We start from the raw sequence: 70,677 nt of genomic DNA, 5'->3' as shown, positions 1-70,677 counted from the left end.
AAAGGCAAGGCACAGAAAGACTAGGAGAGAACATTTGTTATACATTTAGTTGAGAAGAATCCTGTACATCAAATGCATAAAAAGTACTGCTACAATTTAATAATAAATACTAATGAAGAGACAAAACACTTGATACACATGGACACTAGACAGTGACAGATGTTGCATATGGATGTCGGACCCCATGGGAAGTGCTCAGCCGCAGCCATCTGGTAAATGCAGTCATGGCACCAAGACCCTGCTGAGCCCCCACTAGATGGCTAAAGTAATAGAAATGAGAACATAAGCCCGCAAGATGACAAGTACACAAGTGTTCATAGTGGTTCATTCCTAACAATAAAAACATGGAAGTAATGCTGACATCCATCAATCAGAGAATCAATAAAATATGGTTCAGTGACTTAAAGAATTCTGCTCAGTAATAGAAAGCAACTGGCTACTGAATCTCAAAAACATTTTGCTGAGAAAAAGAAGCCAGGCACAAGAGTACATGTCATGTTATTGCATTTATACTGACTTCTATAAAATGCAAAACTAATCTATGGTGACAGGAAAATGAACAGTTGTCTCTTGAGATGTCTGAGGTTGACTAGATAGGGGCACCAAGGGCCTTCTGGGACTGACGATATGTGTCTTACTGTGCTGTGGTGCTCACAGGTAGGTACACGCAGTTCACAGCTTGATACACTGTACACGTAGGGTTGCACATCTTGAGAAAACAGTCCTAAGGACTTTCTTTCAGCATTGTACTGGGTTCCAGCTCTGCAATCAAGCAAAGAAATGCAAGGCATAGATTGGAAAGGAGGACCATTTCTTGCATTTTAAGCACAAGAACCTGAGGAATTCTTGGAGGTAAAGCTCACGGCCTCGCGGGATCCTCCCAAAGGCTGGGCCTTGGGGTCCTCGCTGTCATGTGCCTGCAATTCTGTCAGTCACAGCGGAAGTGCTCCCCCAGTGTGTGGCGGGTCTCTGTGACCCTGGGTGCACCCCTGTCTCCAGATGTCAGGGTGGGGCTTTGCCCTGTTACCTCAGTTCTCTGATGGATCAAGAAAAGTTGTTAAATTTCAACTTGTTCTGATTTTTATTGTAAGCATGGGAGTGACATACAACTTCTTTCTGTGTCAGCCTGAAACTGGAATTCTCATAATTAGATATTTTATTCTGAGAACTCGTTCTAGTTCTCTGAGTTTTCCTTACTCACTGAGCCTTCCTCTTGTTTCAAAGATGAAGTATCTACTCTGAAAATATTAATTGTAGTTTCTAATTAGTTTAAAAACATCTGTTTTTCCAGGGATACTGTTAAGAGAATGAAAAGATAAGCCATACACTGGGAGAAATTATAGCTGACCCTTGAACAACATGAGTTTGAACTGCGTGGGTCTAGTTATAAACACATTTATTTCAATAAAAACTATAAATGTATTTTCTTTTCCTTATGGTTTTCTTAATATTTTCTTTCATCCAGCTTACTTCATTGTAAGAATACAGTATATAATATGAGGTCTGGCAATTAAGTTTGCGAACTTACCACCGTGCGCTTACATCGGCAGCACTGTACACACAGCTCGGGAAGGTTTCATCACCTTGGTTTATCAGTGTCTCACAGCTGTGTTCATGTTGACGTGTGGCAGTGTCATGCTGAGTGGCATTCATTATTGTTGCTGTGTGCTGTCACAAGAATGTCTGAGCTTGAATTAGAGCAATGAACAAACATTAAATTTCTTGTTCAACTTGGCAAGAGTCGAAGTGAAATCAGGGGCAAGTTTATGGGGACAATGCCATGAAGAAAACGGCAGTGTACAAATGGATTAAACGTTTTTCTGAGGGGAGAGAACGCGTCACTGATGAAGGGAGGTCAGGGCAGCCAGTAATGAGCAGAACTGATGAAAACATTGCAAATATTCACTGAATTGTGCGTCAAAATTGTCAGCTGACTGAGAAGGATTGCAGACCAAGTAAACATCTATAGAGAAACAGTTAGGGAAATATTAACTGAAAATCTTGGCTTGAGAAAGGTGTGTGCAAAAATGGTCTGGAAGGAGCTCTTGCATCACGACAATGCACCAGCTCACACAGCACTGTCTGTGAGGGAGTTTTTAGCCAGTAAACAAATAACTGTATTGGAACACCCTCCCTACTCACCTGATCTGGCCCCCAATAACTTCTTTCTTTACCCGAAGATAAAGGAGATATTGAAAGGAAGACATTTTGATGACATTCAGGACATCAAGGGTTATATGATGACAGCTCTGATGGCCATTCCAGAAAACAAGTTCCAAAATTGCTTTGAAGGGTGGACTAGGTGCTGGTGTCAGTACATAGCTTCCCAAGGGGAGGACTTCGAAGGTGACTGTAGTGATATTCAGCAATGAGATATGTGGCACTTCTTCTCAGATGAGTTCCCAAACAAGTGTCAGACCTCATGTATGTAACATCCAAAATATGTGTTCCTCGACTGCTTATGTTATCAAAAGGCCTCTGGTCAACAGTTTTGGGGAAGTCAACAGTTATAGTCAGATTTCCAACTGAGTTCAAAGACTTGTATCCAGATATAAAAAGTACTATCAAAACTCACAGTAAAAAACCAAACAGCTCATTTAAAAATGGGCCAAATATTACAGTGACATTTGGCCACACAAGCTATGTGGGTGACATACCGGTTTCAGCCCGTGGAAAGGTACCCCCCCCCTTGTTTAGATTTAATTTCTTTCAGGGATACACAAATTAAAACCAAATTAAAACCACAAATTTCTTTTCAGGGATTAATTTCTTTCAGGAATTTCTTTTCAGGGATTAATTTCTTTCAGGGATACACAAATGAAAACCACACCGAGACAGCAGCACACAGCTACTAGCATGGCTACATTGAAAAGACCACCTGTAGCAAGTGGTGGGGAGGATGTGGAGGGACTAGAACGCTTACACACTGCTCTTGGGGATGCAGAACGGTGCGGCCAATTTGGGAAACAGTTTGGCGGTTTCTGAAGACCTCCTGCAGAAGCTCACCAGGTGGCCTGGCCTTGCCACACCTAAGCACTTACTTACAGACGCAAGCATGCGCCGTAACAAGCAACAAGCGTGTGCATGTGGATGAGCCTTCTATCAGAAGGTGGAGGGGTAAACAGGTTGTGGCGTGTCCACCAGAGGATACTACTGAGCAACAACCAGTGCCACCCATCGGCACATGCCCGAGCGTGGACGAATCTCAAGGTCAGGCTGGGAGCAGCCCTCGTGCACACTCTGTGGGAAGCGCCCGCCCATCTGTGGTGACAGAGGGTACATAGCCACTGCTTGAAGGTGGACAGGCAGCAGGGTTGTCCCAGGGGAAGGTGCAGAGAGTGCAGGGAGTCAATCACATGCTCATTTTTTTGATCGTGGTGATGGCTTCACAGGTAACATATTTCAACACTTATCAAATTGCTCCTTTTAAATAGGTGTGCAGGGGGCCCTCGTTCTTTATTTTGCTTCAATTATACATCCATACAGGTTTTAAAATGAAAAACAAACAAAAGATGTCATATTGTACAATTCAATTTGTAGAGATTCTAGAGAAAAAACAACAACCGATAGTGGGAAATGGGACATCGCTATTGTGAGGGGCCAGGGTGGCTGGGAGGCGCGCTGCACTGCTGGTGGTGGCGGCAGCGTCAGCTGCCACCTGTCAGGTCCTGTTGGATGGGACTCACGGGTCAGCGCTGCCCAGGGGGCAGACAATACCTCAACCTGTGGATTAAGAACAGGTCCTAATATGGGCTCGCGTTTACGAGAGAAACAGAGTTAAGAGCTGCCATGAAGAAGAGCAGTGAGATGGAAATGAAGGGACAGTTAGTGTGTGTGGTCCAGCCTATCTGTTCATCGAAGGACTGGCCTGTGTGTTGGGGCGTTTCTGCGTGACTCTGAAAGCAATCTATGTCAGGTAACTAGTTATAAGATGTTTGGGGCCGTGGGACTCTTTTCCTTTTGGTTTTCTGTCGGGAAACTCCACCGTAGAAACAGCATTAATATGGGGGCAGATATGATTTAAAGCATGAGAAGTTAACGGGAGCAAAGAATAAAGTTGGTTCTGAGATTCTGATTCAATCCACCTAATTCTAGTTATTATTCAGCCATGAAGAAATTAAGACCGTCTGATTTAGTCATGTTTGTAAAATGCTCTTATTAGTAACTACTTTGAATGTTTTGTCTTTTTATAATCATTTGGTAATAAAACTCCCTTTCAAAGTTTAAATGTCAGACTCAGATCCAATGAGTAGTGTAAAAGTTTTGAGCGTGTACAACAGTTGTGTGTAACATCCAGAAACATCTTATTAGACTTTCCTCAGTGGGCTTCTGCCCTGACAGGCTATGGATGGTTTTAATTAGTTGTCGAAGAGCACAGGCTATAAAATATTAAACGATGATGAAATGGAAAGAACATTTTGAGGCAACTGCAGACGAAACCTTTCCTGTCAAGATAAAAGGCTGAGGATGAGCCGTCTGGGCACACTTCCTCAGTGGCCACATCCTTTCTGCAAGGCGATTGCACAACTTGGTGGCCCTCTCACCACGGGTCCTGAGAGAGCCTGGGGTGAATGTGGGGTCAGAAGCAGGGCAGAGTGGTGGGCGGGTGTCCCAGTGGGAGTGGGCCCTGTACCCCACACCACCCAGAGTGGGCTCCCAGGACAAAGTGGCAGCTGTGCTTCCAAGGAGCTCCTCAAAGTCCGACAACATGTATGCATGTGAACGTGCGGTCCCCAGTCCTCACAGAAGATGCTTTCCTGGCATTCGGGATACAGGGTCACCAGCCGTGAGACGGGGCATCACAAGTGAGCGACGTCCAGTGAGTCCCGACTCACGGATGCATTCATGGTGTCCAGGAGCTTCTTAATAACACTGGGCTGCAGTAGGGTGTGCAAGGAAAATGTTCACTCTACGTCATAGGATTAACTGATTCTGTGACGTGTGGGCATCCATCAAATCACCGTGTTGTACACTTTAAATATCGTGCAATTTTACTTGTCAACTGTACCTCAGCAAAGCTGGAAAAAACAGATGTTTTGTGACAAAGTTTCCACAGACCCTTCATGGGACTGAGGGTGCCAGGTGCTCAGCCAGGAATGACAGACGAGCACATGTGGCCTGTTGTCCCCCTCAGGAAGCAAGCGGTGTGGCGGTGTGGGAAGTTACCTCACTCGTAGGCGAATCTGATTCTCAGAGGCCCTGAGCCTGAGGGTGGGGCTCACCCACTTTCTATGTCTTTCTTCTAAGGAACGAAGAGAAGCTTGGCTCTCTCTGCCTCACAGGAGGTGAGAAGTTGTCGCTGAGGGTCACCTTCAGATCTGCCCTTAATATGCTGAGGGAACGGGATTGGCTGAAGACAAAGGCACAGCGTTTCTGCCTCAAGGGAAGAAAGTGGTCAGAAAGTGTCTTTCTTTGAAGCATTCTGATCCCGTGTTTCCCCCGAACTTGGTTCTGGACCCTGGACAAGGTCTCTGGCGCCCCCACCTCCTCAGGAGACCGGGAGACAAACGAGGCCCCTGGATGCTCGGGGAGCAGCTCACTTGGCAGCTGGGCCAGGCCGGCCGGCTCTCCTTGTCCTGGAGATGGACAGACGTAAGGGACAGTGAGTCCTGCAGGCAGGCCGGCCTTGCAGTGGCCCAGAACCTCTCTCACCACACTGTGAAGGGTCAGAGGAAGGCCCAGACGGGCAGGACTCATTTGAAGTTCTGGCTTCAAAGGCACCCATGAAACGTTGATCTTTATCTCTTGACTTTTTTGAGATGTGGCAAATGGGTTGGATGCGGCCTTGCCCTCAAGAAAATAGAGTGAATCAGTCAGCGTTTGTCTTGGCTTGTTTTCATGTCTCTTACTCATCCACCGGGGCCTCACCACATACAGTCTCTGCCTCTAGAAGACTGTCAGAGGCTCATTTTGAGAGAGAGAGGGCTGAGAAAGGGCGGGCTCAGGCTGAGGTCTGCCGTGCTCCCTCTCCCATCCCAGCTGGGCCTCCATCCTCACAGATGAACCCCGGGGCCCTGCCTGTCTCTGTGCCAAAGGCCGTGGTCCTGTCCTGCTCACCCTTTCCTTGTTCCTCAGGAATACACTTCCCCAGTAATGTGAGCGGCTGCGGTCGGCCAAGTAATGACCCCAAAGTTAGGCAAGTCCTAGTCCCTGGGACTGGGACTTCTACCTCATGTGGCAAAGGGACTGCACAGGCGTGACAGAATTAAGGGTCGAGATCAAGAGATAAGCCTGGATTGTCCATGTGGTTCCCAAGTGCCATCACCGTCTCCTCACAAGAGGGAGGAGAGAAAGTTGACAGCACAGAAAAGCAAGCTGTGTGTCCCCTGAAACTAGACGCCGTGCTGCTGGGTGAAGGAAGGGCCTGAGCCAAGGAGCTTGAGGAGGTGAAGGAGGAGAGGAGCTGGATCCCGGGCCTGAAAAGAGCAGCTGGATTTCTGCCCAGAGATACTGTCAGACTTCCGACTTCCAGAGCTGCGGGAGAATGACTGTGTGCTGTGTTCAGCCTCTGCGTCCGTGGTGATTTGTTACAGAAGCCCCAGGAAACGAACGCTGTGGATAAATGTGTGCTGAGAACACGTTCCGTTTCTCAGCTTCCTTTGCTGCTACATGTGGCCTTGGGACTAGGTCCTGTCCAGTGAGACATATGTGAAAGGATGGTGCCAACTCCTAGAAAGGATTCCCCAAGAAAGGCCCTGTGTCCTCCCTCTCCTTCCTGCTGGAGCGAGCAGCCGTCTTGGACCAAGCTGGGAACGGACCCTGTGGGTCCACGCCTGCCTGGCTGCCTACCCAATATTTTATGTAAAGGAGGAATAAACTGTATTCTGCTTAAGCAAGTGCTATGTGGGCCTTTTTATCAGCCTAACCTTGTCATAACCAAGACAAACGAATCATAAGCCTTACAACGCGTCCCTTTATCTGTCTTCCCCAAGGGCCCCAGAGAAGAATGCATGCCTCCATTTCTCGCTCACTGAAACTTCTAGCATAAACTGATAGGTAGGAAGAAAACAGTCTGATGAGACTAATCTGCATTGTGGTATGGTTGGCTGAGAACCTTGCCATGGTTCATTGTGGAAGAACAAATACTTTGTAATCAAATGTGCCTCCTAGATTATACATCTCAGGCTTTAGGACGAAATAAAAGGAGAAAGAAACGGGGATACAGCTCAGTGAACACTCTCCATCTTACAGGCTTACCAGTGGCTGAACTGTTCGGAGGTGCAGATGACTATTTCTTATTTGTATTTTAAATGTTGGTAGTTGTTACTTAATCTCATGTTCACTCTATCTGATTGTCCGTAACTCATTGAGGACAGAAATTTTCTATTTGGGGCTACGTCCAAATACCCTAATGTCCTCAGCACAGTGTTTTATGGAAATAGATGCTGTGGATTGGCTGTCTTCACGTGGCGTCTTAAACATATAAAGGTTCATAAAGTTTAAGCATCATTGAATCAAACATATTTTTTTCTGTTTATGGAACAGAGCTTTCAACTGCTTTTGTAAGTTAGTTTCCAGATACTCTTTCTCTGTGAAGCCAATGGAGGTGGAGTCACGAATGTTGGCCCCTGGCCACTGACCCGGCTCGTGTCCTGCCTGCCTGGAGAAAGCGAGAATGAAAGTTGGCGCCTGAGGGCTGATGCTGTGAACGTTTCAAGAATTGTATCGATAATGAAAGCCATGCTTGATTACTGCAGCTTATCAACATGTTTTGAATAAAGCACGTGAGGCTCTTATGCAAACAGACTTGGTGGCCTGCTTTTGTACCCTCCTGTCTTTAACCAGGCCAGGAAAGCCATGTCTTTTTCCTTTTTCTCAGCATCTTGGCAACGCCAGTTCCAGTTCCAGCCAAAATCTGGAAATGCAGAGAGAGGTGAGTGAGAATAGCCATTAAAAAAAAAAAAAAAAGGCAATATAGTTAGTGCTACACACGAGTTGGCTTGAACTTGGAAATGAGTGTTCAGCTCAAATCTTTTTATCAGAGTGTTTTCAACAGGCTTTGTCAGCTGCCTTGTGGAAGGAGGACTGTATCTCTATCCCTTCAGAGCCCCTGCAGGAGCGCATTTCCACGTTAATGCAGCCACACAGCCAACTGAATAGGAACTTTCCAGAAATACTCTGAACAGGGTCAGTGTTTGCTAATTGCTTTCGATATTTGGAGCTTTAATGGATTGAAATTTTTATAGATTTTAAAAATAAATAGGATTCCTGTGAGATTTTGCATCTTTGAAAGAAGTTCTAAATATGTCTTCAAACGTTGTGTCAGGTTTGTTGCTGGGTTTGTGTCATATGAACTGGAATCCAGCCATTCTTGGGAAAGTGGGTAGTTTTTTTTTTTTTTTTTTTTAAGATTTTATTGGGGAAGAGGAACAGGACTTTATTGGGGAACAGTGTGTACTTCCAGGCCTTTTTTTCCAAGTCAAGTTGTTGTCCTTTCAATCTTAGTTGTGGAGGGTGCAGCTCAGCTCCAAGTCCAGTTGCCATTGTTCAATCTTAGTTGCAGGGGGCGGAGCCCACCATCCCTTGCGGGAGTCAAACCAGCAACCTTGTGGTTGAGAGGATGTGCTCCAACCAACTGAGCCATCTGGGAAGCAGCCCAGCTCAAGGTGCCGTGTTCAATCTTAGTTGCAGGGGGCAGAGCCCACCATCCCTTGCAGGACTCGAGGAATTGAACTGGCAACCTTGTGGTTGAGAGCCCAGTGGCCCATGTGGGAATCGAACCAGCAGCCTTCGGAGTTGGGAGCACGGAGCTCCAACCGCCTGAGCCACCGGGCCGGCCCAAAAGTGGGTAGTTTTAACAGGAGGACTCAGTGTTTTAGAAGTAGAGTCACATCACATGTATCAAAAGGCAAAGAATAAATAATTCTGAAAACCTCACGCACTTGGTATGTGTGTGGGCGTGCACTGATGGTGAATCTGGTGTCTGTTCAGACCTGCTGCTCTGTTCTCAGGCCCTGGACTTCTGACGAGGGGAAGGTTCTGACCTGGCCCGTCTTCTCCCGGCCACAGGCTGCCTTCTGACCCCTTGACCTTTGTGCATTGCTTTATTGGGATGACCCATCCTGTGAGAGCCATTGAGACGTTTCCGTCAATGAGCGAGAGCTCATTGCTGCTAGACATGTGGTTAACAGGTAGGTGGCCATGGAGGTGTGGGTGAGGGAGACCTAACCTTGGTGGAAGAAGCCCTACTGTCGCAGATGACAGCCGTTACTGCCCTCTCTGCTCAGTGGCAGCGGCTTATCTTTCCTCAGGGACCTGCAGGGACTGAGGGTTTCTGCAGAGACAAAATGACTAGTGATTGTACAGAGTCATTGACAAAACATGATGGTCACATGCTTTTAGAATGTCTTCTACATTACCGTCTTAGGCGGTGGGCCCAAGGGCATGCTGGGAAATTCCCTGGCATCACATTGCACCTGTGGGACTTGCACAGTGTGGCCTTATGTCATTTCAGAGGACACTTCCTTTACAAAATAAATGTAATATCTAACTTGAGGTACATTACACGTGTGTTTACTTTGCAAGGGTTCTGAGCCTTCCTTTTCCATTATAAACAGAGAAAAGGGATCCACTGAGGTGTGGCTATTCTATCAGCAAAACCACAGACAAGCTTTCTGCTGATAAGTAGGGGGACGTAATGGTTTGTGTTACCTGAGATGCCAACTCATGACCTCAGAACACAGAAAATACTCATTTGTGTGCATGTGTCTGTGTGTGAATAAATGAATGAATGAACTCTTCCAACTGCAGTGGGACATGGAATACAAATGTGAGACTTTAAAGGAAAGGCATACGTTTCGGTTAAGGTCCCTGGCAAGTGTTCACTGAGCAGGCCGCCTTTGACCTGGATTTGGCCGGGGGCCACACGTCCTCAATTCTGCACCGCCTGTCCCCAGTTCTGCCCTGAAACATGACAAAAGAGCTGTGAGCCTGAAGACATGGCAGATGAAGAGTACAGATGTCACCTTACTTTATCAGCCGAGGCTGTCACCAACACTGGCCTTTCTGCTGGACACAGTGCTGCAGCATGGCCCCTGGTCCAAGAGCTTTCAAGGCCTCTCTGTGGATCCTGCCATCCACAGCCAGACTCAGGGTTTTGCTACCTCCATCTGGCTGTGTTTCATAGGACACTGACTGTGACAAACACACAGCATGCTGTCTGAGGATAAAAACAGGTTCCAGGCTGTGGAGAATGAAGGGAATGTCACAACAGTTCCATGCAATGACAGGGAAAGCCACAAGCAGGATGTGGATTTCTCCAGGAGTCACATACTGAGACCGGCTCAGCACCTATATCCTGGCGAGCCCTGGACTCTGCTCCCCTTGGGGTTCGCCTTCTCCTCTGTGTCTGAGTGGGGAGTACGGAGAGCCCAGGAGCAGGGCACCCTCTTCCCCACGAGAGGGCTTGAGACATGACACAACTTCTCACAAGCTGACTTTTGCTTCTCTGCCACCTTCTTCTGTCACCTCAAACTTGCTTTGTCCTTGACCTTTGTGGGTCATACAGGATTGAAAGTGATGATGTCTGGCTTGCTTCTCCTGTGCTCCTATTTGTCGGGGCTCAGCGACCGCATAATGTAAGGCATTGATCCCAGGGCCCAGCGTCTGCCAGGAGCTTGACGTCAACAGTGGCTTCCTGTTATTGAAAATAGCGGTTAAAACGCAGGACATCCAAACAATATCGCTGTGCTTCCATCATGCTGCTGAGAGGGGCACCAGCTCTCCTTCCTGAGCGGGCGGACACAAGGCCCCTGGCTTTCTACCGTGACACACCTGAGTCCTCCTGTCCCCTTCGTAGGGACCTGGCATTAATGTTAATGAGAAGGAACAAACAAAGGAAACAATTCCAAACTCAGAAAAATTCCGACTTACCCAGGGTCCTCCTGCTTTGTTTGTTGTGGTCCGTCCTGACCAGGGTGTGCAGGGACATGGGCATACCTGTTTCGCGATCGCTCACGGGACGGAACTCAGCATAAGTGTTAACAGGAGGAAGTCTAGTGGCTGATGAGGTCACAGAAAGTGCATGTCTAGGGGATGGACATGTCGTGTTGGGACTCCCACCTCATTACACAGGCCTGCAGCTGTCGTCACGCACTTAATGGGGACCACTGAAGTGACATTTAGATCCCATGTTCTACCATAAATACACCACATTCATGCAATGTAATTGTGATGATTACAGGAGTACCATTCATTGAAGTCTTACTAAGCCTCGTGCTTGTTTTATATAAATTATTTTATATAATCCTCAAAATATATCTATTAGATAGAGTTACTATATGTAGCAATGTATTTAAATACACCCAAGAGTGTAACTTGCCCAAGACCACACAGCTGGTCCAGAGGTCTGGGTGAGTCCCGGGTCCCTGGCCCACATAGCTTCAGCAATCCAACACTTCTCACTGCTTATTATTCAAGCAATAAAGAATAGAAGAATTGTTTGGGTCTTCTATTTATCTGGAATGAAAAATGTATTTTTAGCATCAGGAACATAAATAATGCCAAAGCGTATCTTTGGGGAAATAATAATTGTAAGTGATGTGATTGTGGGGATTTAAAAAATTGATGTTAACTTATTTCTAGATATTTGGTTCATGAGAATTGGTAAAAGTAATAAGTCATTTCACTATGTTTTGATCTAGCATCACTTTTGGGGTCACATAGGAAGTTGAAAAATTAATAAACTTAGATAAAAAATCAAACCATAGTTTTTTTATAGCCTCTTGATTGAATGGAAGCCAGAAAGGTCTTAAGTCAAACTAACTAGAGAACCAAGTACTGGGTCAGAAGTGGGAAGGCAGGATTGGAAGCTCTGAAAGGCGACTATACAGCCCATGATTAAGATGTATCCACTGAGGAACTCCACTCATCAGAGGAATCCTTTTGCTTTGTCTTCTTTCATTTTTTAATTTTGCCCATTTAAGTTGTCATGGTTAGTGTTATGTGTCAACTTGACTGGGCCATGTAGAGCCCAGACTTTTGGTCAAACATCATGCTGGAGGTGTTTGTGAAGGTGTTTCTGGATGAGATTGACATGTAAAACAGTAGATTGAATAAAGCAGATTGCTCTACCTAATGTGGGTGGGCCTTGTCCAATCAGTTGAAGGCCTGAAAAATGCTGACTCTCCCCTTATCTTGCCTGACTCTCTGAACTGGGACACCATCTTTTCTCCACCTTTTGGACTTGATCTGAAACATCAGCTCTGCCTGGATCCTGAGCCTGCCAGCCTTCCTCCTGGAACTATATCATCAAGTCTCCTGGTCAGGCCTCTGGACCTAAATTATCAGCTCTCCCAGGTCTCCTGTTTGCTGACCAGAGATCTGGAGACTTGTCAGCCTGCATAGCTGCGCGAGTCAATTCCTATAACAAAGCTGTCTGCATATGTGTACATAGTATTGGTTCTCTTTCTCTGTGGGACCCTGGTGGATACATAAGGTTTAACAAGGTACATGGCAAAGCAATCTGAAACTGAGCAGAAAACGGAGGCTCTGACCTCCTTAGGAGATCATGCATCCTAGGCTATCTCACGAGATTCAGCCTTTCCACTGCCTTGCAATGGTACTGATAAGAGACACGATACTTGTAAACTTTTTGGTTACTTGTAAACACTTTCTAAGTGTTGGGAATCACACACACATCAGTCCTGCCAGCCGGAGTCTGTTATGGTCACGGGAATTCCTCTGCCCTTCTGACTGAGTGATGCATTCCATAAGAGCACGGCACATGGGCACCAGGGCACAAAGCTGGCAGCCCGAGCATCCTCCCACTGTCCCCTGCTCACATTCCTGCCTAATTGTAACAATATTGTGTAAAGTCAGTCACATGAGTCTGCGTGTGGAGCCCACTGCCCTGCGTGCCTTCTCCTGGACACATGCAGAATGACTCAGGACCGAGTCCTTCTGCCCATAGGACACTGTGGAGTAAACCCCTCTGGAAGCTAAGCAAGCACAAGCAAAACCCTGCAGACGCGCTTCTTTACGGATGCGGTGTGCTAACCGTGCACAGGCCAGTTGCGTGTGCACAGGCCCAGCGACGTGTACAGGCCCAGCCGCATGTGCAGAGGCCCATCTATGTGTGCACAGGCCCATGTATGTGTGCACAGGCCCAGCCACGTGTGCACAGGCCCACCCGCGTGTGCACAGGCCCATGTATGTGTGCACAGGCCCAGCTGCGTGTGCACAGGCCCAGCCGCGTGTGCACAGGCCCAGCCGCGTGTGCACAGGCCCATGTATGTGTGCACAGGCCCAGCCGCGTGTGCACAGGCCCATGTATGTGTGCACAGGCCCAGCCGCGTGTGCACAGGCCCAGCCGCCTGTGCACAGGCCCATGTATGTGTGCACAGGCCCAGTGACATGTGCACAGGCCCAGACGTGTGTGCAGCTGCCTCGATCTGTTGCTGGCTTGGAAGGGCCTGGTTTACGTCCTTCCTATACGAGGTCTGTCAATTAGTTCACGAACTTGTTGCAACGCTGTTGCTAACCTTTTTTAATATTAAAGGGATTATTCATTATGCATTTGTGCCAACTGGACAGTTAACCGAGTTTACTATTTGGAAGTGCTGAAAAGGCTGCATGAAAAAGTTATATGACCTGAACTTTTTGCCAACAATTCATGGTTCTTGCATCACGACAATGTACCAGCTCACACAGCATTGTCTGGGGGGGAGTTTTTAGCCAGGAAACAAATAACTGTATTGGAACACCCTCCCTACTCACCTGATCTGGCCACCAATGACTTCTTTCTTTACCTGAAGATAAAGGAAATATTGAAAGGAAGACATTTTGATGACATTCAGGACATCAAGGGTAATACGACAACAGCTCTGATGGCCATTCCAGGTAAAGAGTTCCAAAATTGCTTTGAAGGGTGGACTAGGCACTGGCATCGGTGCACAGCTTCCCAAGGGGAGGACTTTGAAGGTGACCGTAGTGATATTCAGCAATGAGGTGTGTAACAGTTTTTCTAGGATGAGTTCATGAACTTAATTGTCTGACCTCATAGGCGAGTGTGGCAGTCTTCATGGTTTGTGAACAACAAAAGCAGGCGTCACCCAGGTCCGTTAAAGGACATGAGTGCCTGTGACAGCATTCTGTTAAAAGAAGCTGAGCAAGCCACTGTTCCCGAGCTCTAGTGAGCGTGGCAGTGGCCTGGTGGTTTGGAGAATGTCGGGACCTCACAGGTAATCAGGCCGACAGGCTTTGCTCAGAGCAGAGATGGTAGAGCAGAGATGGTGCTAACCATCTTGCAGGGATTCCTCACCAGGCACCCTGGCATCCTGTGCAAAACGGGTTAGGTGCTCACCGGGGGCCCGGGGGCTGCACCAACCCTTGTTTCCCTGAGGGGGAGGTGCTCCCTGGGGGCCCTGCTTTCCCTGAGGGGACCCTGCCTTCTTTCGAAGCCATGTGTTCATCCTGGCCCCTCACAGGAAAGCCCCCCAACTGTATCCTGGCTCCACTTATTAGTCCGTCTGTTTTATCCCAGCTCCAAGAACCTAGAGCTGGGGCTTCCCAAAGCCTGGTGCCCGCCACGGCCCTTGGCTGGCATGACAGAGGTGACCGGCCTCAGCCCCACCCTGTGGGGTCCAGGGACCCAGAAACTGCACCCAGCATCACACTTACAAGCCCGGCCCACTTTTCTCTTGAACTTCGCTCCCTGGTGAAGGTAAACCCAAGGCCCTTCTTTGAACCCACTGGCTTCATGGGACCTCGCACCCTGCCGGCTGCCCTAACTTCCTCACTGCCTGTCCTGGATGCTGAATTACTGCCCACGCCAGCTGCTTGCAGGAGGCTGGGTTCCTCGGGACTGTGGGGTGTCCATGGGGCCTGCCCCTGCTCTGCGGGGCCAGGCGCCCCCATGCTGTCAGCTTGTCAGGCTGTTGGCTCCAGCGTCTTCCTCTCCCAAGGGTGATAGACGCCTACAGTCCAGCACCTGAGAAAAACTCGGTCCTCATCAAGGGTACCACCTACGACCTTCCTTCCAGGAGATGGACCTGGCTGACAGCACAGCTGTGGCCCCCACTGCCTTGGTCCCACTGCTCCTAGGCCTGTGGTGCCTGGGGTGACCCGCTGCCTCCAACACATGTGGTGATCTTCTGGATGGCCACCCTCACGACCGGAGTGTCATGAGTGTGCTCAGGGACCAGCATGGCCCCAGGCACACGCTGACTGATGCAGCCAGTGGACGGGGACATCCATTAGAGAAGTTCTCTGAGGGCACAAGGCGAGGATGAACTGGACGCTGGTTGGAGCAGCAAGGTGGCCTTCCATGCTTCCCAGGAAACTGTTCCATGCACGTGGCTGAGAAGAGCCGTCTGCACAGACGCCCCGTTCATGCATCAGCTCAGCCCGTTCCGGGAGCGTGGTACTGGCTCCGGCCGCAGCGCGGTGAGGCGGCCAGGCTCTTGTTCTCTGGGCAGCCCAGCGAGAGGACAGCGGGACCCGAGGTGGTCAGTATGCAAACAAGCCAGGTGATTCAGGGAGAGAATGGATGCAGGGGGACAAGGTGACAGTGGGAGTGACATATGGGTGGGCAGGGGTCTTGGGTTGGTTCATCTGGGAGGTGACTGGGCAGCTGAGACCTGAGTAACTATGAGTGCAAAGAAGCAGCGGCCTGAGCAGCTGACCGGAAAGTGTTTCTGGCAGAGGAGGAGCAGGTTTCAGGTCCCTAGGGGCGGCGTTGGCAGCACACAGTTGGCGGGAGGCAGGCAGGTGGACAGGGGAGAGCCTGCAGTGACACTGGAAATGGCTTCTTCTCAGGCCCACGGCAGATCCCCAGGGGCTGCCTGCATGGCACTCCCAGTGTCATTGGTGCCATGTCCCTCTGGGGACAGGCTGAGGGTGGGCGGGCAGGATGCCGCGACTGGGAGCTGTGAGGCAGGGGCAGCTCTGGGTCAGCATCTGCCAGTACAGTGCTCCCAGCGCTTGGTGTTGGGGACTGACCAGGACCTAGGGAGGGCGCTGTCACATCCCGTCCTGCTGTGGTGGTGAGGCCTTGGGTACTGACAAGGGACAGGAGCCCTGGTTGTGGGCCCTGGAGCCTCCTGTCCCTGGGCAGCCAGCAGAGGGGAGGTCGGTTGCCTCGGCTGTAGACGAGTGGACAGCACGTGATAGCCAGGCAGAGGTGCGAGGCTGCCCATGGCCTTGCAGGTGGCTGGGCCAGGACTCCAGGGGGAGATGAGAAGTCCCAGGGGACCCTTGAGAGGCTGGCCCTTCCTGAGCTTGCTGAGTTATCAGAGGTGCAGGAGGCACACCTTCAGCGCAGGTTTCCCCGGGTGCAGGGCACACACCTGGGCCTGGTTCCGAGGCAGGCTTTGTGATTATGCCCATTTTACAGGAGAGTATGTTGAGGCCCAGAGATGGGACTGGGCAGCGCTGCACAGCTGGCTCAGGGCTGGGACCTGGGCTTCTGCCCCATGCTGTATTGCCTCTCCGGCCCGGGTGTCAGCACACCCTCCTGCCTCCCGCGTACCCCGTGGGGCTGCTCCCTCTGCTCTCCCAGCCCCAGCTCCGGCCTTTGTGTGCGAGTGCCCAGTTCACACCACGGATGGAAGTAACCCACGACCTTATTGCCTGGCCTCCATCCTCATGAGAATTCCTCAGGGATTTTCCCCTCCAGCTACCAGCCCGGGGCACGCTCACAAAGACTGTGTCGTCTGGTGTTGGTAATTACAGCCCAGTTCCCGAAACCCCCACCCAGAGGAGGCCTGAGAAAGCCCTCTGTTTTTTCATGGCCGAGGAGACTAAGAGGAAACAGATGCCCACAGCCTGACATCTCACGTCCCAGCAGCTCCTAGCTCACTGCTCCCAGCCCTCGGTGTCACAGAGCCCCAGCCATCGGTCCTGTGCCCCCTGTGGCTCCTCCCTGGGCCCTAGCACAGCAGAGTGAAGGCGCCAGCCCTCAGCTCCAGACCCCACGGCTCCCACAGGGACCTGGGACCCTCCCCCAATGGCGAGCACCGCGCTGCCCATCGTTTCTCTTCCATCCAAGCTTGGCCCACTCACAGCTTTTGCACGGGAAGGGCAGCGGGGTCATTTGGTTCATTTATGAATCAACTTGTTCATTCTTTAACTCAAAAGATATTTATGGAGCGTCTGTCACAATTGACACCTAACAGCCTGTCCTAAGTCGGCAGCATGAGTCCTGTAAGTGGTCCCTGCCTTTCGGTATCACTTTGAGTCCCACCCACCTGCTGCCCGAGTCCCTGACTGGCCCGTGGTCGCTGGTTGATGCTCACGTGTGTCCTGTGACCGGAAGCCGCTGCCCCACAGGCTGCTCCCAGGAGTGAGCAGGACTCCCGCCCCATCTCCCTCCTGCATGAGCTCTGAATGAGCCCCGAAAGCCATAAAGACCCTTCCCCCCACGCTCCTTGAGGCGTCCGAAGCCAGTGGCCTTAGCCTGCCAGGACTCGAGTCCCTCTCCACCCTGCCTTGCTTCCTCCTGCACCTGGGGCCCCGACATCAGACATTGGGGGCTGTGCTGTCCGTGCTGGGAGCACTTCTGTGGGAAGACAGCCACACCCACGTCTCAGGGCGGGGGCGGCCCCCCCCCCCTCTGCACAGGACGACCTGCTAGGTTGATGTGTGAGCCCCAGTGCAGGCTTTCCACTTTATCCTGTGGGAATGAGTGGCCCAGACCCCGTCTGTCCTCCCCACCACCAGAGCCCAGGATTCCCAAACTGCAGCTCAGACAAGTCCCCAGGCTGCCCTGCTCCAGGCAGTAGCTGGGTACCCCACTCCGTGGCACCCCATGCCGCAGGCCTGGGTGCTTATTCCAGAACCAGCCCCGGAGCTGGGCTCCATGGTGTTCAGAGCCACACCCTAAGCCCCTCCTTCCCTGTCCCCTCTCTCCTGGCCTCCCCAGTCTTGGCGTGGAGCTCATCCATTCCAGCACTTGGTGCCAACCCACATTCAGATGGTTCCCAAGTCTGACACTCACAGTTCAGGCTGTGAATGTCCTCTTGCTCTGTGGGTACAGCAGCTTTCGGTCACAGAAACGTGGGCATATCAGACGATGACACTTGTGTGGGATGTGGCAGGGGTCACACATCCAGTGGGGGAGGGACAAAATGGGAGCTCAGTAAAGGCACGGCCTGCACCACAAGGACACACACTGTCCATCTGTCCCCTCCGCAGTCACCCTCCACGGCCCACCCCTCCCTGACCTGGCCCCTCGCCTCATGCCCTCGGCCCAGCCCAGCCACCTCGGGCTCTTCCAGCTGTTCCATCGGGACCCTACCTACCCCGGGTGGCCGTGGCCTGTCCTTGACTCCCGGTGAGGGCTGGGCAGTGGCCACCCCATGTCTCTTGCTTATTACGCCATATTTTCCCAGCCAGTGTGGATGTTGGATTTCCAGGTTCTAGGAATGTTGGTTGGGCCCAGGCAGGTGTCTGTGCACAGCAAGCCGACCACTCATTCTGACCTTGACTCCTTTTCGGTGATTAGATTGGGCCATTTCAGGCTGTCATCATCTGATGTGTTAACTGTCCCAGGTCCCAGCTCCACCACAGTCGGGGGTCCCCTCTGGGTGGCATCGGTCACTGATGGAAACACTCACGGGTCAGGACTGGTGACAGCCTGCACTGCCCTAGTCCTGACAGTCTCCAGTCTCCCTCCTTGCCGTGTCCTGGATGGCAGAGGTCAGCCTGCTCCCCTCCCCAGACCTCACCTCTGACCACCAGTCAGGTGGCGTTGTCTCACGGGAGTGTCCAGTAGCACTGTACTGACCACTTTAGAAATGATGTCCTTGATGATGGAACTTTCCGGAACCTGGCAGTGCAACTGTGTGAGTTTCCTACATCTGTTGGAATGAAGCACAAAATGAGGGATGGATTGAAAATCAGAAATGTGTGGTGTCACATTCTGCAGCCACCAGTCTGAGCTCAGGGCTTGCAGCCCACACTCCCTCCGAGGCCTCGAGCAAGGCTCCTTCCTGCCTCTTCTGGCTTCTGGTGCTGCCGCAATCTTTGCTGGTCTCTGGCCTGGGACCACGTTCCTCCCACTTCTGCTGGCGGCCTCACACGTCTTTCCCTGTGCCTGACATGCACTGTCTCCTACAGACACCGCACCCTTCTCCCGGAGGAGCTCGCCTTCACTTGAGCAGATCAGCACAGACCCCGTTTCCAGGACGTTCACGCTCTCAGCTTCTGGGGGTCGTGGATTTGGGGAGCATATGATCCCACCCACAGAATGGCTGCCTCGCGTGGCTGAGCTGTGGGCACGCCTCTTCTTTACATACACTTGACCCAGCCCTGAAAACCGGTATTTTACTCAAACGTCTGCGGACTTCCACAGAATCCCAGACACTCCCACCACCACCACCCTGACTTTGCTTTCTGGTTTTAGATCACACATCCACCTCATCCAGGAGAAGCTGGCCAGGGCCCTTCCTCCAGGACCCTCCCCCCAGGACCCTCCCCCCAGGACCCTCCCCCCAGGACCCTCCCCCCAGGACCCTCTCTCCAGGACCCTCCCTCCAGAACCCTCCCCCCAGGACCCTCCCCCCAGAACCCTCTCCCAGGACCCTCCCCCCAGGACCCTCCCTCCAGAACCCTCCCCCCAGGACCCTCCCCCCAGGACCCTCTCTCCAGGACCCTCCCCCAAGAACCCTCCCTCCAGGGCCCTTCCTCCAGAACCCTCCCCCAGGACCCTCCCCAGGACCCTCCCCAGGACCCTCCCCCAGGACCCTCCCTCCAGAACCCTCCCTCAGGACCCTCCCCCAGAACCCTCTCCGAGGACCCTCCCCCAGGACCCTCCCTCCAGAACCCTCCCCCAGGACCCTCCCCCAGGACCCTCTCTCCAGGACCCCCCAGGACCCTCCCCCAGGACCCTCTCTCCAGGACCCTCCCTCCAGAACCCTCCCCAGAACCCTCCCCCAGGACCCTCCCCCAGGACCCTCTCTCCAGGACCCTCCCTCCAGGACCCTCCCCCCCAGGACCCGCCCCTCCAGGACCCTCTCTCCAGGACCCTCCCTCCAGAACCCTCCCCCCAGGACCCTCCCCCCAGAACCCTCTCCCAGGACCCTCCCTCCAGGACCCATCCTCCATGCCGGTGCACAGTGGGGCCACAGAGACCAGCCTTTTCCCAGCCTGGGCATCTCTGCTTCCATTTCCTATGGACCCATTGCAGCTCCTGGGGCTGGGTCCTGCCCCTCCTGTGAGCGGCTTCTGCTGGACGGGTGCCCTGTCTGTCTCTCTCACACCGGCAGCTTCTGCCTGATGTCCTTCCTGGGACATCCACCTTGGATGCTGTCCTCTCATGTAAAGGTCCAGTTGGCTCATATTCTGTCTCCTCCAGGGGCCCTCCCTGACTCTGCCCTATGGAGATCAGAGGAAGAAACTCCGCCTGTTGAACCCCAGCATGGCTGTCCTTCATTGCCAGGGGCTCCTCTGACATCCAGAGTCATTGCTCAGGGTTCATCTCTCCCAATGGATATGCAGGTGGTTTTGCTGTCACATTCTGGAGCCACATTCCCCAACCCGGACATTCCTGAAATGCCAGGCAGGCAGGACCCTGTGGCACAGCTTCGGGAACGAAATGCACGTGAAATGGATGCGGAGAAGAGGAGATGCTTTCAGAGCCCATGCGAGGGATACAGGGACAATCCACCTACAAGCAAACGGAGAAACTAAAGCGGGCAATCTGACAATTAGCCACTGGAAAGTGTTTTAGGGAGAATGGGTTATGCATTTTTTTTCTTTTTTTTTTTTTTTTTTTTTTTTTTGATGTTCTGAAGAACATTTTATTTACTTATTTTTTATATTATTTGTTTATTTTTTTCAGTTACAGTTGACATCAATATTATTTTATGTTAGTTTCGGATGTACAGCATAGTAGTTAGACCCTAATATAATTTTCTTTGGAATTTGAGATAACATCAACTTAGTTACAGAGTCCAGATTTTTTTATTTTATATTTCACATGACTTTATCACCAACTAGCTGACCAAAAGGAAGCTGTCTGACCCTACACGAGACAGGCATTCTTTGAGTCAAGTTTCTTTTCATTCTGTACATCAGTAACTGACGTTGTCCAAAATGTGAACAGGGAATAGGATTGTCATCCAGTCACGACCCTTCCCAGCCACGTCCTTGCCCACAAAGAACCCAGAGCTGGTCAGCAGCAACCTGATTGGGACCCAGGACAGGGAACGCCAGGGACCTCAGGCAGAGGGAGGCGAGGACAGACCGGACACGTGCACTTGGTACACACTGTCCTCTCCTCCCTGTGTCCCCTGTCCCCTCCCTCTGTGCCCCTCCCCCTCCCTGTGTCCCCTGCCTCTGTCTCCCTCCCCATCCCTCTGTCTACCCCTCCCTCTGCTCACATCCTCCCTGTGGTCACAGCCCACCCTGGCCTTGGTGGTGTGTGACCTCTGGAAAGTGGCAGGGAACCTGTCTGGTTGCTGCCGCTATTTTTACTTCGGGAGTCTTTATTCTGCACAGCACCCTGGCTGAACCCCTGGGAGTTTTTAGGATGCTCGGTGCCACTGGGAAAGTGTGTGCTAAGTGGACTCATCCAGGGCTGGGTGTCCACCTGGAGAGGCCACCCTGTAGAGTCCAGACTGAGCAAAAGAAGTTCCATTTGGATACAAATAAAGTCTCCCAGACCTACTTCTGGGTTGTCTAGCTGCATGAACTAAAGCGTGTCAGCTTCCTTTTGCACGTGATATATTAATTTACGTGTATATGAACCCATCAGCCCCAGACTAATTAACTGTCTGCACCCCCAGGCTCTTCTGTGTCCCCCTGAGTGCCTCCTGGATTCAGAGCAGCCGCTGGCTTCCTGCAGCAGCGGAGTCGGATTTAAAGCACACAACTTGCATTCTTTGTCTTCAGCAAAAGCAGGGGCTTGCAGCCAGTCTCGCCGGGTTTATTTATAGCATTGGCATTTTATTTCCTCAAAGACAGGAAAAGCAGGCTTGCGTTTCCGTTTCCCTGTCTGGCCCGGCTCCGCCCCTGTGCTCCCCGGCCAGCGCGTCACACGAGGGGTGGGTGTGGCCCCGCCCGGTGCCAGGTGCCGAGCGAGTGCGGGACGGCGGGGGCTGTGTCACCCGCGGAGGGACCGCGCCGCGCGCTGGGGGCGTGACCGACGGGCCGCCCGCCGCCGGCGCCTATAAAGCCCGCGCGGCCAGTGCGCCCGCCCCGCCCGCGCGCTCCGTCCGAGGTCCGGTGCCTCCTGCCCGCGGCGATCGCCCAGCTTCTCACGTGCGGTAAGGGCTTTGCAAAGGGCACCTCCCTTCCCAGTGTAGCTCGTGGGAGCGGCCGATCTGATTTCCAGCAGCGGGGAGACGCGAGTGTAGGTTCGTAACTGGAGGTGGGGACACCTGTCAGCGACCGTCCCGCGCCGCGGGCTGCAGCGTCGGTGTGTGCGGAGCGCCCCTGGCGCCCGCGTGGCCGAGGGTCCCTGTGGTTTCCCGGGACCTGCCCGGGCCGTGCCCACTGCAGCGTCAACAGTTTACACACCGAAGTTTGTGACTGAGGGGCCGTGAGAAGGGAACTAGAGACACCGCTCCGGAGGGTGTGAGCGGATCGCGACGGTGGAGACCCCGCCGTCACCGTCCTAGGAGCCGGGGGCGCTTCTGTATGTGCTTAGTGCATAGAAGTAGCAGGGCCATGGAGAGCCTCCGGCTGCCTGGAGCCGCTGCCCGCACCGGTGGGGGATTGTCCTTGGAAGCCCACCTGGCAGTTAAGGGGCTGCTTTGTCTGGGTCCCGGGGGGGCAGTGGGAGCAGCACCGCCTTCAGTCATGTCACTTGGTGGAGGGAAAGTTGTTTTTGCTGTGAGTATGACTAGAAGTTCTCAGACATCCTGTGGTTCAGTCTTTGGAAATATCTCCTTTGAGGGAACAGCCATACGTGCTGCTGTCGCTGTGTGACAGTAGCCTACGGTGCCGGAGTGTCCTATGTGACACGACACCTGAGAAGGGCTGCAGTCTGACAGGCGGGTGTGCTGAGGCTGTGCCCACCATCCCGGGACTCTTGGTTCTGCCGTTTCTTCTTGGTCGTCATCGTCCCGTGAGATTAGATGGGACCCTCAGGCTCGCTTGGCGTGTGGCAGAGCACTGATGCTCTGTGACGCTTCTGCCTGTGGAGCCAGACGGTTTGCTTTGGTCAGAACAGAGCTCATTTACTCTGTGTAAGCCGACTGAGGGTGCTGGGCACCCAGAAAGGTCAAACTTGTAGTGTGGATGGAGCCTGCCTTGGCCAGAGCCAGCCGTCCTGCTGCCCATAGGGGACAGACGCAGGGAAAGGGACCCAGAGGTGCTTGCCCACTGCTCCCTGAGTGCCAGGCATTGTAAGTACCTGACACGTGTCCCCTCATGTACCTTAACCCTTTGAAGGCTCCTGTTACCATCCACACTGCTGTCACTGCCAGGACACTGCAGTCACGGGGGAGGCACTCCAGAGGGGGAGCCCGGCCCAGTGTGTGCACTGGCTGTGCTGATAAGCCCTCCACCTACCGGTACTAACTGGCTCGAGTTACTCCTCATAATGCCCCTGAGGGAGGTACTTAAACCAGTACTTTCCACTCTGCAGATGGGGAGACCAGCACAGAGAGGTTCGACGGGTGCCTGAGGCTGCACAGAGGCTGCCCCCAGAGGGCAGCCTCGAGTCCCATGGGCCTGGGGCTCCCTGGGCTGCCCAGAAAACAGCCAAGTGCTGGATTGATTGGGGGCAGACTGCACAGCGGTGTCTGGACCCTACGGAAGCCAGGGGGCCTGCAGTGCCCTTCTCTTCCTCTGGGGGGTGTCTCTCCCCGGGGAAGGCGACTTTTCAAGTTTACCAAATACTTCTTTTTAATTAGTTTCAGGAGTATAAAACAATGTAATAGTTAGATATTTATACCCCTCACAAAGTGATAACCCCCACCCCCAATCTACCCCTCGACACCGTATATACGTAGCTATTATAATTCCTGAACACTGCCATGTACACACCTGAAGCTGAACAACACTGAATGTCAAGTATAACTGAATATACGCACAGTCACAGGATGTGGACTACCAGATACTTCTGCAGAGGCAGAGTCCTTGCGCTTCTTCCGCACTGAGACCCTCACGAGCTGTGATCTCCTAAATGGGGCAGGAATCAGGGCTGGGGACAGCACGTGGCAGGGAGCTGGCTACCCACATGCTCAGTGGGGCTGAGGAAGCTGAGACCCCAGGAAGGCTCTGGCCCCACAGCGGTTAGCCGTGAGCAGCTGCCTAGAGCCGTGAGCAGCTGCCGGCCAGGTCTGCTGGCTGGGTCTAGCCTGTGCTGAGGCAGCCAACTGCTTTCCCCAGAACGGAAAGCAGGCCTGCGGAGGAGCCCAGCTGAGTGAAGATGACATCTAAATACAATGGAACCAAACTAAATTCATTTCTCTCACGTACATGTCCTTCTTGTTCTATTTAGTTACGTTATGCACAACTTCTTCTTTTCTTGGCTATTTACACACAAAAAGCCTCCCAGGTTAGTTTCAACACTGGTGTTTCTCTACATTCCAGCTACCTGGGTTCAGGTCGTGCCACACTTCTCCTCAGCTTTGCTTGGGGAGAGCTGTGACCTCTGCAGTCCCCCACTTGCCCCCCGCAAAGTGGAGATGATAAGGACAGAATTACCTCCTGGGTCATGCTGAGGGGCCAGTCACATGAATATTTAGCGTGTGATTGGCACAGAGGTCGTCAACAAATACTCGTAGAAAGTATTAAAAAATAGTTAGAAACGTCCCATTTGAAAAGCGCATTGCTTATGCAGCTTTTATTTCCCCCAAACCCATCTGTTACAGCTTTATATACAAATGCTTTTAAACGGTCGTGTGAGTAAAAGCTCCAGTCTCCACTGGAGCTGCAGTGTCCTCGTGACTGACAGTCTCCACCTTGTTCCCAGGGGTCGGGGCTGAGAGGCGGGATGCTCTGGTTGCTGGTCCTGCCGGTCCTGGTGGCCTCCTGTGGCGCTCATGGTGAGTGGACAAGGCCTCCGGCCACCTGGCTTTGGGGTGTGGGTCGCATGAAGGATGAGGGGCCAAGGTGATGTTGGTGGCTGGAGGTTCTCACCTCTGAGCCCCCCTTAACTTGTTTTAAACAAATATTTGTTTATATCTGAGTCTATGTAACAGGAAATGATTTCTTTTAGAAAATCCAGGTATTAGAGAAAAATACCTTCCCACCTAGAGACACCACATTTTTCCGGGCACATTTTGGCCTTTTTTCTACATGCTGTATCTCCAGCACTGGAAGTATTGGGTATTTTATAACTTTGTTTCTTTCCACTTTTTTCCTACTTAAAAATATAGCATCAATATTTTCCCATGTGTTTATTCTTTTATAGCATGATGTTTAAGGACCATACAATAGTCCATCAGAAGAGACGCTCTACTTTTCTAGGCCAATTCCCACTTACATTATTACTTTATTTTCATAGTGTAGATGATGCCAAAGGAATATGCCTGTAACTAGATCTTCACTAGCATCTCTGACGAGATCGTCAGGATGAGTTCCAAAAGCAAAATTGCTGAGTCAAAGGTTGTCATTATTTTAAGGATTTGGGGTCCATTGCCAAATGGCTCTGTCGAAGGTGGTGGCGTTCAGACTTCCCTCAGCAACACTATGTGTCATAATGTTTTATTTTGCTAAATATTGGATGAAAGGTCGTGCTTTGTTTAAACTTTCTGTTCAGTAAATTATCTTACATTAGTGAAACGGTTATGATTTTGGTGAGGTCTGATCACTTTTGTCCCCAGCAGTTTAGATGGTGACTTAAAGCCATTCACTTATAGGCTCGAAACCCATCACCATTCCAGGGCCTTGCCTGTAGTGTCTCTGTTACAAGTGGGAGAATGTGTTCCTACAAAATGAAATATAGCGACATGATTTGCTTAACTCCGAAGGTCTCAATAAGAAAGCAGCGTGCAATTCAGCTACTTTCTGAAAACCCATGGCTACCAAGGCTAAGATGCACTTCTTTTCCACGAATTTTTTTTTCTGGCAGTTGAATGGTGGAGACAGGGTCACTCGTAAGCCCCGGTCTGGGGTGGAAGGACAGGTCTGGGCAGCAGCTCAGAGTCCTGCTCGGGGACCGGATCTGGGACGGGTGGCGGGAGGTCATCAGGGCCCTGCTTCCTGCCCGGAGTCTCGCTGTGGGAAGGGTCAGCGGACCTGACTCAGCGCAGGGCGGCGCAGTTGGTTACCTGGTTGGTTACATTGTAGCAGCCGCTGTTTTGGGGCCCACACCAGGGGTTGCAGCCTGCGGGGAGAGGATGGCGTGTTCACCCAGGATATTGCGGCGCCCCAGCTGCGGGGAAGGGGGCGGTGGGCTGCGGGGCGGCCTCACTAACCCACCAGCGCGAGAGTCACGTTTGCGGGGACTGCGCGCTGCGCCGCCCTGCTCTGCTCTCTCCCCACGCAGCCGGCGACCCGGGCGAGGACACCGCCTTCGACCTGTTCGGCATCAGCAACATAAACCGGAGGACCATCGGGGCCAAGCAGTTCCGCGGGCCCGACCCGCGCGCCCCCGCCTACCGCTTCCTGCGCTTCGACTACATCCCGCCCGTGGGCGCCGCCGCGCTCAGCCGCATCGCCCGGGCCATGCGGGCCAAGGAGGGCTTCTTCCTGACGGCCAGCCTCAAGCAGGACCGCGGGTCGCGGGGCACGCTGCTGGCCCTGGACGGCCCCGGCGCCGCCCGCAGGCAGTTCGAGATCGTGTCCAACGGCCCGGCCGACACGCTGGACCTCACCTACTGGGTGGACGGCGCCCAGCACGTCGTGTCCCTGGAGGACGTGGGTCTGGCTGACGCCCAGTGGAAGAATGTCACCGTGCAGGTGACAGGCGACACCTTCAGCTTGTACGTGGGCTGCGACCTGATCGACAGCTTCACTCTGGACGAGCCCTTCTATGAGCAGCTGGACACGGAGAAGAGCCGGATGTACGTGGCCAAGGGCTCTGTTCGCGAGAGTCACTTCCGGGTGCGTAGACCAGGGACACCGGGGACACCGGCAAGGCCTGGGAAGGAGCCTCCGGACGGCGGGGCGACGGGGCGTCCCGCGGGGGGCTGCACACACAGCCACTGGCACCGCCGATGTCACAGGGCACGTGCACACACACGTGCACACGCAGCACACACTTTCTAAACCGGGAACAGGCAGAGCGAGTTGTCACAGGGGCACCTTCTCACCTGCACAAACAGTCACCCATTACCAGAGTGAAGGTCAATTTGATGATCGGGTGTGAACCCCATTCTGACGTTTGTGCAACCCCAGGCTGACTTAGGACCAGAACCCACTCCCAGACTCCGGCTTCTTATTGAGGTGATGGGAGAACAAACGAACGATGCTATTTCTAAGGAAAGGCTATTGATTTAGGAGGGAATAGTTCCATCTTCATCTTATTAAAATATTTTCTGGAGGAGGATCTTTCTAAAACCACACGCGTTAAGAAACTACAATGGAGTGTGGATACAGCGTTCTCTCCCAGATATGTGGGTAATCTTTGGAAATAAGCATATGTTTTACTTGCGTAAAAGGCCTGGAGATATCTGACTTGTTATCAGATTAATCTCTGAGGGCTCCCAGGAGGCTCCGGTGGCCACAGATGCTGGCGAGCAGCCCGCTGTGACCAGCATTGCACTCATGCTGGGGAAGGACGGCTCTTTCAGCCTGTTGTCTGCATCTAGGGTTGGACCAATGCGTGTTTCCAAGACCTGGGCCCAAATGCCAGAACACTGGCAACGACCAGGGTGCCCTGCGAGGAAAGCACAGCCTAGAATGCCCACCTGAGTGTTCAGGGGGCAGATTTACCCTCTTTTGGGGCCACCCTCATTCTTCTGTGTGCAGCACTTGCTTCTTATGTCTGTGTCATGCCTAAGAACGTCTCAGAAAAGACATGTACAGGACAAGCCATTTTAAAGAGATTTCAAGCCTACTGAGTATAAAACCATAGCAGAAGTCGTTGCCACCATTTCAATATTACATCTTGTATCTTTAAAATGTCACTGAGCTTGGCATCAAACGTTAGATGTCGACCCATCGCTCTGATTCTCTCCTCGTGTCTCTTTACAGGGCTTGCTTCAGAATGTCTACTTAGTTTTTGAAAATGCTGTGGAAGACGTTCTAAGCAAGTTAGGTTGCCAGCAAAACCAGGGAGGTAGGTGTGTTTTAAATGATGTTTTTCCTGGTTAATTTCCTATTTTGGATAGATTTCTGCTATGGGTTTGTGCATGTGTGTGCGTGTGTGTGTGTGTGTGTGTGAGAATGTGGGCTGTGGGGATTTAAATAGAAATATTTGAATCAAGCGCCACCATTGTCTGTGAGTGAGTTGGCACGTCAATTTAAACATGTTGATATCTCAAAATGATAAATGTGTTGAAGGATTAATTTTGAATAAATTTTAATCCAAATAAATCCATTTACAAGCCCAAAACCAAATCACTGGCATTTTCTCATGTTTTTAAATACACGCCAATTTTCTAGTCTATTACTGTGTGAACACTCCACACATCCGCTTAATAAGCTGACACCCCACACGTCCGTCAAGCTTGTTTATGGACGTTTTCTCGCCCCATCTGTAGTGTGGATTCAGACCTGTGATGGGAGCTACGGGATCCCACATGGTCTGTTAGTTACATTTTAAATTCACGTCCAGTGAGAATTTGGCAACTTTTTCATGAGAATTTAGTTGATTTAGTGGCCGGGTTCTTCAAATGTCCTTTGATCTTCTAAATACCTGTATGACTTGGGTGCTTGTCTTTGCTCATCTGAGAGAGAAAGGAGCTGAGGTGCAGGGAGGTCCCATTAATTGCAGGTGTAACCACCTGCGAGCAGCCAAGCTGCTACCCACCCGGTCTGACAGGCCCCAAAGAAAAGTCTCTTATCTGCTACGTGCCTCATTCTCATTAAGCTCACGTCTTCATGTCAATCCTAAGTCATGACAAATATAAGTTGTTCTTTCTGGATGGAAACGTCCAGACTGCAGACACACTGGGCAGGTGTCCAGCCCCTCGGCTCCGCTCGGTCCAGAGTGATGACTGAGGTGTCTTTCAGTCTAAGGCCACCCACCTGTCCCCCTGGACAGTTCTCAGATGTTGAAGTACCAGGCAGGGTGACAAGGAAGCAAACTAGTGATTTTTGGCCAGACTGGAGGGAAGAGAGGTTTTTAGTGCCTCCTGTGACACTTATTCTCAATTCCGAACTCTCGTGGGCCGGGTCCCTGCGGCTCACGACCAAACCTCCTCCTGTGTGTCCAGCTCTGGCTAACATGCCAACATTCGTCCTCTTTTTCGGGGGTGGGGTCATTAAAGAAGCAAAAGTCCTGGCATGGCTAAGACCCGACACTAACTCCGCCAGATAGGCTCCCGAGGACACAGAACGGAGGGGACGGCTTGTGGGGTCCCTGACGGAAGACAGCCTTGCTGGATGGAAATGAAAGCTGACCCTCATTCGAGCCGTCCTCTCTGGTAGGCGGCACGTCACTGTGACAAAGGAAAGGACAGGGAGACGTTTCACCCTCGAAGGAAGGAGAATGGCAGTTGCTCTAACGCGAGCCCCAACCCCAGCCCCCACTGTGCCTTCCCTGGGGGCGCTGGTGCCACAGTGACAGTACCTGTCCGGTGGGGGTGGGGTGCAGGCCCATCCTAAACCAGGCACTGACGTCCCGGTGTCTCGCGGACGGCAGCATTAGCTTCAGTCTCTACGGTTACCAGTAGGTGTGAGTTTTATGGTTTTGTGAGGTGATAGGTCTAGTGGGTGTGAGCAAGCCCCCGGATCAGAGAGACGTGTGACAAAGATTTATAACCAAGTACTAGCAGCTCAATAACGGCCCGGCAGACACAATTGCACATTTACAAGTCACGGGTCAACCTTGGAATGTGACAGAAATGAAGCATTTGAAACGTGACGCCACTGCAGAGTGGACGCTAGGCTGGGCTGTGGCTGCAGAGACGCCCGGGCCTGGGCACAGCCACACCTAAGCCAGCACCATCTGAGGGTGGCCCTGCTTCGGCACTTGCTCAGATTGGTTTGTGTTTTGTGTCATAGACACACAAGCCCTGGGGACGAGGACCTCAGAGCAACTGCTATTTCCAGGGCTGAGAAGAGAGTCTCTGGGTTGGGACCCTGTGGGAGGGAGTCTGCCTTTCCCTCCAGGGTCACGGCAGACACGTGACGAGAGTGTCAGGGAAAAGGAAGGTGGAGTCGGGACAGAATCACTTATTTAGCATGTGGACATCTGAACTGGGCTTAATGCAGAACAAGCAGACGAAAGCAAAGGTGTTTCAGGTGGAAAATGAGACGGATGCGGAGTTGAGAGGTGCTGTCAGAACTCAGGCTTGGAAAGCATTTGGGGGAGGGCAGGAGCTGCCAGGAAAGGGGGTGTTCTCCTCTGCTCCCTTTGCACAGGAAGCAGCTGCTGGGGCCCCGAGGGACAGACGAGGGACGCGGGACGAGGGACGTGCTGCCCGGGCCGCCACGTGCGCCTGCTCCTAGGCCACAGCTCTGTTGGCCCTGAACGCTGACTTAGTGGGGCCATGAGTGGGGAAGAGCCCCTGCTAAACACACAGGACCCAGTTGTCTCTGTGGCTCCTTGTGCGAGGGACGAGCCTGCCACAGCGACACAGCAGACCCGCCTGCCCTTTGGGCAACGGGCATGGCCGGGCTGTGCCCAGGGGCGACGTCTGATCGCTGCCCTCTGCTTCCCCTCAGCCGAAGCCAACGCCATCAGTGAAGACACGGACACCCTGCACCTCAGCCCGCCTGTCACCGTTGTCACCGGGCATGTGGGCCAGGGCGCAGAGCAGAGGCCAGGCGTGTGCGAGCGCTCCTGTGAGGAGCTGGGCAGCATGGTCAGCGAGCTGTCGGGGCTGCGTGTCATCGTCAACCAGCTGCATGACAACCTGAGGAAAGTGGTGGGTGCCAGGCCGAGGTGGCCCACACACGCGTCCCACCCCCCAACTCGCGTCCCACCCCCCAACTCGCGTCCCACCCCCCAACTCGCATCCCACCCCCAACTCACGTCCCACCCCCAACTCACATCCCCCCAACTCACATCCCACCCCCAACTCCCCCACCCCCCAACTCGCCCCACCCCCCAACTCATCCCACCCCCAACTCACATCCCACCCCCAACTCACATCCCACCCCCAACTCACATCCCACCCCCAACTCGCATCCCACCCCCCAACTCGCGTCCCACCCCCCAACTCGCATCCCACCTCGCCAACCCCTGGCTGGTCTGCGACATGTGGCAGGATGGCCATGGCAGGTCTTCGGGATGTTTGTTCAAAGTGCAGGGTGGGTACACAGAGGAGGGATTCAGAGTGACAGACGTGGTCATGGCGACACTGTCTCCAAAACGGGTTCTCAGCTTGGGGACATTCGTCTCTGCAGTAAGTCAGGGTCATACACACAGAGGGAGATGCTTCTATCTAGAGGCTGAAGTGTGGTGACGGAGAGCCACAGTGGCCTGGCCTGTCCCTAAAGGTGTGACATGACCACAGCCACGTGTGATTTCATCTTCACAGCACATCAGGGCCGAGAGAACAGCGTCTCAAAGGCTGTAGAACTTGTGATTGAAAGTTTAGAGAGAGGTTTCCAACAATATGGACGTCCTCCAGCTGTGTTTTCCTGCAACCTCCATGTAGGAAGTGACTGTAGCTTGTGGTTCCACCATGTGCATGGCACTGAGGCAGGGATGGGGACAGGAGTGAGGGCAGTGCCGGTCTGTGCCCAGTGCTCAATGACCCCTGTGGGGTGCCCGTGTCTGCGGGGGAGAAGGGACTCCCAAATCCTCAGGTCTGATAGCAGCGATCTCTGCTTTGGGAACAACCTTCATACGGGACAGAAGCTTCCTCCTGACAGTTGATCAGGTGGCATGCCCCCCACTGGGCTGCCTCGGCCTGGCTGACATGGCCGTGGCAGTCCCTGGTGGTCTTGCAGCCAGCACAGGACAGAGTGGTGGGAGGGGCAGGGACCTCAGGCGCCGCAGCTTCTCACCCTCAGACTGAGATGAGCTTCAGGACACGTTTCCTTAACCTGGACTCGGGGCTTAAGGGAATTTGTGAGCTCCCTGCAATTGCACAGAAGAGCAGATGGGTGTGTTTCGGAGTGGTTTGTGCAAGAGACGGTCCGTATCTTCCACCCGATTCTCAGAGGGCTTGTTACCCCCAAATCAGAAGCCGCCACTACCATGTTTCCACGAAAATAAGACCTAGCTGGACCATCAGCTCTAATGCATCTTTTGGAGAAAAAATTAATATAAGACCCAGTCTTATTTTAATGTAAGACCTGGTATTTTATATTGTATTATATTATGTTATGTTATATTATATATTATATTATATTCCAGGTCTTATATTAAAATAAGACCGGGTCATATTAATTTTTGCTCCAAGAGACGCATTAGAGCCGATGGTCTGGCTAGGTCTTATTTTCAGGGAAACACAGCAGGGGAAATGTACCCACTTACCATGAGCAGGAGCCGGGAGCTGGGAGAGAGAAGGTGAACAGCACATGTGTTTAGGGGATGAGCCTTCTAATTGTCATGTATTTGATTTTTTTAAAACTTTGTATCTTCCCCCACAAACAGCAAGGATCATGTCTGTGTCGTTTATCAGTGGGATGAACTCATGAAGGGAAGTGTAGTTTCAGCCGCAGTTGGCTGGCGGGGGGCGGTCCCCCTGTCCCACCGTCTAGCACCACCAGGCGGCTTCGTTCCCTGATGCGTGATCGACCTCAGGGATGGGCTGCATTAAGCAAACATGCAGAGGCAGCGAACGTTCAGGGCACATGTGGATGCGGACTTCAGGGCTGAGTGGGAGAAGGGACGTTCTCATCGCGAGCAGTGACCGAACGCGTGGTTTCTTGTCTGAACTCACCCCACCTCGATTTTCCAGTCTAATGATAACCAGTTTCTGTGGGAGCTCATCGGTGGCCCCCCGAAGACGAGGAACGTGTCAGCTTGCTGGCAGGACGGCCGTTTCTTTGCGGAAAATGAAACCTGGGTGGTGGACAGCTGTACCAAGTGTACCTGCAAGGTGAGACCCAGCAGCCCTGCTCCCTGCAGAGCGTCATTGTCCCTCAGCCGCCATCGAGCTTCCAGCACGTCGCGGTTGCCAGGAGACCGTGTGGTCCATGGCTGACCGTAAGGAATGTAGGGAAGCCCCAGTGCAGGAGCCGCTGTGCTTTGCACACACACCCACATCCAGGGAGGTGAAGTGACACGGCCAGAGTCACCCAGGTGGTCACAGCTGGGACCGAGCTGGCCGGGTATCCCTCTAGTTTGTGTTTAGTTCCATTCAGTTCTTTGAGGGATGTGAGACTCAGCGGAGACCTGGGGATGGCATGTCACTGCCCACCACATGGCAGATGGGTCACTTGTTTCTTCTCTGTATTTCCGGTCACTCGGTCTCCATTGGTGATGGCCTCAGACATCAGACAATAGCAGCTGGCCCCGCCGTCCCTTCTCCCCTCCTGCCCAGAAGGTCTCTGTTGTGTTCTCATTGCTCAGTGATGGCAGAAGGAGGAAAGGGCGCGGAGAGCAGCTTGGGCTCTAAGGGGAGACGTGGTCGGAGCCTTCTGTGATGTGGGGAGCCGTGGACATTCCGGTGACCCTTTCCTAGTTAGCCTGGTACCAAGCTTTATTTTTTAACATGAGTGTTCCATGAATGCCTTTCTTTTCTTGTAGAAATTTAAAACTGTTTGCCACCAAATCTCCTGCCCGCCTGTGACCTGCGCCAACCCGTCCCTGGTGGAGGGTGAATGCTGTCCCTCCTGCTTCCACTGTAAGTGCCACCATCCCCAGCATCCCCACCACCGTCCCCAGCAGCCCTGCCACCTAGTCCTTATTGCTTCAACCTTCCTTGTTTCATCAGACAGGCTGAGGCTCAGACCAGTGAGAGCACATAGGGGACGTGCAGGAGAGCACAGGACTCCACCTTGTCCACTCACTGCTCACCGGGCACCACCCGGAAGCTCCGGCCGCCCTGGATTCGGGGGCCAGGGTTCTCGGGCCGGCCCGTCTCCTCTTGATGAGGGAGCTGAGCCCTGGGGGCCACTGGGACACACACACAGCCCTGACATTCGTCCCGAGAAAATACCCACCAGTGAGTCAGACACAGCTGGTGCTCTTGTGTGTTAGGATGAAGCGTGAGCCTTGCACACACCCTTTGGAAGGACGATAGTGCAGAATCCAATGGAAGCCAGAGCTCATCATCCAAGCAACGTGTTCTAGTCATAGAAATTCACTCCTGGGATCAGACACTGATGCAGGGAGGGCAGGACACGCACCCACAGCCTCAGGTCCCCACACGGCTGAGGCTCCTGCATCCTGAAGCCACCTGACACGAAAGCTTTGCTCAGGGCGTCTGCACTGACTCACCTGCTGCGGCTCAGTCTGGTGGAGGTCAGCTCCCGGCAGTGGTCAGCTCCCGGCAGTGGTCAGCTCCCGGCAGTGCGCCTGACCCTGCTGGGGCGCCCCAGGCCCTGCCACCGAGAAGCCCCCCTAGATCCTAGGACGGGGGGCACGGCACTGAGGCAGAGTGGCACAGGACAGGTCTCCTCAGCCATGCTTCTCTTTCTTCTTGCTTTCTGGGATGTTTAATCATTGAATTAAATTAATAGCATTGTTTATTATCCAAACATGACAGTACAGCACCTTTTACTATTTACCAGAGAGTCTCCTGCATTAAAGTCACTGTCTTTTCTCTCATGTAGGGACTGAATTAATTAACTGTGAAAATCTTACTCGCAGGGAATTGCTTTCTATGTAACTTGTCCCAATTTAAATTATTTGAAACTGAATTTAGTGACCTGTAATTCCTAGCAAAAATGGGCAGTTTTCGTTACCATGTATAAATCAGCAAATGGAAGTTAAATGGAAATCTTGACAACTGCAGTAAAGCTCGTGCAGCCCTGACGTGGCCTCCCACCCGCACTCCCAACACCAGCAGGGGCATGGCCCCCGGTGGCATCTGGGGCCGTCGCACACACCTCCCACTGAGGCCCAGCTGCGTCCAGCACAGGGCCTTCCTGGGGAGCAGCCCCTGAGCTCCCGCCTGGGTGCAGACATCGGGAATTCCTGCTGTTTGCCCTTGGGGCCAGTGCCCACCACCAGGGCGTCCCCTCCCTCGGAAGCTGACACCCAGCATCCCAAGGGCATGGGTCCTGTGGTGTGCCATGGGTCCATCCTGCGCCCATCACTGGTGGAGTCTTGACGGGGCCCCTGTGTCCCCTTCTGCAGCAGTGGACAGTGAGGAAGGCTGGTCCCCATGGGCAGAGTGGACAGAGTGCTCTGCCACCTGTGGGCCTGGCACCCAGCAGAGAGGGCGGTCATGTGACGTCACCAGCAACACCTGCTTGGGGCCGTCCATCCAGACACGGGCATGCAGCCTGGGCAAATGTGACAACCGCAGTGAGTGTCTGAGGCCACTCGGCCGTCCCCAAGCGGGTGGGTCTGCATCGCCCAGCTCTTGGTATTTGGGTTTACGAGGATGGGCTGCCCACTGCCCTTTCCGGGAGGCTGCTGGCTGCCTGGCACCCCCCTCCTCCCTCTGGCCCAGCGGCTGACACCCTGTGCTTTCTTCCATGTGCTAGTCCGGCAGGACGGCGGCTGGAGCCACTGGTCGCCTTGGTCATCCTGCTCCGTCACCTGTGGAGGCGGCAACATCACGCGCATCCGGCTGTGCAACTCGCCTGTGCCCCAGCTCGGGGGAAAGAGCTGCAAGGGCAGCGGCCGGGAGACCAGAGGCTGCCAGGGCGTCCCCTGCCCGAGTGAGTGGGGCCCAGGCACAGCCGGGTGGGCACGTGCAGGCAGCTGGGCCACTCACTTGTTCAGTCCCACGAAGGCCTGGGCGGGGCCTGAGCCTGAGGAGAGGCCGGACCTCGAGGCTGGCTGTGTCAGAGCAGACCGCCTGCGCTGGGCACGGCTCCGCCTGAGTCAGCTCAGCTCCACGAGGACCAACCAACAGTTAGGGGACCAGAGGCAGAGCCCTGGGGACCCTGTGAGCGCACCCGGACTGTGGGAGCAGTGCCTGTGCCAGAGGAGGTATCTCGGGGCGCCTCCCCGCGTCCAGGCGAGCAAGTGCAGCTCTGCAGAACACACGGGGGTGCCTTGCCAGGCCCTCTGTGGGGCCCTGGGTCCTGGGCTGTGCCGAGGCTCGGAGAAGAGGTGTTCAGGCCGGTCCTGCCACTCCTGGTGCCCGTGGCACGTGTGCTGAATGATGGCCATGGAAAACGGACCTTGCCATCACACTACCGCTCAGAGCAAGTGCCTCGTGCACGTGACAGGTGCACCAGCAGCCAGCAGCCCTGTCAGCGGTTCTCAGCCTCTGGACACACAGGTGGTGTGACCACTGGTCCCAGACGTAAAAACGACCAGCCAGGGTTCTGCATGTACCTCACCTCAGGTCTCAGGTCACGGAAGGGTTTCCTTACCCACTTTCCTGCCACGTTGGACACCGCCTCCCTCCCCCGCTCCGCCCCCTCAAGCCCCAGCACAGCAGTGCCATCCTGTTTCATGGCCCCCTCTCTCTCCCTGCAGTCGATGGTCGCTGGAGCCCCTGGTCCCCGTGGTCGGCCTGCACGGTCACCTGTGCTGGAGGGATCCGAGAGCGGACGCGTGTCTGCAACAGCCCCGAGCCCCAGTACGGAGGGAAGGCCTGCATGGGGGACGTCACGGAGCATCAGATGTGCAACAGGAGAAGCTGCCCCCTCGGTGGGTGTGCACGCAGCACGTGCCACTGCCTGAGGCTGCAGCCAGGGTGGCGTGGCCGTGACCGCTGGCTCTGTGTTTGGATTGAAAATTCAAAATACACAGAAAACACAGAAAAGAAAAACCAGTTCTGGGCACACAGCGGTACCTGCTTTTAACATTCGTGCTGTGTTCTGCCAGCATTTTCACGTAAAAACAGACACGCAGTGCAGTGTGGAACCCTGGACGTAACAGCTGTCGTTACTGAAACGGGCCCACTGCCGCGTTTTCGCCACCTCGCAGCGTGTTCTCGGGGATGGCAGCGTTAGGTGGCTGTGCAGTGTGACACCACACACACGTCACCGGCATAGCCTGGCTGGCTCCGCCTCACTGCACTGAAGCAGGTGTCTGACAGCACACACGTGTGCCTGCCCTGCGAGCCCACTTCTGCCCGCGTAGTGGCGGCTCCTGGCCGCTGTCCTGACCCCTCTGTTCCCTCCCCGCAGACGGCTGCCTGTCCAACCCCTGCTTCCCCGGAGCCCAGTGCAGCAGCTTCCCCGATGGGTCCTGGTCCTGCGGCTCCTGCCCGGTGGGCTTCCTGGGCAACGGCACCCACTGCGAGGACCTGGACGAGGTGGGTGCCTTGCCTGGGAGAGGGCACCCCAGGATGTGTGGGGGTGGGCACAGGCTCACCTCTGCTTGTCCCCACAGTGTGCTGTGGTCACCGACGTCTGCTTCTCGACCAGCAAGTCAAACCGCTGTGTCAACACCAACCCTGGGTTCCACTGCCTGCCGTGCCCACCTCGCTACAAAGGGAGCCAGCCCTTCAGCGTGGGCCTGGAGGCGGCCAGGACGGAAAAGCAGGTGCGCTGCTCTTGGTGTTCCTGTCAGGCTTTTAGGCTTTCATGCAGTCTGGCCAGGACCTGGCAAAATGGGATGGGGGAGAGGAGAAAGGGCCACACGCTGGGAAGACCTCAGGAGCTGCTTCCTGTTGTGGCAGCTGGGGGCCGGGCCTCTGCCACCAGCCCTCCCATGGGTGGTGGCCCCACACACAGGCCTTAGCACAGAAAACTGGAGCTGAGTGTCCCTGCGACGGGCCCATGAGGACCAGGGTCGGCAGCATCATGGGCACCTGCAGGCTCGGGTGCGTGTGGGCAGCTTTCAGTGGAGCCACTGAGGGACCTCAGACCTCTTCCTGAAGGGACGAAGTCCGGAGCTTCTGGAGGCTGGCTCGGCAGCTGCCATCTCTGCAGCAGCCCTAGGGAGGGGACCCTGCAGCCCTGCCGGGGCCCTCCCGAGACGCTGGGTCTCAGCATGCGTCCTAACCGGCCCTTCGTGCATCCCTAGGTGTGTGAGCCTGAGAACCCATGCAAGGACAAGACCCACAGCTGCCACAAGCACGCAGACTGCATCTACCTGGGCCACTTCAGCGACCCCATGTACAAGTGTGAGTGCCAGACGGGCTACGCGGGCGACGGGCTCATCTGTGGGGAGGACTCGGACCTGGACGGCTGGCCCAACAAGAACCTGGTGTGTGCCACCAATGCCACCTACCACTGCGTCAAGGTGAGGACAGGTGTGCAGCTCCATTCAGGGCCAGTGGCCATGCGGAGGTGGTTGATTGGCGTGGCGTGGGGAGCCCCAGACCATTCCCAGCTGCGTCCTACACTCTACATGGGTTTCCTTTCTGGAGACAATACACACACTCGTGGGGATGAGGGGACCTGGGTGTGGCGTCCCCCGGGCCATCAGCCAGCTTCCGTGATGGGCTTCTATCATCAGGGTGATAGAAACCCGCCAGGTCCCCAGCCCGGAGGTCCCCAGGAAGGGTACTCGTTGATGTGACTGTGGACAGGTGTCCGTTAGGGGTCAGCGGCCACCCGGCCATGGTGGCATGGACAGTGTTGTGTGTGACACTAGGACTGCACTGCTATACGGACCTATTATGTTTTTCGTTTTTCTGCGATTTTATATAGGAATTTAATAACTTCAAAAATGACATTTCACAATTCCCATCTATACATGTAATTTATGAGGACAATTAGATGCAACAGTGACACTTGGACTGAGAGGGTCCTTATGTATGTGCTGCAAAGGTGTCCTCAGGGCCTGTCCCCACATCCTCATGTGCTGCTGTTGAAACTGAGCCCCACGTGTGGCCCCAGTACCAGCTTCTGAGGAGACGTGGGCCGTGCCGAGTGCATGCAGAGGCCACCGGCCAGCCCCTGCGGTGCCCGTGTCACCGTGCCTGGAACACCGGCTTTCCCGTCTCCTGCTTCTGGTACTTACAGCTCCCTCCCGCCGTTGGTGTCTGAATTTTAACTGAGTTGGACTGAGAGGCAAGTGGCCTGCCTACCAGGAAGAGCTGAGCCGGGGGTGATGTGGGGCCTGACGCAGTTCCTGAGCAGGTCGCTGCCCCTCCTGCTGACGAGGTCACAGGTCCAGGAGCCCCGGCTGCTGGTGTGGAGCTGGAGGGAGGGGCCCCTGAGGCTGTGTCTGCCCGTGTCCCTGGCAGCAGCGGTCCCTTTCTCTCCTGTGTCCTCCCTGTTGGGCAGCTCAGGGATCCTGGGCTCGGGACGTACTTCTTTTGTCTCGGTGCCCTGGGAGTGGTGACGTGATTTCCAGGGCTGCCCTCGAAAGGAAAGCAGGTGCCTGTGGCGTCGCTGTGCGTCTCTTCCTTCCCTGCGCCCCGTTGGGACGGATGTGTGAGCCTGATGTCTCAGTCCATCCTCAGGCTTCACTGCCTGCCTTCCAGAACGCAGACTCTTAGGGGCGTCTTTGTCACTGGCCACTTCCTCTGATTCCAGGACAACTGCCCCCTCTTGCCCAATTCCGGGCAAGAGGACTTTGACAAGGACGGCGTCGGCGATGCCTGTGACAGCGACGATGACAATGACGGCGTCAGTGATGAGAAGGTCAGAGGCTGTGCCATCTGAGCCCCTGCTCTGGGTTTTGGGGCTGGAAAGGGCAGATTGTCGGGGACAGCACTCCTGCCGCAGTAAATTCAGTCACTGATACACATGCCTGTTGTTTACAAATGCAAGTGGACCACGTAGCACGTGCAGCCGTCTGGGTGCTCTGCTAGAATCATTTTTAATAGTTTAGTGCATGCTAATTGCCTAACAGGGACGTGTCTGCCACCTTGGGATGGGCGGGACTGTGCCTGCAGGACCGGTACACTTGCGTCGCCGTTTCCTGAGGCGACTGCGGAACAAACGACCTGCCATCCGTGCACAATACAGCACCGGCAGGACACAGCACATACATTTTTACTCACAGCTTTACCACCTCTGACTGTCACTGATCCGCTGATTGATGGATCCACTTGACATTTCCATATCTTCACCACGAGGTGCAGGCAATGTTATGTCAGCTGTAGGAGCGTCCTGACGGGGCAGGTGCCTGTGTGACTTACAATGAATTGAGCCGGGTGTCCGGCGGGGCTCACTGGGCGTGCTCACACTCTCCCTGCTTCCTGCTAGGACAACTGCCAGCTTCTCTTCAACCCCCGTCAGTTCGACTACGACAAAGACGAGGTTGGGGACCGCTGTGACAACTGCCCGTACGTGCACAACCCCGCCCAGATCGACACAGACCACAACGGCGAGGGTGACGCGTGCTCCGTGGACATCGACGGGGACGGTCAGTGACAGGAGGGTTTGAGGTCACGGTCAGGCGGGCCTGTGGCTCTGTGTCCCCCTCAGGACTGCCTGTGCAGGCTCAGCCTCATCTGGGCCCTGACGTAAGATGACGTGGCTCGTGCTGCATTCCCAGGAGCCGGCCTCTCCGAGGGCAGCGGACGGGGTGGCCAGCCTCGGGACCGCCCTTGGGAAGGTGCAGATTTGTCATGTTCCTTTCTCTGGCTGGCTCTTGGCACAGCCCCTGGGGCCCAGCGTGGCACCTTCCTTAAGGAACCACCCATCCCAGGCCTCTCTCCTCACCCAGCTGCTTCTGAGAAAGGTCTGATGTCCGCATTTGCCTCTGTCCTGGGATGTACGCGTTCAGGCCCTTATTTCTCTCCATTCACTGAGTCATGCATTGCAAAGCTCCCCCAAGTTCCAGGTACCCGCAGACGGGAACCTCTGGCCCCAATAGGCCCCCCTTTAACCTGAGATCCCAGTGCCCCCAGGACAGCCGCCAGCATGCTGGCCCCTAGGGCTTTGGCCACTGGGCTTCTCCTCCACACCCGGTGTCTGTGACGTGCCAATGCCCTGCGTTTCTTCAGGGTCCTTTCTCACCCGCCCTGGACCCAGGCTGCCCCTCCCCCCAGACCCACCTGGCCAGGACAAGCCAGATGCCCTGCCTCACCTCCATACTTTCCCTGACTCCCTACTTTGTGATGTTGCCACGTGTGCCTGGTCACTGACAGCCATGGCGCTGAGGTCCAGGGTTCAGTCATGTTTTTTCATGATTCTAATCTTGATGAAATTCATGATTTATTTTCAGGTTTCTTAAAACAGGGTATCACACCTAAAAACACAATCGATCTCTGCCCTTGTTCCTTTCCCCTAGTGTGGGGAATGGGTGACGGGGCTGAATAACCCGCAGTGAAGCAGTGCCCAGGCGCTCGGTGCATATCTTCTGAATGGATATTAGGGGACACACTCAGCGTAGTAGGCTCAGAGTGACCCTGTGATGACACATTCAACAACTCCCCTTGGGTGGCATTACCCAGAAACCTCCATGAGCTGGTTCCAGTTTAAACTAAGGGAATTTAAAGTTAATGAGAAATCTGACACATGTTCTTTCATGATCTAACGCTTTTCCCATTTTACCACATTCTTAGATCATTTTCTTTTAATAAAAGCTTGGCTGTAAGTTATTTGATGTGATAAGAAAGGCGATGTGCTGTTCCAAACTCAGCACATTTCCCTGTGTTCCCTTGGGATGCCTGCAGATGTCTTCAATGAGCGAGACAATTGTCCCTATGTCTACAATACTGACCAGAGAGACACCGACGGCGACGGCGTGGGAGATCACTGTGACAATTGCCCCCTGGTGCATAACCCTGACCAGGTAATGGGCGAGGCGCCGGGTCGGTGTGTCTGAGCAGGACGAGGGCTCGGGGGGCCTGATCGGCCATGGATACGTATGTCTCTCTGGCTTTCTGTTAGCTCTGCCAAGACATGACCACATAGGCTTTCCAGTAATTTTAACTGACCTCAGCTCTAAGCAGGACTCCATCTCAGTGGCGAAAGGCCAAGCGAGCAGTGGCCTTCGTCTCACTGTCTGAAGGGCGACTGTGTCTCCTTATAGTTGCCTCTGTCTTTCCCTGACACAATCAGAGGAATTGCTTTTTTCCCAGATGTGTCTTTGGGAGACGCAGCAAGAACAGAACATAGTGATACAGTTCACAGGACATGCCAGAGCCGATGATGTCTAAGGAATCGGGGGCTCGTACTGTCCCGTCTTCCCTACGTAAAGCAAGCCCCTGTAGAGAGGTCGCTGGGATGGAGATGCCAGTCCCAGCCCTGTCGTGTACAGACCGCGGTGTGGCCTCCGCGAGCACCTTTTGCTCGGCGAAGCGGCCACTCACATGTGGGACAGTCCAAACGTCCACAGGTGACTTGCTGTCTGGTGCCCATTCCCCTGGATGAATGCTCAACGCTGCCGTCCCTATGCTCTCTCTCCAGACCGACGTGGACAATGACCTCGTGGGTGACCAGTGTGACAACAACGAGGACATCGATGAGGACGGCCACCAGAACAACCAGGACAACTGTCCTTACATTTCCAACGCCAACCAGGCGGACCATGATGGCGACGGCAAGGGTGATGCCTGCGACTCTGACGACGACAATGATGGGGTGGCTGACGACAGGGACAACTGCCGGCTGGTCTTTAACCCTGACCAGGAGGACTCAGACGGTAGGTGACTGAAGGCGGGGGTGGGTCTGGGCCAGGGTGGAGGCGGGGCCGGGGTGGGGGCGGGGCCCAGGGCGGAGGCGGGGCTGGGCGGAGGCGGGGCTGGGTCGGGTCGGGGCCAGGGAATGGCGGAGGCGTGGCCGGGGCGGAGGCGTGGCCGGGGGGCGGGGCCAGGGAATGGCGGAGGCGTGGCCGGGGCGGAGGCGGGGCCGGGGCGGGGCGGGGCCAGGGAAGGGCGGAGGCGGGGTAGGGGCGGGGCCCGGGGCCTAGCGGTTTTCTCCGCCTCCCAGTGAGCAGAGATCTCGCTCAGTCTCTGCATAATTTTCAAAACTCTTGGCGATCTTTATGAAGAAACGCCAGTGACAGACAGGAAGAAGGAGAGACCCAGTGTGTTATGACAGTGAGGGGACAGAGAGGGTTTATTTCTTTAAGGGCAAAGCAAACCAAGTGGCGGGAATGGGAAATATGGCAAAGAGCCGTGTCCGGCAGTGGACGCGCTGAGCTGGGACCTGGGGTGGCGCCCGGGGTGGCAGCAGCCTTTCCTGCCGGAGTCAGCAGGTCGGCAGTGCACCTCTGGACGTCCTCGGGCTTCTGACCCCGGCCGTGACAGAGTGGCTTCCAGGTGGAGCCTGCTGAATGCAGGCACCGAGTGGGGGCACCGTCCTTCACACATGGGGACAGCGCGTCACTGGGTGTGTGAGCTCATGGCTAAGGAGCCATGAGCCGCGCTGATCCGAGGGCAGCCCTGGGCAGCCTCTGGCGAGCAGCAGGAGGGGTCTTCAGAGGACACGGTGTGTCTTGACGTGAGAAGGATGTGGTCAGCCCCACAGCCTCTCAGCTCGTGGAGAGGACTGTGGTCCCGGGGAGAGCTGGGCTGTTTGCCCAGGAAGGGACCTGGGGAGGAGAGGCCGACACACACAGCAGCCTCTCAGTGGTCTCATTTCCTTACACGTGAGTGAAGAAACTGGAATGTGTCTCACTGAACAGAGGGACATGTAGTGGCAGACTGAGGGGACGTCAGAGCTTTTTCTCCTTCTAAGGTGCTAGGCACTCAAATGGGCTAGTTTGGTAAACCGTGGCCCGCTGTGGGTTGTCATCATTTCCGTGGAAGGGGTGCTGTGAATGAAGGTACAGTGTGCACCTCCCCCAGTACCAGCCCCTCCCACCACTCCCACCACCTCACTGGAGAATCGGACAAGAAGCTTCCAAAAAGGGAGCCCAGATCTCCCTCGGGGGCATCCTCGCTAGTGTGAGAGTGCTGCTTGGAACGCCAAGTAGACTACAGGCAGGGCTGAGTACGAAAGGAAAAAACACACATTCTGAAAACATGGTGAAAAGCTGGAGGTCCCTCTGGATTGTTTGACAGCCACTCAGGTTCAGTACCCCCGTGTGAGTTCAGAGCGCGGTGGGAAATGGCTCCCAGGGGACGGTGACGACGGCAGGCTTCCTGCAGTATTTGTCAGCGGTGTTGTGAAGAGTCAGGACTCCTTGAGCATTGAAGCCAAGAGTTCTAGAGCTTATAGGCATCAATCCACCCAACACTGCAAGGCCCTTGCCCGTGGGTTTCAGAGAATCAGGTGCTAACTTTTCTCAGACACAGAACGGCCAATGGCAAGCCATCGCCTCTGTTCTCTTGTTTCTCCTCTTGCCCTTGGTGACAGGTGACGGGCGAGGAGATGCTTGCAAAGACGACTTTGACAATGACAGTGTCCTGGACATCGATGACGTGTGCCCTGAAAACAGCGCCATCAGTGAGACCGACTTCAGGAACTTCCAGATGGTGCACCTGGATCCCAAGGGCACCACACAAATCGACCCCAACTGGGTGATCCGCCATCAGGGCAAGGAGCTGGTGCAGACGGCGAACTCCGACCCTGGCATCGCTGTTGGTGAGCCTTCAGAGCACACACTTGGTGCACAGTGCCCACAAGCATGCGGCTGCTCTCTAAAGCCATGGGGCTGGCACGGGTGTGTCCTGGGAACCCCCATCCTCCCTTGGTCTGTGAAACCGTCTGCCCAAATATGCTTGACAGAACTTGGGGGAGCACGTGTGCTCACCAGCGTCCCAGAAATTTCATTTTCAGGGAGCCATCTTACCATACGAACTTGGTCTATAAGCATACATGATACAGGACAGCTCTGCAGTAAGTCGATCAATGAGGACCAGGAAGTTGAAATCCCATCCGGTACATTTCATTGATCCCACAGTAACTGGGCCTGAGTGGGTGGAGGAGGCGAGCAGCCCCTCCACTGAGCTGCGTTCGGTGTCCTGGGTGTCCCGTAAAGGCTGGTTGGGACTTACCCTTATGGCTGAATGTTCCGTCTGGCATCCAGGTTTCGATGAGTTTGGGTCTGTGGACTTCAGCGGCACGTTTTACGTCAACACCGACCGGGACGACGACTATGCAGGCTTTGTCTTCGGCTACCAGTCCAGCAGCCGCTTCTACGTGGTCATGTGGAAGCAGGTGACGCAGACCTACTGGGAAGACCAGCCCACCCGGGCCTACGGCTACTCAGGCGTGTCCCTCAAGGTGGTCAACTCCACCACGGGGACGGGCGAGCACCTGAGGAACGCTCTGTGGCACACCGGGAACACGGCGGGACAGGTGAGGCCAGGCGAGCGGGCGGCGGTGCCTTTGATGTGGCTTTGCAGCCGCCAGGCATTTTCAGGGCAGCAGTCCCAGCCCTTCTGAAGATACCACCAGCTTGGCTTCGTTAACCGTAACTCGTCACAGTGCTTGGGATGATCTTTTCCTGAGTCCGTCCCCCATGAAAGACGCCAGGCCTGGTGCTTGTAGAAACACAGTAGGCGATCCCCTTGCAAATGGAACACGTTTCTGTCCTCTTGTAGAGATAGGGAGAACTGCATGGCAGAAGCTTTGGGATTCGCCCGAGGTTGCAAGCTGAGCAAGCAGAGGATGCAGCATGGGAACCCATGAGTCTGTCTCTGGTTCCTGTGCTCTTGGCACCGAGCTGCTTGTTCCCTGTCACTGGTTTTGATCAACACTCGGCGTTTATACTATATGTATGAGTCATCCGGGCTGATTTGCAGTCATGTTGTCATTTCCCATTTGGTGTTGTCAAACTGGGTAAGACTTGCAGTGCCAATCGTTCTCAAGAGTGATGCTTTTCCCTCAGGTCCGCACATTATGGCACGACCCCAAAAATATTGGCTGGAAAGACTACACTGCATACAGGTGGCACCTTACCCACAGGCCGAAGACCGGTTACATACGGTGAGCGCAGCTCTGGCCACCGACATTTCTAACAAGCGGTTGTCACGTGAGGACGCCTTTGCCATGCATGGCCAGTTTGAACACAAACAGACTGATAAGCCAGAGTGAAGTCTATTAGCATGTTTTTGGGGTTTTTCTGCTTTAAGTGCCTTGTCTCTTCTGCCCTGCATCTTCTATTGCAAAGCACTTGGTTTATAAAAAACAAAACCAAAACTATTGAAGAGGAGAAAATGAAACTCATCATAGTAAAGTAACTTGGAGGATGACAGCGTGTCCTCCCGATGGATGCTCCAGGCATGGGGGGTAGGCAGCTGTTAAAATGACCTCATTCTTGCCACAATAGCGACTGCTGCATGTGGAGAACAGGTTCGTGTCGTTTCTGACATGTGGATGGCTGACTTTGAAATGCATCTTGGGAGAAAACTCACAAGTGTCATTAGTCTGACAGAATCTTGTTCTCTTGGCATGACAGCATTTGTGATGGATTTTGGATAAAAATATATGGACGATTTAAATTTAAGTTTTCTTGCAACATTAAACTTAGTTAATAAGAGTGGGATATAAGTGGGTGTGTAGTGTGTCCTGGCAGGTCACGTGCAGGTCTGAGCGGGGCGCTAACTGGTGGCCAGAGCGACGTTTCCACGGGGAGCGCCCCTGTTGGCGTGCATGTTCCCTCCTATGCGGGCATCCTCAGGCATGCAGTCCCTCCCTGGCCATCACGCAGCTCAGGTGGTGGGTGGGCACATGGCTGTCATGCCCATGACATGGAGGACACCATGTGGGGAGCCTGGTGCCCAGGCCGAGGGAGGGATACTGACTGCATGGAAGGGGACTAGAAAATGTCGCTCTTTGGTTGTCACAGGTGGATTCAGTGGTGAACCCCACACGGGTGGGGTTACAGGAGGAAGGGGGCTTGGGGACGAGGCTGTCATTGTTGGTGGCACTGCAAGGAGAAAGCTGACCTCCTGCTGCCGGTGAGCGGGCTTCACAGGCATCACCTTCTCTCCTTTCTCCTCTCCTTGTCCACAGTGTGTTAGTCCACGAGGGGAAGCAGGTCATGGCGGACTCAGGACCCATCTATGACCACACCTACGCTGGTGGGCGGCTGGGTCTGTTTGTCTTCTCTCAAGAAATGGTCTATTTCTCGGACCTCAAGTATGAATGCAGAGGTGAGTGTGGGAACAGCATCCAGGGGCAGCTGGCAGTCAGAATGGGGATGGCACACATGCTCCTTTCCCTTCACAAAAGCTGTACTTTCGGGCAATAAGCTGGTGGCCCATCCATGGCAGATGTTTTGTTTGGTCAGTTCAAGTTGCTTTTGGTTTGTCTGTTATATATTGTGGATGCCTTTGGTAGCACAGACACTTTCCAGTTATTCAGTCCCCACCGATCTTCACTGCACTCTGCCCTGTAGCTTCCTGCATTTTCTAGACTTTCAGGGCCGTAATGAAATTTTAGATTGTTAGCCTTGCAAAAAATGGAAGGAAGGAAGGATGAAAGGAAGGAAGGAAAAGAAAGAAAGAAAAGTAGGTAGATAGGTTGGTTCTCTTTAGTTACCTTTTTTTTTTTTTTTTTAAGATTTTATTGGGGAAGGGGAACAGGACTTTATTGGGGAACAGTGTGTACTTCCAGGCCTTTTTTCCAAGTCAAGTTGTTGTCCTTTCAATCTTAGCTGTGGAGGGTGTTGTTCAGCTTCAAGTTGTTGTCCTTTCAGTCTTAGTTGCGGAGGGTGCAGCTCAGCTCCAGGTCCAGTTGCCCATTGCTAGTTGCAGGGGGTGCAGCCACCATCCCTTGCGGGAGTCAAACCGGCAACCTTGTGGTTGAGAGGATGCCCTCCAACCAACTGAGCCATCTGGGAGCTCAGCAACAGCTCAGCTCAAGGTGTCGTGTTCAATCTTAGTTGCAGGGGGCAGAGCCCACCATCCCTTGTGGGACTCGAGGAATTGAACTGGCAACCTTGTGGTTGAGAGCCCACTGGCCCATGTGGGAATCGAACCAGCAGCCTTCGGAGTTAGGAGCATGGAGCTCTAACCGCCTGAGCCACCGGGCTGGCCCCTAGTTATCTTTTTATGTCAAAGCATCATAGACCTGGAAGGGAACTTGGCTCCTGTCTGGTCTAATTCCGTACCCTCTGGTAGACATGAAAATATCCCCCTTGTGCAGATGAGGTAATTCAAGTTCAAATATGTTTCTCAAAAGTCACACATTGAAAATCATGCATCAGGTAGAGATGCAGGGAACACAGAACATTGAATTATCTTCTCGTGTCTGGTGAAATTTTCTTTTCCCCCTGTTAGGTGACCTTTCATAACTTCCTTCCTTCCTCCCTCCCTCCATCCATCCATCCATCCATCCAACCACATTGTTGTTTTTCAATTAAAATAATATTTTAATTATTTTATAATGGTTGTATGTAAAACAATGAAACTGAACTCATGGCCCCATTATCCTAATTCTGTTTACTGTTTTGCAGATGTGTAAACAAGATTTGCTGCATTTCCAGCCACGTACTGTAGATGCTGTTACCTAGACACCTCAGTCCACCCTGGTACTTCCAGCTTCTCTCTCTCTAGCAGCACCTCCTGTCCTTGAACTTAACTTCCAGTGGTTCTTCACCTCCTGTCATCAACCCCAAGCCCAAGTGCCTTCAGAGGATAAATTTTAATGGGACCCAGAGATGAACATCCAACACACTGCAGGAAAATGTTTGCTGATACATGAGATTTTATGTGGAATGACAATTGACATGACATGACGTTGTTTCTTGTTTCTTTAAAAAGAATGACATTTACATATAAATTGTAATTACTTATTGTATTTATGTGTATATGGAGTTGAAGGGAATATTGTGCGTGACCATTCTCATAAGTTAAGCAGGAACATGTCACCACACTGTTGCCACTGCTCACAGTGGTCCCTGGTCTTGGGTCACAGCTGTTCTATAACACACAATCCTGTGAGGTCAACTCAAGGGAGAGGTGACGTCAGAGTCAGGAGGAGGTAGGAGGTAGCAGTCACGTGACGGAGGATGTCCCTTAACTACTTGGAACATTAAAACCGATTCTGAGAATAAATGAGGACCCCTCTCCCACCCCTTGTCCACTGAAGACCCTCCCCCTCAGCAGAGATGCATTTCTATCAGAGAAGGCATATTCCCGCTAAACAACTCCCACGTAGCTCAGACGTGGGCCTGGTGAAGCCTCACGTGTGATAGGTTAGCAGAGCGAAGTGCCGTCACTGCAGTTGGCCACACGTGCTGTTTGGTGCTGTTGTAGAGCTGACAGAACTCCTGGCCACTTGTCACTTGATTCTGCATTCTGGTCGCCAGAGCTGTGCTTGAGCTTCTTTCCCAGTGTCTGCTCCTGGAGACCAGACAAGCAGATGGATGAGGCGGCAAACACACTTTGGCATCTGAGTCCCTGTCTAGGCTTTGAAAGTGTGGGAAGTGGCTTCCGCCTAATGTGGTGACATGTTTCATTAAGGTTCCAGTTATAAATATCGTGTTAATATTTATTAAATGAATACAGAATGCAGTTCCATTCAACAATAACTTATTTTAAAAATGCCAAGGAACACGTGTAGTATAATTTCTAGATATACACATAACTAGCATATAATATAAAGATACAGTAACAGCAAAATATCTTCTTGTCAAAATATAAAGCTTTATAATTTATGTTGTCATGACAAAGCATGCTATAAAATGTAAGAGAATAAATAATAATGAAGAGTTTATAACGGAACCTTAATATATGCTGTTGCCTGTGACTTTAATCCCACACTTTTTATTGTTACGTATTTGCTGTACACAGGGTTTTAAAAACTTGGTTGATGAAAAGTCAGTGCTGTCTTGCCAGACCCACCCATCAGTCACATGGTCACAGACACAGGTTTGATTTATATTTTGCCGTAAGTCATGTGATCTTTCTGCAGGAAATATTACTATCACTCCACATAAGGGGTTTAAGCAGAGGATTTCGTCTTGTCTGTCTGATGTGAGCAAATCTTCCCTCCCTATTAATAGTGATTTCATTTTGTTGTCAAATAGAATACGCAGCCTTCATTTTAATGCTCACGTTTCATTTGATAAAGTTGTGTTTGTTGCTTCCTTTGAGGCTGATTTTCTTTGGTGTTGCTGCACTCTCTCCTTTTCTGTGAACTGCATTCCTAGGACGACCCGGGTTGGGAGAAGGCATTGACTACAAACCGTGAGCACTGTGTAGTTTCTGTGCGTTGGCCGAAGGACACAGTGGTGTGGGATGATGATGTGAATATTTACAATGTGCCATAGTTTTTTGTAAATTATTTATGTTTTTTTTAAACGAACTTCTCATACAGATTGATGAAACTTCGTTTGTTTTGCCGGAGACTGTAAATATTTATTTATTTGTTCACATGGTCAACATTTCACCACTGAAACCCTGCATTTAGCTAGAGCCTCATTTTTATTCTTCAAAGATTAATAACAGAAAATAAATTATAAAAAGGTTTTCTATAAATGAATCTCTCTCCCTTTTTTAAAAAGAATGAGAAAAGTTTCTATGGGGGGAAGGGAGAAGCGCCAAAGGGAAGAGCCCAGTTCCCTTCTGGTAATGTGGACGCTGGGCCACAGGTTGCTCTGGTCCACTGTTAGCTGAGAGGAGTTTGGGGTCCTCAGGGAGATGGCAGGTGTCAATATGTCGAACACCCATTATGGATGACACAGTCGTTGGGTGATCCCGCTCTCCTGCCACTTCTCAGTGTCAAGCAGGACAGGACTAGGCAATGAGTTTTGGCATCTCTGAAATGATTCAGAAAAAGGCAGGAGAGGAGCTGCAAGAAGGACACACAGGAAAATCGTCACAGGGCAGGAAGAATAAGCTGGCTCATCGGGACAGTGAAAACACAATCGTTTGGGGTTTTTCTGGCAATTCCAACGGCTCTGTGGGATTTCCGAGGAGTGTGGTGGAGTCACTTATGGGGGAAGATGAGAAAGAAATGCAGGGAGAGAGGGAGGTTGAGGGAAAGCAAGCATATTTGCCTGAAATAAGCTGGAGTGAGTCAGACAGTGAAGCAGTGAGATATCAGAAAGGCTGTTTGAGGTGACAGGATGGAGACTGGGGGCCCTGGCTTTGACTTGGGTTGTGGGGATGTCTGGGTTTTATGACACAAACATGGAGGAAAAGACTGGACCTACATATACAAATCAAGAAGATTTTGAAAAATTTAGAAATAAAATGCTCAGACAAGAAATTTGGTTGGAGGGAGCTAAATGTACACTTTACTCATGAAACAAAAAATATGTAATATGTGTAATAGAGATGCTTAGACATGAGGCATGAAAGTGAGATACATTTCTCCGCACATTTGGGTGTTTGGGTCATTGGTCAGGCAATGTGAGGTCTCCGACAGTACTGTGCCCCTTGCCACAGTCTGATCCCCTCAGAGACGCTGTCTCCCAGGACTCGTCCTCGGTGTCTGTGAGCTGACACAGGAGTGCAGGGACACAGGGTTCCTGGAGTGCGGACTTCCTCCCTGCAGGGCTCTGACACGTGGGTGTTTGGAGCCACATGCTGCAGGGGCTGTGGTCGCCAGACTCTGTCAGCTTGGTCAACACGTGTTGGAAGCTAGACCAAAGGCCCTGGGGTGATGAGCCAGGTGTCCTTGTGGCACAAACACTCTGTGGACCCAGCAGTTGGACCCAGCAGCTGGATGAGGAAGTCACAGGACACCCTCACTCACCAGTACCCAGAAAGGGGTCTGTGTTGGCCTGGACGGAGGAGGGTTCCAATGGACTCCTGGCCCCTGGTCCTCACTGCAACCAGCATGTCCCTGTAGGGTGAATGGGGGTCCCTGCCAGGGTTGCTATGAAGGGCAGCAGAAGGACATTACCATACACAAGTGTCACCAGGCAAGGTACACAATCCACCCTGTCACATCTCACCGCTGGCAAAGGGGCATTGTGACGCACTGTGCTCACGGTCTCATCCTAGGAATATGTCAGGGGGCTGGAGGGCACAGTAGACCTACCCATAAAATAAAGCCAGAGGGCAGATGGAAGTCCCAGCGGGGCTTTCAGGACGAACAGAAGCGGATTCCAGAGCTGCTCAGGGTGGTTAGTGGACAGGACTCTGTCATTCTGGACGTCCCTGCCCCATGTGCCTGTCCCCTCGTGGTGGCCAGCAGTAACGTGAGGACGAAAAGGAGCTCGCTGTCCAGGATTAGTCCAGGCGGAGCAAAGCTGCGTTTAAACCGCGATTCTGTTATCAAAGGGGAAAACACCTTTTCACACTTTATGTTCTCAGTTCTAATAACAAAGGAGCTGGTCCAGGGAGGTGACTCATAGCTGTAAATTGCAAAGCAAAATAGTGAGGGGACCAGGGTTCCTGATATTCGTCTGTATGTCTTTTCCTTTAAAACCCTTCCATGCATGAACAGAAGGTTAACTTCTGTCAAACGCAGGCCCTGTTTTGTGATAAGAAGTGCAGCTTTTGGACACAGACTGTAGGTCTGTGCAGCTGGCTGAATCATTCAGCTTTCTCATCTGTGAGGTGGGGAGACCCCCAGCCGGCAGAGGTGCCCAGAGGCCCCCAGGAGGCCTGCGCTCTCCTTCCTGCACCCAACTCCTCTCTGCGAACTCAAAACCTCATGAACTGGGGACATTGGGGCTTCAGAGACCACACAGCATTGTCTGCAGTCAGGATTTGAAGGTTTTACATTTGCTGTCTGTTTTTTCTTTCTGAGACCCACTTCAGTCATTGCAGCCCCTATTTTGAGCTTATTTTGAGTTTGGGTTTTCCTTGTAGCTTCGTAGGTTGCGAGTTTTGCATATTTTAAACAGCTACACAGTATGAATCTTTCGCGGTGTTTGTATATTTTTTGGTTTGTAAATTGAAGTAGTCCTAAACATTTTAAGTCCAGATTCTTATTCAAGAAAAGCTCAAGACCCATGAACAGCTAATACTTTGCTTGTCAAAACATGACTTAAAAAGTATTTTTTTGAAAAAAAATAAAAGTCAGCAAATCATTTGTGGTTCTCTTAATGGCCAGTGAGAATACATCTAGCCTTTTCTTGGTTATGCAACGGAAAGTTTCAACACTTACCTTAAGTAAGGAACATAAATGTGGTCAGACAGCAGAATTCCAAGTTTCCCAGAAAAGTGCAGTTACAACGTCCAAGGTGGGAAGCACCCAGAGTCCTGGGCCAGTGGGCTTTGGCTGCACACAAACCTCTCCACAGGCCCCCAGACCCTGCCTCGTCTCGGTCTGCTGACGTGGGAGAGAGAGCCGACCCACCAGGGCTGGCGGGGGAGACATTCCTGGCTGTGGTCAGGGGCTGTGAGACTGGGCAGGGCCAACGATTGCCAAACTCCCCGAAAATGTCTGCGTCTGCACGCCAGGGCTTGTGCACCTGGGCATGGGGTGATGCTGAACTTGTGTGCGTGAGTGTGGGGTCGTAGCATTCCAGGGCAACCCCATCCCACAGAGGACGGGCCACAGTGTGGTCTTAGAAAAGCTCCTGCTCTTGAGGAGTAAACGGAAATGTGCTAATTCAGTCCTCAACAGTCAGCAGTGTCTTGTTGAGTCCGACTGTTTCAGGCAGGGTCCACACACTTGGACAAGGTGGTGAGCATGCAAGCTAAGCCTCCTGGGTCTTCCTCTCCCAGGAGCAGCGAGAGAAGAGGACCGAGCAGAGCACAGACGGCTTTGGCGCCTCACAAGTGGACACCTACTGCACAGACCCTTTCACATGAAAGGACCCAGCATGTGACAAACGACAGCGTTTGATAACTCCGAGGAAAAGCCATGACAGGATGCGGCAGAGAGCTGTGCACACATAAGATGTCCTGCCAAGTTCTTGTTAACAGTAGATGTGTTCGTGTGTCTGTGTTTTCCCCTGAACACCAGGACACTGCCTGATGCGCTAGGTATCAAACACATATTGTGATGGTCTTAAGGCATTATTTGGACACGAATGCAGGAAAGTAAAAGGAGTCAGTGGTCCCGCCTTAGAAATAACTGCTCTTTGCAGTTTACCAAGTATAGCACATTGGTCATGATTCCCCATCAGCCCTGCACCCCGGCTCCCTCCAGCCTGGACCAGTTGGAGAGCCCGACACAGCTACATTGTGCCCTGACCCAGGGCCTGGGCTGCCCACATCGGCTCAGTGGACGTGATTCCAGCCCAGCATCAGGTGCTCTGGGGCCCGGGAGGCAGTCTCCTGCTGAGCCCACCCCGAGCCCAGTCAGTGACCACCAGGGTCACCACCGGGGTTTCCCCAAAGGCCAACATGTCGGTTAGCATCTCCCTGCCAGTTTCTTGTTGAGAGCTTAGCCTACCCCGAATGTCACTCCATGGTCTGAAGTCCTGGCTCTTGCATGGGGTTTGGGGTGGCCTCTGCCCCTGGGTCCTCAACTCCACGCCTCGCCCGGGTCCTCCCGGCCTGCAGACCACCATGGAACACAGGCTGTGGCAGCAGGACCCGTGCACTCTCCCGAGACGCTGACCAAGGCCCAGCTGCATCCAGCTCTGCGTGTGGGAAGGGCACCCCTATGTGATGAGCAGGCCGGGGATGCGTTTCCTCCATTTTGAAGGAAGCTGAACAGTGGGGGGCACGAGGGACCTCTGTCCAGCACCAGAGTTCCCAAGCCCGATGGTTTCCTGCTGTAGCAAAATATCAGATGGCGATCCTTTTGATGGTGACAGAGACAAACAGAAAACACAAGTACGTGACAGAAAATGAGCAGGTGTTAGACGAAACCCAGGCTTCTTCCTGTTTTAACTACCAAGACTTCTCCTCGAACTCATGTATACCTTTCATATACATTACATTGTCTAAATATGTGTGTATTTTCTATGATATTATTCCAACCTGTATTCATCCCGATTTTCCTGAAAACTAAACTTACACAGCAAAACAGTTTTGTTTACTTTTGACCCCAATGCACTGTGCTTTCTTCCAGATAACTGCAGATTTGATGCCGCATGTAGAAGTTTTTGCAAGTCACTTGATGAGACTTAAATTTCGGTTTCTCTTTCAAATATCTGCTTTGAATAAAGGACAGTGCACTGATATTTGTAGGTTGACATGTTTCCTGGGCATGGGAGCAGTATTTACTGCTATGAGTATTTCCTCACCTGCCACAAACACACTCACACACATACACACACAGTAGGAAAAGAGCACACCTACACAAAATTATCAGTGCATGTGTAGAAACATGCCTGTTTCCAGGCGGGTGGCTACCTTGGAATAGACTAAGATGCCTTCATGCTTTAAAAGACAAAACACATGAGTGAAAGGCAAGGGGAAATGCGTCTTGATTTCTGAGAGGTTGGAGTTGCTCACTGATGTGGGAACGGATTTACACATTCTCGCTGCTGAAGTACAACTGATAAACTCAGTGGCTCCCTTGGTCTCTCTGTGATTTTCCGCACGTGCCCAGGAACTGGCTGCACAGCCGGAGGACTGTCCTGGGGCTGAGGCCTGCGTGGGTGAGCTCATGTAAAAGAAACGCCACTGTTAATCTTCAGGTTTTGATAGATCGGAAAATCCGCCCCCCGCCCCCGTTCCCACGGCAATTTCTTATAAAGCTAAATCACACAAAATGAACAGACTGACAAAAGGGTGTCAACAAGTTGGTAGATTGTCCCGAAGCAATAGTCATGCAAAAGTGCTGTGCCCGTCGCTGCATATTTGCACCCCTGTGTACTTTCTTATTGCTCTAGTGATAAGGCATGAATAATGCCAGGCACCGCTGATAGGAAATGGACAAATTATGTATGTAATTCTTCCTGGGCGCGTGTTAGAAAGCAGCCCACCCACCTGACTGGTCAGAGCCTTGTGAACTGTACCTTCTGGCTCCCACCCACTCGGCTGATGCTGCCCTGAGCTTACGTCCTGTAAGTGCCGGCTCTGTGACATGGACGTGCACTGAAACTACACTGACTATCACTTCTGCACGTGATGCATTGTTTTCAGAGTACGCAAGCATTTGCTGCTTTTGGCTGGCTTGGAAATTATCTTCTGTGAGATAAATCTGTTGGCTAAAATATGGTTTTTAAAGATCCTCAAATTAAAATGGAGCCAGTGTCTCTGAAAGCTCACATGACCTTAACTCATGAGGTTGCCCTTCGTCACGTCATCTGTTTATGTTCTTCTTCCTCTCGGCAAGGACCAGAGGACCTGGGCGAGAAGCACATGGCCGCTGCATCTCAGGCCGGTGCAGGTCTCAGCGTGTAGGAAACCAGCCATGGCCTCTGCATGCTCGTGAGCCTGCAGACCAGGGTCTGCCCCTTCCCCAACCGGGAAGGTCACTGCAGGTTTGGAATTGAGGTCTTACAGTCTGAGCGCTTTAGCAAACACATATTGATTTACTGGCCTTGGTGTTTTATGTTGCTCTCTATGGAGACCATGCCCAGTAACTATTAATATCTGTGGTTTGTAGTACTTATTAAACTATGCAAATTATTAGAAGCAGAAAAATCAAAATTAAAAAATGCATATTGTAATATCTACTACTAGGGAGACCTACTTATACAAAGTGTGATAGAAAAATATGGTGAATGTTTAAATATAAAATAGTTTATTACCGTAAAAGACACATTGCCATTAACCCCCCTCAGAATACTTCCCCTCGCTTCAAACACACTTATTCCATCGTTCTTGCCACTTTCTGAAGCAGTTCTGGAGTCCTCTTTTGTGAGTGTCTTTAATTGTGCTGTCGTGGCTGCCTCGATGTCCTGAATTGATTCAAAACATTTTCCTTTCATGGTTATTTTGACTTTGGGGAAGAGCCAGAAGTCGCACGGTGCCAGATCCACTGAATAAGGTGGATGAGGACACACCATCATGTTTTTATTTGACAGAAATGTTTGTACCAGAAGCGACGTGTGACACGGAGCTTGTCATGATGGAGGATGAGGTAGACACTCATGAAAGAGGGTTGAACTTCTTTAGAAACTGGCAAGAATGATGGGATAAGTCTGTTTGAAGCAAAGGGGAGCAGAGCATAGAATCATGCGTGAGTGGGGACCACAGAGTCAGACGCATGGGATTCGCCTGGGTTTTGGTTAATGGCTGTGTAACCTCAGGGTCTTCATCTATGGACAGAAATACCAAAGCCCACTGGCTGCTGAGTGTAAGGACTGAACAGGGGGAAGAATGGGAAACACAGTGCCTGGAAGATCGTGGCCCTTCAAAGACCTGTAGGTGAGAGCTGTCATTCCCTCATCAACCACGGACCTCTGTGTCCCCACTTCTATGGAGTGTATACATTTTTCTCAGTGCTGAGAATTTATCCATTAAAACATAAATTAAGATCCTTGGCAGAATTCACTGCACAGCTTACATTCTACAAACAGGAACAGCCAATGAGGCGTAAGCTTGGATAAGCAAGTCACACGGTATGTTAGGAGGTGACGATGCTACGGGAAGCCCTTCTAGGGTACGGAGGACAGAAAGTGCTTGAGGAGTGTTGAGGATATTACATGTGTGGGCAGGAGACTCATTGAGCAGGTGACGTGAGGATGTGAGGGGAAGCCATGTGGACACCTAGAGGAAGGGGCTGTCAGACAGAGGAGGACGTGATCAGATACGTAAATGCTGCCTGTAGGTCAAGAAAGAGGAAGAATGACTCTAACCATCACATTTAACAAGGTTGGGGCATTGGCGCCAGTGAGAAGGGCAAGTTCAGTGGGGCCTTGAGGATGGAAGTGTGGCCCAGGAGGAAGAGGATCTGAGGAGAGACACTGGTGGCTGGAAGTGGAAAGAATGGCTCAAGGAGATTTGCTGCAGAGGGTAAACGAGAAATGGGAAGGCAGCTGCCAGGAAAGTGTGGCCCCAAGAAGTGTTCTGTTCTGTTTTGTTTTGCTTGGGTTTTACAATGGGGCAGATAGCAGCATGTGTGTTTGCAGGTGGGAAATAGCCAGTAGGAAAACAGTGATGCCGGGGAAAGAAGCTGAGACTTGTTGGCAGAACACTGCTGAGTAGGCAAGAAGAAATGGGGTCTAGTGTGCAAGTAGAGGGCTCTGCTTTGGAAAGGGGCGAGGAAGGCCAGTCCCAGCTGTCAGGATGGAAGGCAGAGCCACAGTACAGAGGCTGGGGGTATATGGATGAGGCAGTGGGGACGCGTGAGGCTCTTCAGATGACTCCCACTTTCTCGGACAACAGGAGAACACAACTAGCAGCTGAGAGTGAGGATGAGGTCAGAATTGGTGTAGGTTGAAGAGGAAGAAGGTATAAAATAGTCATCTAAGCAATTGGAAGGGTGAGTGGACATGGGGGACAGAGTTTGGCCATGGGTGGCACCAAGGACCCTGCTGGGGTTCGTGTCTATAACACATGGTTTTCCGAGCTTCTCATCGGCTATGGCCAGTTGCATAATTGCAGACATGGAGTTGGAAGACAGTGTAATTTAATCAGAGTTGTGGTTTAACCAAGAAAGTCAATAAAGCAAGAAAGGTCCAAAAATGTTGAGATTACAGGAAAGAAGGTTTTTCATGGGATTGGAATGGGGTAAAGTGGGGAGACCAGACATTAAGGGTATGAGAGCCTGATCCTAAAGGTGGTCAAGTTAAAAAGATCAGAGCTCTCAATAAGTCAAAGGGTTGTTGGCGTCCTTACCAGAAGGAAGGAGCTAGAAGGGGTAGGAGGGTGTGGTTGACCAGTGGGGTGCAGACATTGAGACTGTGAGGGAATGTAGCTGCTGGTCACGACAAAGACCTGACGCAGCTGGAGGAAGCTGCCGACTCCACGGAATTGAGAGCCAGCGTATGAGGAAGACGAGGCACGTGGCTTGTGAAACCGCCAAGAAATCTGACGAGTCAGTATAGGGATGGTCACATGAGTCGTTCTTACTTCTAGTTTATTGCTTTAGCAGACGTGAAACCCCGTCCCTCACAGAGGAAAATAGAGTCGTCCCAAGATCAACACTTGTAGGGACTGAACGGTGTCTCCCCAGAATTCATAGGTTGAAGCTGTGACTCCCATTGTGACTGGATTTGGTGCTGGGGCATTTGAGGAGGTAATGAAGGTTAAGTGAGGTCATGAGGGTGGGGCCCTGATCCAATAGGACTGGTGTCCTTATAAGAAGAGGAAGACACACCAGAGCTCTCCCTCCTTTCACACATGCGCAGAGGAAAGGCCACGTGAGGGCACAGTGAGAAGGTGACTGCCTGCAAGGCAGAAGTGAGTCCTCACCAGAAGCCTGTCCACCGACACCCTGATCGTGGCTCCAGAGTGTGAGGAATGAGTGTTTGCTGCAGGAACCCCCGAGCGTGGGGGTTTCTGCTGTGAGAGCTCAAGCTGACTGACACAGCACCTCTCTGCGACCACTTCTTCAGGGTAACCGACCTGGGCTCTCTGTTCAGTGTGGATGATTGACTGCTGTGAGCGTGTAATCAGACCACAGTGTTCAGATGACCTTGGGTTTGGATAAAGGGAAATCCTCAAATTCTCCCCAAACAGTGAAACAATTGTCCTCCAGCTCTCTAGGTGCTGCCAGACGCCCGGATGGTGTGAGGAACCTCATAACGTCTCTCACTATTGAAACAGGAAGAGTTCTGTCCCCAGTGCCACGCAGAGATAGGACATTGCAGATGCCAACTGCTTCAGTGCCAACAAACCAGGCTGAATTTTTTATCCCCATTCTCACCTTCCTGTCCTGTGGCTTTTGAGAACATGACTATCCTCTCTCAAATTTAAGACCTTGGAACTAGAAGTGTGCGCCTCATTCACCTGCTATGAGACCAGGAGAGATGGTGGGGCTGCCTTCTTGTCACACGAGGGCTGAGGACACTGCAAACCCTTGTTTAGCAGACATGCAGGCTCAACTGGTCCAACAAAGGCACCAAAAATGCAGGTTCATAACCAACGTGTTTGGTTGGTTGTCTTCCACGTCATTGTCCCCAGAAAGACAGCTGGTCTTGAGTGGGCAGACAGCTCTGCTTCACTGGGTCACCAGGCAACCAGGTTCCTTGTTACTGTGATGTCCCACAGCACCACTTATCAACAACATGTCCGAATTCCCACCCAGAGGGGACAAGTACATAAGCTGAGTCCAAGAGCACAAGGAAAGCTCGTGCCTTTTAGGCGTGCAGACATGACACACACTTCTGCTCCAACCTCATTTGGAAGGAAGCAACCCATGGTCTCACTGAGCCTCGAGGACGGCTGTGGTGTGGGCTCAGGTGGTGGTCACATCTCTGCCCACTTCCAGCTGGGCCTGGCTACTACCGGGAGGGATGGTTTTCTGGGACAGTGACCATCTTTTCACGGATGTGTACGCACTGTCCCACGGAAACACTGCTGTGGGGAGTGGCCTGCTCCTGCTTTCAGGGCCTGCCTGGAAAAAATGCAGCTGAGAAATGGCTCCTGTGCAGTACTGGAGAGAAGCTGAAGGAAAGGACAGGACTAACGCCCAGGACCTCACCTTGCAGTGACATCATGGGCTTCTGGAAAATAATCTGTATCGCTGGATTCTTTTCCAGGGAAGAAGTTGTTTATGTTAACTGATAAACAACTTTCAAAGTTTGGTAGCATGATCAGCTCTGAATTTCCAGGGCCCATTATGAGAATCTGGTAGAATTCTCTCTTTGAAAACTTGCATCAGCCTCACATTCCTCCCGCAGACAGATGAACGGTGATGGATGGAGGAGAGTCTCCTACTCATCAGGCCTCTGAACGGGGACTAGTCACTGGCTTTCGCAGTTTGGCTGAGCCACTGGCTGGGGTGACCTCTGAGAGTCTGTGGTTCCCTGGTGCCTGTGCCCTTTTAGGCAGAGTCTGCAAAGTCCCAGAAGCCCAGCAGGAGGGAAGAATCCCCCACCTCTTCCCTGACTTCAGCATAGAAACCGAACTCTTCCCAGACAGCATGACATTACTGAACACTCTGTCCCCCTTGGCAGTGGCCCCAGAAGAACATTCCCGGCTGTCCTGTGATAAGAGGGTCAGCAGAACAGTCGCTCTGGGTTAACACTGGTTAGGAATGTTACAGCCCACACTTTATCTTTTAGGTTGTGATGTTAATGGTCCCTCACCTGTGTTTTAATGTATTTAGTCTCACATTGTCAAAGCTGATGGCTGTGTTTGTCCCCTTTCTTTTTGGAGGCCCCGAGTCAGCTGGGAACATGGCCGTCCAAGCCCACATTGTGCTAGTCTCCAGCGGCTGCCACGTTGCTGAAACTTTTGGCAGGAGGAGGCTGAAACCCCCATCTGCTGGTGCGGCTCCCAGAGCTGCAGGAAGTCTCAATGTTCTTTTTTTTTTCTTAACAGACAAAAAATCTTGGCTCCAGAATGATTTCCAGTAATTACAGTATGAGAACTTAGTATGAGATATTTTTATTTTCTCTTAAAAAAATAAAAATGCAAGCAAAGCAGAAGAAACCCATGGAGTCTCCGCACATGGGCACATCCCACTTTGTAACAAAAGATGAGTGTTCTTTGCCTCGCTCAGATAGACAGTGTCCATTGAACGGCTTTTCCTCTGGAAGGGACTCAAGGAGAAAGGGTTCTGCTGGGAGTGGAGGAGCAGCGAGGCCCTGGGAAAAGCTGTATTGTTCTTCCTTCTTCCTTTCTTCCCAGAGCTTTGCTGCTGGAAGGTTCTGGACATTCCTCGGTACGTGTATCTGCCTCCTCCTCGTTCTTGAGTTCACAGTCCTCACTCAGTGAAGGCAGGGAAGGCTCAGTAAGCCCATCAGACTTGGGGGAAAGGCTTCCGTGATGCCTGGATCCGAAAGTCAGTGGTGCCAGCGGGCTGTCTCCATGGTGCCAGGCTCGGAGGAGGCATGGACCTCTCTCATGTTTCCATCTCTGACACCCTGCGTGGCACTGATGTGGATTAGAGGAGCACAGCTGGTGGCTCCTTCTGTCTGTGACCGTGACTTTGCATGAGCCGTGTGCCCTCCTTGGGCAAATGCACTGGCTCACTGGTTTGATGTGACTCTATGACTACATAAGGTCAGCTGGGAGGGCAACGCTTGTGAGGCGTGAAGGGCTCCACAGCTGTTAGTTGTTAGTGTTACTTTCCTTTAAGTCACCTCTGCTCCCTCACGGACGGGATGAGGAGCCAGCAGCCTGGGGTGACCGGCTGTACAGACGGAAGCCATGTGCTCCTGTCCCTTCACTGCATGGCGGCAACATACGTGGTTACCAGTCGCAGCCACAGCGGGCTATCATAGAGACTGAACAAAATGCATAATAAACACGACCCTTCACATGGCCAAAGGCCACCGAAGGCTGAACTTTTGCATAAGTGCCCCCTTATCAAGGACACAGGAGTGAAATATACTTAAAAAACCGGATTGACTATTCTTAGCCTCTTCTGTCTCTTTCTTTCCTTGGTAGCAGCTGAATCTCAACAGAAAACATACACTTCGAGTTTGCAAGGTCTCCAGGCTGCTGAGTCTGTTTATGTCTGGGTTGTCATGGAGCAATTTGCCTCCACACTGAGCGGCTTAAGCACACAGTCTGCGGGGCCGGGATGGACGACAGCGTGGCTGGTCATAGGGCCAGGGTCTGTCACAGGCAGCGGTGAGTGTTGGCTGGAACTGCAGTTATGTGCAGACCTGGCTGGACTGGAGGTCTGGCCAGCTAGTTCATGGCATGGCCGCTGGATGGCCTCAGCTGCTCGCCATGTCCATGCCTCTCACAGAACTGCCCTGTGACACGGCAGCTGTCCTCCAGAGAGACATCCAGAGTGAGATGGAAGGCGAGGTCTCCTGTAACCTAATCTTGAAAGAGCGGTGCCATCGTTTTTGCCACAGTTTGCTGGTCACACAGACTCACCCTGGAGTAATGTGTAAAGGGTGAGGACATCAGAGTCTTGGTGACCCCGCTGGAGCCTGGCTGTCACCCTGGACAGCAGGGCAATTGTGGACATGTCCTTCCTGCTTCACTGATTGGGGCCATGAGCCCTGCGAGGAGCCTCTGATGTGAGTGAGGCGAGCCATGTCAGAAGCGTGCGTTTATGCGCTTATGGTGACCCTGTCACCAGAAATGGAAATGAATCCTTGATGGACCATTCCCAGCAGCAGACACTCAGGATGTTATTTGTGTCTTCTTAAAGAGAAACAACACAGCACTGGCTCTGTCCACTCAATCGAGACCCTTCTTATGAAGGTCAACATGTGCTTCTCAGCCCAGCTGGCCCTCTGTCCTCATCACCAGGTCACCATGCATCAACTGCCAGATGCAAGTGCGCACAGGATCTGTTTCTGCCGTCAGTAACGCATCCACTTCCTGGGCTGGCCTGTTCCATCAGCAAACTTCCAAACCGGCAGAGCTTGTCCCTATAGCTCCACAAGGCTATCCCGTGTCCACAGCAGATGACACTGTTTCCAAACGGTCTAATTATCCCCGAGAGGATGCTGGTGTGGCCTCGGTCACCATGCTGTTATGCAGAGGGAGGCGCCGTGCCACACGCGACAGTTAGGCCTCCCTTCCATGGACCAAGAGGTTTCAGTGGAAGTGTAATCTCTGATCATTGTGGCGCAACATTCAATTACAGGTTTTAGTGGATTTTTTTGTTTATAGAAACATGAGTTCGGTTAAACCCCATGTTCGAAGATGATGTTTTGCATTGTGTAGAAGAAACAGGCATTTACGGCTTCACTTGTGAAGTGAGGCATAGAACACTGCAGAGCTCGATACTCAGCGGGTAAGTTTTCACATCACAATTTGACTTTAAGAAATGTGTGAGTTTATTTATAAGTTCATTCTGAAGATCATTTTAAATGTTGATAATTAAAAGTAATGGGTTTGTTTTCTGGTCAAAATTCACATCCCCATTCTTATATTTCTATCTCAGTGCTTTATTTTTAAATTGAAGAACATGTATTTTTCATAATTAGATATTCTCTGGCCCACATCCGTAACTCATAAAGAATGGGGCATCCTGAAATGTGCTAACATGGTTATTAAAATGCACAGAAATAGTTCAAGGTGTTGAAAAAACAGAACAGAAAAACAGCACAACAAATTGATTTTCTGCTCTTAAACTTTCATGTGAATAATCATCTTTTCAACCCTTTTCCTTTGCAAAAGTATAATAACAACTAACTCTAATCGATAGCTTATCCTGCGCGATCCCAAGGATTTGGCACGAAGCAACTCGTCTGCTCTCCCGCCAACGTCATGGCCTGCACACGATCCTTATCGCCCCACAAATCAGGAAACAGAAACGTAGGAAGTTAGGTGCCCAGACAAGTCTTATTTGGCCACGGTTCTAATTCCAGGAATCCAGCTGAAGCCCGTAAACCCTGATATGGAATCGTAACTCAGCCTTTGCTATCTAATTGGTTACTATCTTCCTATTGGTTTATCAGAAATATTGAAATCATTAACATTAAAAAAGAACAAATAAAATAAAATCTCTCCTAATTACACACATTTTCTACCATCTAATGTTTTTCTTCACCTGATCTTAAAAAAGAATACTCCACAATTTTGTCTGCATGTTGTCCCCTCTCGCTCACTTTGCCATTGTTTGCAACAGAACCACCACTAATAATCACCATGTCAGCCCAGGGAGATGCCGACTCAGGAGGCAGCAGTCTCCATACACATCCATCTCCCCTCCGTCCTGAGTGTGTAATGTAATGACAGTGAAAGCAGGTACCCAAAACAGCGAAAAGAAGGAAAGGGGACTTATCTACTGAAATTCCAGCAAACTCGCAGAAGGTAGTGAGGGAATGGCAGCTTGTTGACAGGTAAAAGAGCAAGAAGAAGTGTCCTCAAATACTCAAACACAAAGTGCAGAAGAGAAGAACTCCAATTTTTGGAGGATTTAGGAAGTGCACCCAGGTGGGCACAGAGCATAGAGCAAGAAGTGGGTGTCTGAGAAGAACGCTGCAGTTGCTTCCCCATTCATCCCTCATATCTTGCTACTTCTGTGGGGACAGAGCCCCAGAGAGCAGTTTCCAGTCTCTCGGCCTCACATAGAAAGGTGCTGGCTCAGGTAGTAAATGGCCATCAACTGTGATTGGATGGCCCTCAGCTGTGGCTAGTTGGCCGTCAGCTGTAACCAGTGAGCCATTGGCCACTAATATAACTGCTGTGGTTATGCTAGCAGAAAATGGGGACTAGCAAGAAGATGGTGGCTGGCAAGCACAGATTGCAGTTAGCACGGTGGAGTGCAGTTAGCAAGGAGAGTTGGTCGGTTGGCAGAAAAGCAGACAACAGGTCGCACGTCGTGTGAATCCAGCCTCCAGTGAGACTATAGTGGTATGACTCCCCTACCTATGGCTCCGTGGGTGTTCCTTTTTGGCCTCACCGTGTCCTGCATTCTTATGTGGGGAGCGGGAGCTGAGACCCCGCAGGCCGCACCGCACGACAACTTCCCATTTCCACGCACATGGTCCCCCCATCCAGTTGTTTACTCCCCACATTCCAGGAGCTGAGGACGCAAAGCCAAAAGTTTGGTTTCCCATCTGTTCATCAGTTATCAACTCCCACAAGTTTATCAAATTCTTAATCCTTTACTAACGGGAAAGGTATAGCAAGCTGTATAATCAGAGAAACAGATCCATAGAGAGACCATCTGTTTTAATATAAACTCTATGTATCTTTATCTTTATATTTCTATTATTTACCTGTTTGTTACAAGGACTTGGTATTATGCAATTGTGGGAACAGACATGCTATAAAACAGGTCATGTTACATACCTATAAAAATTGTCTCACTGTCCCATTTGTAAATATAAACATAGTGCAATATTAGACATATACATAAAACAAGTAGAATAAAAGAAAGAGACCAAGGTGAGGAAAGAGAATTAATGACCCAGAAAAATAACACAGAGAGTTGAGAGAAGATGATTTAAAATAAATGTAATTATTATTTTTAGAGGGACTAAGAACACCATTAAAATAATACTCTAAGAAGATAAAATAGTTCTTCGGGATTTTTATCAAACAAAAAATTAACTGGAAGAATCAGAAGATAAATTGAGAGAAACATTTCAAAGACATAGGAAAAAACTGCATAAAAATTTTTAGACAAAGATAACAGTCTAAGGGATTCAATTTAGGTAGTTTATCCTCTTTCTAACGGGAGTCTTAGAGGGAGAGCAGAGAAAATGCACAGTAGTGAAATACAGAAAAAAGATTTATGGAACTGAAGAACTACAAAGGTGTTTAACATTAACCCTCAGTGCTAATCAGAGCAAATCAAAATGTGCACAACTCTAGATGCATCACCGAATTTTCATAGCAGCAAGAGAAGAGAGAGGATCCTCAAAATTCAGAATGAGGAAAAAATGTCCTAAGAGGATAAAATCAGACTTCCTATTGGTCACATTTGTTTGAACAAACGGTCATAAAGCTTTCAAAGTTCTGGGGGAAGGAGCTGTGAGCCCGGAAGTCTGCCCTGGTCAAACTACCTATGAGGTGGGAACACAGAAACTGTGCTCAGAGGTCTCACCACCGTGCTGTTCCCCCGAATGAATGTCAGACTGGAGGGCAACTGTAATTTAAAAATATTCACAAGGAAACAGGATAAAAGAGCAGAGACTCTGAGCTGTGAGACAAATGAGGTCTGAGGATCTAATGTGTAATGTGCTGACTGTGGTTGATTCCACTGTGTTGTATCATTCAAATTTGCCAAGACAGTAGAACTTAAATGTTGTCACCAAAAAAAAAAGGAAAGGAAGAAAAGTAAACGTGTCAGGTGACAGACATGTTGATTAACTTCAGGGCAAACCCTTTCACAGTGTACACATATGTCAAATCACCACATTGTACGTTCTAAATATCTTACAATTTTATTGGCAATAATACTTCCAAAAAGCTGAAAAATATAGATAAAAGGTTCTTAGAACTCAACAGTAAGAAATCAAACATCCTAACCAAAAAGGACCAAAGACCTTAACGGATGGAAAACAAGATCATAAACAGAATCTCCGCATCATATAGCATGAAGGACATGTCTCTGTCCCTCTGTGTGGCTGGTTCTGTCCTGTCTCTGTCTCTGTCTCCCCCCGTCTCCCTCCCTCCCCCTCCCCACCCCCACGCTCCGTGAGCACAGGGATCACATGGTGCCAGCTCACAAATGGGTTCCAGATGGAGCACTGCTCTGGGTTTACAGGACACACTCAGTGAACACTTGTGAAATGAATACACAGAAGGATGTTTCATATTATGTAGGGTTAGCGAAAACTTTCTGCCCGAAGTTCCCCGGACAGTGCCCTGTCACTTCTCAGTGTCGTGTTCTGACTTTCTCTGCCGTGGGCCTTCTGTTAGGCCTTGCTCCAATGTTACCACCTTCTTACACTGGAGAAGCTATGACAGTTTAGCCCGGGGGCTGTGTCTCAGCTGCCACGGTGTTGGCTGCAGCGCGATGTGCCGCTTTGTGGCCTGTTCCATCTGCTTCTTTAGATGCCGGAGCGTCAGGCCCTCTGTCTGGACACGCACCCTCAGCACTCACACCCCCCATCTCTGGATGGCCTTGGGGACACACACCCTCTGCTCTCTTGGGCCCTGTGGCCTGCGCTGCCTGGCAGACACCATGGAAAAATCGGGCTGGTTTTGAGAGAAATGGCAGAGAGGCGAGGACAGGTGACTGTTGTTTGAAGCTGTACAGGCAGAAGAAGGCAGGGTTAGCATGAGCGCCAACCTGAGAGGGATGGCGGGTGTCCCCTGCATGTGACAGGGCAGCTTAGGGCATGTTTGTACGGGAAGGATACACAGCTATCGACCACCAAGAAGAAACCTTGTTGGCAGACACAAGCGCAACGAAGACCCAAGGGACATACGGGGTCGCCGGAGAGGAACACACGGACACTTTGATGGCTGTTGTGTTTCTGTTGATGGTGAGGGCACACATGGCTGGGCTTCCGCGGGAGACTTAATTTTAGTCTCTTGGCCACTTTTCTGCTAAGCTGACGTCTGCTCCTTCCTGGCCTCTTTCAAGGAGACACTTCTGATGAGTCCTGACTCCCACACGAGGCACAGAGACGTGTGGCAGCCACGCGCAAGGACAGTGGCCAACGCTGAGACAGGGAAAGATGGCTTGTACGGCAAGCAGTGGATGTGTCTTTGTCATTTCTTCTCCTAAGGAGAAAACCATTCCCTCGTGTTTGCCAAGACAGATGGCCTTCCACTTTTTATGAGAATAAAAGTAACCATTCTGAGGCTTGTTACTTAAAATGTTTTCCTGTTTAGAGATCGCTTTCTGCCGAGGACCCTGAGGGCTGAGCTGCCCGTGGTGTTTCTGTGCCCAGCGGTCCTGCAAAACACACCGGTCGGCTGCCTGGAGGAAGGACGCAATCCAGCATCAGAGAACCCCCTGACCCGTGGGGCTGTGGGACTCACGGACGCCACCAGCCTTGACTGCGTGTGAGGACAACACAGAATGTCAGTGTTTATGGGGAACCTGCTCTTCTGATTGAGGTCTGGAAACCTTGTTTTTGCTTTTGTTTCAGCTATTCTGAAGTATTTCAGGGACCACAATTGCCATAAAGTATCGCCTGTGATCCTTGCTCCCACTGGCGTAGCTTAAGTTTCACTTCTTTGTCTACGCGCTATGAGCGCATATCACCTGAAAATGGGAGGTGCACGTATTGCTTCAGCTTTTAAATTAGCATCTGTTTATTTTCGAAATGGGGCTCTAACAATAAACAAAACAGGCACAATCCTGTTACCACGCAGTTTACTTCCTCGTGGGGGATGATAATAAAAACACAGGACACATCAGGTGCTACAGCAAAGACAGAAACCTAGGGGTGGGTGGAGACACCCTGGCGGCCTGGACCACAGCAAAGGAGAGCCCAGCCACCTGAGGGACACGTGGCCCAGAGCCACAGACTGCTGGGCCCAGCGAGCTTCCGGAAGCAGCGGAAGGAGCCCAAATGAGAGGCAGAGATATAAAGAGAGCCTTGTTTCTAACTGGGTGTCTGCAGAAGCTGTCTTGATGTTCTACCATAAGATGTAGTTTCCATTTCCTATTAAATACAGAGAAAGTAAGTTCTGAACTGATATTTGCATAAAAACAAATTCCAGAGGACAGCCCCTTATTTCTTCCTGAATATACTGCAATGACTCTCCTCTAAAGGTGAATTCTCAGCTTTTAAATTGGATGCAAAATGGACCCCAAGGCTGGGAGTAAATTTATTTTTGTCAATAAATGAAAAATGCATAATCGTGTTTAGAAACATCTGCACTACATGACTTCAGTGTGCTGTCGATGGCCATGACCTGACCCCAGGGACACGGAGTGTTGAGGGACGTCACTGAGAGGGACCAGGACCCCCAGGAGTCCTTGGGCCGCCCCGGGCACATCTGTCCCATCGCCATGGCTGGCCCCGCCTGGTGGGCAGCAGACACCAGAGGAAAGCTTTGCAGCTGGGCACAGAGAACCTACACCCAATGCTTCCAGTGGCCGAGGTCCAGAATTCTTTCCCAGGAGAGCCGGCTCTGAAAGGCAGCATGCAGAGGGTTTTTGGAGAAGTTGTCCATTGTTTTCAAGATGTTTTGATTCTTTGTTGTGTAGAAGGTAACTTAGATCTTGTCTTAATTTCCTCTGTCATCTTCAAGATTGAAATACCTTAAAGAGAGCAAATGACCTTCGCAGCTCGGCTGCATTGCTCTGCTGGTCCATCTCTGTCACGTTTACTGGCTTTCCTCGCTGGTTCTAGCACCTTTGTCAGGTGTCTTCTTAAAGTTTATTGAATTGTGAAAAAGACGGTTGCCAATTCAAATGTGTTTGTCCTGGTCAGCTGATTGAATTCTACCTTTTCAAAATGCGAATCAAACAAAATGTAAAGTATTTAAACTGTTACAAAAGATTGTGGCGTTAATTTGTGTTGCATAACATCAGTATAGCAGAGAAAGGAATTCATGACAGACCTGAACTAAAGAAGTTCTTATGGGAATATAATCAATTTTATCCCCCACACATTCTGAGCCCCGTTAATAAGAGAAAAGAAAAAGAAAACAAGTCATGCTTGATGGTTGCTGTGGCCTCTCCACAGAACACAGCAAGACAAATTGCGAAAATGTTTTCCTCAATTAAAATGTAATTTTGCAGTAAAGCTGCTTTGCCTCACAAATATTTATTTAAGGTGATTGTTCTAGGAATGATTACATTTTATTCAAAATTTACATTTCTGTGTAAAACAGTTTTGTGGTTGGCTCTACCAAACTAGCTTTTGTAGTTTGCAGTATGTCGGCGGGATGTTTGAGAGCCTTGGGTAGGACAAACACTCAACCATGTTGGGTTGGAAGCTGTCACCACAGAGCAGCTGGTCAGTTAGATTCGGCCCAGAGCTTCTGCTTTACCCAGCCTCAGTGTAGGTTTATAGTGACCGTTAGGTGAAAACACTTTCATCTCCATCCATCACCCCGCCATTCAGGGCCAGCATCCCGCAGATTCACACCTGGGAGCTGTTGCCCTTTGTCCACTGGGCGAGTCTCCCTGAGGGCTCAGAGCAGCATGTGTGTGTATGTCCGTGGGGTTGGGGTAGAGAGGGAACCACGGAAAATGGAGGAATTGCTGGCATTTTAGGCCAAGGTCAGATGAAGGGCTTGGTGTGTGAGGTTCATCACATGTGATGCTCTACCTGGGCAGGTCTTTGGAGAGAAGCTCCGAGTGTGGGGTGAATGGGGCTCATGCAGCCCTTCAGCGATGGACTTGTGTCCCTTCCCGGAGCCCCACTATCCATGCTGGGGCCCCTGTCAGCGTCAGATCCAGTCACAGCGTGCAGCAGGCCCCTTTAATTCTTTCCAGAAACTGCCTTTTCTCCTCACGCTCATGCCTCTGCAGGTGCATGAGACACAGTTGCTACAACAAATGCTTAAAAGGGGAGGGAGTGCACACATGCGGACTCCTGCTCGGCTGGGGACGTGCACACCTGGCAAACTGCTTCTCTGGGAAGTTGGGCCGGTGGAAACGGAAGCAGACTTTTGTCAACACGTATTGAGTTACATTGGTTAAGTCGCTCCTGAGTAATGA

At 51.8% G+C, this 70,677-nt stretch overlaps 1 protein-coding gene and 1 long non-coding RNA gene across 3 annotated transcripts in view; both read left to right on the top strand.

Moving 5' to 3' along the window:
- Positions 1-1,422, top strand: part of LOC141571743 (uncharacterized) — a 15,173-nt gene extending 13,751 nt beyond the window's left edge. The window contains exon 4 of the long non-coding RNA XR_012496834.1: positions 1-1,422. This exon is cut by the window's left edge and continues 1,251 nt beyond it. This is a non-coding gene — a long non-coding RNA (uncharacterized LOC141571743).
- Positions 1,423-22,075: 20,653 nt separating this feature from the next.
- THBS2 (thrombospondin 2) lies at positions 22,076-49,858 on the top strand. Of its 2 annotated transcripts, none has more exons than XM_019717602.2 (22): positions 22,076-22,205; positions 24,863-24,935; positions 26,381-26,937; positions 28,030-28,114; positions 30,667-30,869; positions 32,856-32,996; positions 33,647-33,743; positions 35,201-35,371; positions 35,554-35,730; positions 36,500-36,673; positions 37,156-37,283; positions 37,361-37,513; positions 37,997-38,215; positions 39,457-39,564; positions 40,132-40,291; positions 41,547-41,665; positions 42,283-42,517; positions 44,176-44,403; positions 44,849-45,120; positions 45,653-45,750; positions 46,780-46,919; positions 48,224-49,858. In XM_019717602.2, the coding sequence occupies exons 2-22, from the start codon at positions 24,884-24,886 to the stop codon at positions 48,229-48,231; spliced, it is 3,525 nt and encodes a 1,174-aa protein (XP_019573161.1). In that variant the 5' UTR covers positions 22,076-22,205; positions 24,863-24,883; the 3' UTR covers positions 48,232-49,858. The 2 variants fall into 2 exon arrangements, with proteins under 2 accessions (XP_019573161.1, XP_019573162.1); XM_019717603.2 differs by having other exon boundaries at positions 22,177-22,295; positions 48,224-48,361.
- The last annotated feature ends 20,819 nt before the right edge of the window (positions 49,859-70,677 follow it).

Source organism: Rhinolophus sinicus, linkage group LG05, assembly GCF_036562045.2.
Source record: "Rhinolophus sinicus isolate RSC01 linkage group LG05, ASM3656204v1, whole genome shotgun sequence".
NCBI lineage: Eukaryota > Metazoa > Chordata > Mammalia > Chiroptera > Rhinolophidae > Rhinolophus > Rhinolophus sinicus.
The sequence above is the reverse complement of the archived record's forward strand: the minus strand, read 5'-3'. Positions and strand labels throughout refer to the sequence as shown.

Bases quoted from the DNA above. Each gene is read 5' to 3' on its own strand.
- THBS2 (XM_019717602.2), top strand. From the start codon at position 24,884: ATGCTCTGGTTGCTGGTCCTGCCGGTCCTGGTGGCCTCCTGTGGCGCT. The intron at 28,115-30,666 runs GTAGGTGTGTTT...GCTTCCCCTCAG, and splicing joins TTGCCAGCAAAACCAGGGAG to CCGAAGCCAACGCCATCAGT. The intron at 39,565-40,131 runs GTCAGAGGCTGT...GCTTCCTGCTAG, and splicing joins ACGGCGTCAGTGATGAGAAG to GACAACTGCCAGCTTCTCTT.